Source organism: Trifolium pratense, linkage group LG3 (assembly GCF_020283565.1).
Source record: "Trifolium pratense cultivar HEN17-A07 linkage group LG3, ARS_RC_1.1, whole genome shotgun sequence".
Classification (NCBI taxonomy): domain Eukaryota; kingdom Viridiplantae; phylum Streptophyta; class Magnoliopsida; order Fabales; family Fabaceae; genus Trifolium; species Trifolium pratense.
In genome coordinates this window covers 17,646,950-17,718,834 of record NC_060061.1, presented here as the reverse complement: position 1 = coordinate 17,718,834, position 71,885 = coordinate 17,646,950, and the positions used below count along the sequence as shown (strand labels likewise).

At 36.4% G+C, this 71,885-nt stretch overlaps 8 protein-coding genes across 10 annotated transcripts in view; 1 reads left to right on the top strand and 7 right to left on the bottom strand.

The window, feature by feature from the left end:
• The window catches only part of LOC123916424 (18.1 kDa class I heat shock protein-like), a 1,145-nt gene extending 255 nt beyond the window's left edge, over nt 1–890 (bottom strand). Inside the window, exon 1 of the mRNA XM_045967881.1 lies at nt 1–890. This exon is cut by the window's left edge and continues 255 nt beyond it. Coding sequence (XP_045823837.1) covers nt 1–469 — 469 coding nt within the window. The 5' untranslated portion in view covers nt 470–890.
• Nucleotides 891–5,372: 4,482 nt separating this feature from the next.
• On the bottom strand, nt 5,373–13,630 carry LOC123917896. Its single transcript, XM_045969807.1, has 12 exons — nt 13,373–13,630; nt 12,531–12,670; nt 8,462–8,744; nt 8,145–8,372; nt 7,387–7,641; nt 6,635–7,305; nt 6,358–6,552; nt 6,153–6,257; nt 5,985–6,051; nt 5,797–5,892; nt 5,611–5,713; nt 5,373–5,446 (listed from the first exon to the last, which is right to left on the bottom strand). Exons 3-11 carry the CDS (start codon nt 8,735–8,737, stop codon nt 5,621–5,623), a joined length of 1,986 nt encoding a protein of 661 aa, XP_045825763.1. The 5' UTR covers nt 8,738–8,744; nt 12,531–12,670; nt 13,373–13,630; the 3' UTR covers nt 5,373–5,446; nt 5,611–5,620.
• Nucleotides 9,080–12,334, bottom strand: LOC123914694. The gene has a single exon (XM_045965879.1). The coding sequence runs from the start codon at nt 12,332–12,334 to the stop codon at nt 9,080–9,082; it is 3,255 nt and encodes a 1,084-aa protein (XP_045821835.1).
• Nucleotides 13,631–18,741: 5,111 nt separating the features above from the next.
• LOC123915922 (18.2 kDa class I heat shock protein-like) lies at nt 18,742–19,430 on the bottom strand. Its single transcript, XM_045967204.1, has one exon. The coding sequence runs from the start codon at nt 19,325–19,327 to the stop codon at nt 18,851–18,853; it is 477 nt and encodes a 158-aa protein (XP_045823160.1). The 5' UTR covers nt 19,328–19,430; the 3' UTR covers nt 18,742–18,850.
• Nucleotides 19,431–31,468: 12,038 nt separating this feature from the next.
• Nucleotides 31,469–32,789, bottom strand: LOC123914693. The gene is made up of 2 exons (XM_045965877.1): nt 32,782–32,789; nt 31,469–32,723 (listed from the first exon to the last, which is right to left on the bottom strand). The coding sequence occupies exons 1-2, from the start codon at nt 32,787–32,789 to the stop codon at nt 31,469–31,471; spliced, it is 1,263 nt and encodes a 420-aa protein (XP_045821833.1).
• A 5,502-nt stretch (nt 32,790–38,291) lies between these two features.
• Nucleotides 38,292–39,055, top strand: LOC123914352 (18.2 kDa class I heat shock protein). The gene has a single exon (XM_045965475.1). The coding sequence runs from the start codon at nt 38,407–38,409 to the stop codon at nt 38,881–38,883; it is 477 nt and encodes a 158-aa protein (XP_045821431.1). The 5' UTR covers nt 38,292–38,406; the 3' UTR covers nt 38,884–39,055.
• Nucleotides 39,056–41,567: 2,512 nt separating this feature from the next.
• LOC123914692 (polyubiquitin-like) lies at nt 41,568–50,188 on the bottom strand. Its single transcript, XM_045965876.1, has 4 exons — nt 50,032–50,188; nt 48,338–49,480; nt 43,659–43,730; nt 41,568–42,897 (listed from the first exon to the last, which is right to left on the bottom strand). The coding sequence occupies exons 2-4, from the start codon at nt 49,478–49,480 to the stop codon at nt 41,752–41,754; spliced, it is 2,361 nt and encodes a 786-aa protein (XP_045821832.1). The 5' UTR covers nt 50,032–50,188; the 3' UTR covers nt 41,568–41,751.
• Nucleotides 50,189–53,369: 3,181 nt separating this feature from the next.
• Nucleotides 53,370–71,405, bottom strand: LOC123914351. Of its 3 annotated transcripts, none has more exons than XR_006811808.1 (3): nt 70,946–71,405; nt 62,033–62,491; nt 53,370–53,577 (listed from the first exon to the last, which is right to left on the bottom strand). XR_006811808.1 is itself a non-coding variant. In XM_045965473.1 (3 exons), exon 3 carries the CDS (start codon nt 58,926–58,928, stop codon nt 58,305–58,307), a length of 624 nt encoding a protein of 207 aa, XP_045821429.1. In that variant the 5' UTR covers nt 58,929–58,967; nt 62,033–62,491; nt 70,946–71,405; the 3' UTR covers nt 57,865–58,304. The 3 variants fall into 3 exon arrangements, 2 of the variants coding, with proteins under 2 accessions (XP_045821429.1, XP_045821430.1); XM_045965473.1 differs by lacking the exon at nt 53,370–53,577 and adding an exon at nt 57,865–58,967; XM_045965474.1 differs by lacking the exons at nt 53,370–53,577; nt 62,033–62,491 and adding an exon at nt 66,778–67,880.
• Between the last annotated feature and the right edge of the window lie 480 nt (nt 71,406–71,885).

The window sequence follows — 71,885 nt, the reverse complement described above, 5'->3', positions numbered from 1 at the left end:
TAGAATTCTGGCTTGCCAAACGTTGACCTTGCTTAGGGACAGTAACAGTAAGAACACCATCCTGAATAGAAGCCTTAACCTCATCCATTTTACAATTCGCCGGAAGAGTAAAACTCCTCATGAATTTGCCACTACTACGCTCGACACGATGACCACCAGCATCATTCACATCATCTCTTTCAACACTCCTCTCTCCTGTTATCTGAAGTACTCTTCCATCTTCAACTTCAACTTTCACTTCCTCTTTCTTCAGCCCTGGTACATCAGCTTTCAATACATGGGCTTCTGGTGTCTCTTTCCAATCAATCTGGTCGTGCATAATGGGATTTTCTCGTGAAAGTTCTTGGATTGAATCCGAGAGAGATTCCTCGAGGTTACTTGGTATCAACGACATTTTTTTTTTTCCTTGTAACAATAACTGTAGAGATTGTGTTAAATGTTTTGTAGAGACAGGTTCTACTTCTGTCATATTTGAAGTTGATTTGGAAGGTGATGAGTTTTACTCGCAAACATTGAGGGACGAACTTACATGTCTATTCTTAGCATATTGCATGTATTTACATGTGGATGTTATTTTACTTGATCTTTGTGGAGTTTATGCCATATTCTAATCATCATATAAATAGAATACAATTTCTTCTAGCCTAAGCCCACTTAGAAGTCGAGCTCGACCCAATAGTGCACTGCCCTAATGCCACATAAGTCGGTCCTTCTGTAACAGCCGACATCAAAATAATTGACAATTGCTGCTAATCATGGCTTTTTAGTTATTCACATCCATTGATATCGTGGATACACGTGATTTTAAATTACGGTTTGCAGTATTGCTGATGTGGTAGCCTCCGCAACTACATCACACTGCAATTCATTCACATGTATAGCCGCATAAGACGATTTTGGCCATGTATGTTCAGATTTTCTCACAAAAAAATAAAATTATGCATGTATGTTAAGCATATTTGAATTCGTGTTCATTGAATAAACTAAGACTTTACAATAATGGGTAGATAGTATAATAGCATAATGGTGTCATTTTATATAGTTTGTGAAACTTTAAGATTGTAGATTTACGGGCACTAATTAAAGTTGGTGACAAACAAACTTTTTCCATTTAGTTGCAAAATCTCAAAATACTTCTAATCAATTTATTATATTAGAAGTAGATATTTTTTTAAAAAAATCTCAAAATACGTCGTACAAATAATATAATTAAATAAAATAAAATAAAAACTTAGGTTAAAATAGAACAAACGTGTGTGCCAAAAAAAAAAAACAAACGGTAACTTGATAGTAGCGTGTTCCTTTGTAGGATGCTACGGTGTTAGTAGAGCATTCCTTCGTTGATTTTTTTTTTTCTTTTTATAAAAGTAAATTTAGTGTATTTCATTCATAATAGTAGTTTCAATACAATGAGGACAATAATCAAAGACTTGATGACTAGCATACAACGAACTATCTGAGCTAAGTCGTGAGCAATTCGATTGGTTTGTCTCCAAACATAACTGACATTACAGTTTCCAAGCGATAATATTAAACTACGACACTTTCCAACGACACTCTCCATGAGACTTATTATTACTAAGGCCAATTCACTACTCGTAAACAATCTGATTCATTAAGATAGTTGCACATATCCATACTTTGCAATGCAACCATTTCAATGATTCAAGGATACCCAAAAACTTCAGCTTCATGAACTTCTGGCATGCCAATATGGCGCTTTGCAAATGCTTTTATAAACTTTCGTTGAACATTATCTTTTTAAAATGTAGTGTTTCTGTCGTACAAAAAAGTATGGTATTTTTAATAAAAAAAAAAGTCAAATGCAATATAGAATTCTTTTTATTAGAAATATTTTTTTAAAAAAATCTCAAAATAGAAAATACTTCGCACAAATAATATGGTTAAATAAAAATAAATAAAAAACTTAGGTTAGAAGGTGTGGCTGCTGTCCACAACATTCTGTTTGTCGAGATTATGACTATTTTTTATGGTTTACAGATTTTGTTGGGAGAGTGGATACCGGAGTGTGATTTGTTTTTCGGACTCGCTGCAGTCGGTGAATTTAATTCGTGATGGAGTCTCAGCCCACCACCGCTTTGCTAATGAGATTCAAAGTATCCGAAATTTGCTTGCTAATGAATGGGATGTGGTGATTAATCATACCTTTCGTGAAGGGAATGCGTGTGCTGATGTTATGGCGAAGTTGGGTGCTGTGTCTACCTCTCCGTTGGTGAAAAGTATTGATACGGTTTTCTAGCTAGCAATGATGCCTGCGATGTTGGCACTCTTGATGCTATCCTCATGCCTCTTCACCATGAAGAATGAGTGTATCCATTGGAGGTAAAGTTTCTTAAGCTCGCCAGCTGATTGTTGTGAATTTTCTTTTACTTCAGAACATGAAGAAGTTTAAACCAAAAGTATTGGGCATTGAGCACACCATGTTACTATATGCCCCACAAGGCCACAACAGTTCTTATAGTATAATGCTCAAGTATTTAGAGTATAACTGAGAAAATTTTCTGTGATACATGCCTTGATAAAATCATGATATGTGATGGATAATTTTCGCAAGTGAACGAATTACCACGTAGTAATAAAAATATCGATCCACAGGGATTGTGTGATTAAACTAGTCGAATAGTGCTCATAGACATTATGCAAGAAATACACATAAATTGGGGGTATGTTGAGTGATGAATTGTAGAAAACGTGCTTTGATATAATGGAAAAGCGAGGTAGAATCATCGGAATCGCCTAGTCTATAGCTAAACCACATGCAATCTACTATATCATAGGAATCTACTCAAGTGTTAACAACTAGATCGACAAATTAGTGAATCACAATCTCTTGTCAAAATCCACTCTATTCGTTGTCGATACTCCCCCGATCTCTCGGGCGGAAGCTACCTACAACGAATGATATTAACGCGCGTCAATCGTTCGCTACACTCTATGCCTCAATCTCTCGACCGGAGACACTCGAGCGCTCAATGCAATTCAGTTCAGAAATTAAATCAATACTCTCGCACGTGACTTAACTCGAAATCATTACAACACTAATGAAGGATTATAAAGCATTATGCATCGAATTGCATTAAATCAACACTATGAAAAGAGTAGATTCTTACACATATAGCCGATTACAACTGATCTATCTACATCCTAGACTATCCTAGATCCTACCTTCAAAGGAGCTTAGCTCCTCATCTCCCTTTGTTCGCGTCCGAGCTTCAATGTCATGGCTTGTGAATCCATGCTATCGATGTGCTTGGAGCTATCCTCTGAGTCTTGAATCCCAATCTTGAAGTTCCAAATCCAGAATGTAGAGCAAATTTGCAGAATTTTCCAACACGAAAACAGAATTATGCAGAAACTATATATACAGAATGCAACCACGCCGCGCGCCAGATCTATCACGCCGCGCGTGGTTGCAGATCCATCAACTACGCCGCGCGTGATAACGGTATCACGCGGCGCGTGATCAAGTCAGAGAGCAATCTTCTTCTTGAACAAGTCATCACGCCGCGCGTGGTCAGGCATCATGCCGCGCGTGATGAGAGTGAAAATCTTGGCTCCCTGTGAGCTCCATCACGCGGCGCGTGATGGGCTACGCCCCCAGCGTAGTGAAAATCATCCATTTCCTGCAATTTTTCCTGTTTTCTTGCAAAACAAGTAATCAAGCTTATGGTTAGATTTCTCTTATATTTATTGCTAAAAAACCTACTAAAATGCATCTAATGTTGCTAAAATAGGCCTGGATTAGAGAGTGTGACGATTCGTCATCACAACCCCAAACTTAAACCTTTCCTTGTCCTCAAGGAAACAACTTTTACCTCAAGCTTTTGTGTCAAGACCTTGGCATTTTCCTTAAATTCACTCGAATCATACATACGTGAGAATCACCTGATGATCAATGATCCACCTGCAAACAATGCTCAATTGCACAATCGTTCCCGCAAGACATTTTCAAGTAATTCACACTTTTCAACCAAGGCTCTATGATCCCATCACACTACCACTAGTGCAGAAAGGGGATTCCACTACCGGCCAAATAGGGATTCCACTACTGGCCGCGGCCGGTAGTAAATACACTCGTCGTTGTAAGTCAATACTTTCCACGACGGGTCTTTTTATACCCGTCGTGGTATGTCAGGTTTCTACAGTATTATTAATTAAATTTATGAGGATTCCACTACGGGTATTTACAAATACCCGTAGTGGTATGTATGAGATTCCACTACGGGTATTTTCAATATCCGTAGTGGTATGTATAGTTTTCATTTTTTTTTTTTATAGTCTGGGATTCCACTACCGGTATTTGTAAATACCGGTAGTGGTATGTGTGGTTTTAATTTTTTTTTTTTAGAATTGAGGATTCCACTACTGGTATTAACAAATACCCGTAGTGGTATGTATTGTTTCCAGTTTTTTTTTTTTAGAATCTGGGATACCACTACGGGTATTTAACAAATACCCGTAGTGGTATGTATTGTTTCCAGTTTTTTTTTTTTAGAATCTGGGATACCACTACGGGTATTTAACAAATACCCGTAGTGGTATGTATTGTTTCCAGTTTTTTTTTTTTAGAATCTGGGATACCACTACGGGTATTTACAAATACCCGTAGTGGTATGTGTGGTTTTCATTTTTTTTTTTTTAGAGTCTGGGATTCCACTACCGGTATTTGTAAATACCGGTAGTGGTATGTGTGGTTTTAATTTTTTTTTTTTAGAATTGAGGATACCACTACGGGTATTTACAAATACCCGTAGTGGTATGTATGGTTTTCACTACTGATTGTTATAAATATCAGTAGTGGTATGTTAGTTTTTTTTTTTGTTTTTTTGTTTTTTTTCGTTTTTTTTAATTCCTGTGCCTGCATATTAATATATGGCGCCCTTCCGGCGCATAAATTATACGTTCTTTTAGTAGGTAATAACGCAAAAGAAAATTGTCATAATTTCGAATATTATTTTCCACAATTCATTGTCAATTCCTAACAAGTTACACATTCAATACATTAAAATCACAAAACTTAACATTATCACTAATTATATCTATTCTAATTCCAAGCATACAGCCCCCTAATATACACAAAAATCAAAACTAGCTCTATCCAATTCCAAAACAGCAACTCAAACTACCAATTCCATGACAGTCCAAAACAGCAAGTCCAAAACAGTGGGATCTCAAATTCCTCATCACCCTGCAGAATTGGTTAATAACAGCAAGTCCAAAACAGCAAATTCCTCAAATTCCTCATCACCCTGCAGAATTGGTGATGAGGAATTGGTTAAACAGCAAGTCCAAAACAGCCCCCTAATATACACAAAAATCAAAACTAGCTCTATCCAATTCCAAAACAGCAACTCAAATTACCAATTCCATCACCTGATCTGCTTCCAAGACTCAAACTAAAGCTAATAACCAATTCCTCATCACCCTGCAGAATCTCAAATTTGACAGAAAGTGTTCAAATTTGACAGAATCTCAAATTTTCTCTTTTTTGCATAAAAATAAACAAGTGTAAACTAAAATTGCTGCAATGTATTGAATAGACCAATTTGCAAAAACAAAGTTCAAATAATGAACTATTCTATAACTCACCAGATAAATCTTAACCCTCCAATAACGACAAAAAATATGTTGACCAACGTAATCGCAATTCATACATCTCCTCAGCTGTTAACTCTTTTGGGTCATTAAATACCTACAATAAGTAAATAATAATATAAAACTATTCTTGACTCGGTTATAAAAAATTATTGATGTATAAAAAATAAAAATTATTACCTCCATCCAAGAATCAGTTATCTTAGCAGTGACAATGTCCAACATATTTTTCATTACATAGTATCCACAGTCATTTGAATTATATTGTTTCCTCGCCTACAAATTATATATAGTAACATTTGATCAAAAAATACCACACTTACTTATCAAAAAAGTAAATATATATAAAGTTAGAATACCACACTTACTTGTGGATAAAGCCATACGGTATTGTTCTTTCTATTGCCATTCGCCATTTGATCAACCGTAAAAACACTAATTCATAAGAAAAAAAAGCCGCATAAAATCATATAAAATTTGTAATAATTTATGTTTATAGTATATAACCAAAACCCCTAAAGTATAAACTTAATTACCTTGAAACAATTTTCTCCATTATTGGATTAAGTTTCCAATGTAGTGAACAAATAACAACCACGGTATTTATCTTTGGACAAAGTATTATCAACTGCCAATGTCCTCTGTACGCGTGCGTGGAAGAACAGTATTATATTGTTAATAACTATGAGTTATAAAAAATAAATAAGTATTAAAAAAATACACAAATTCATACAAACTTACCCATGGTTAAATGGTAATAATTGACACTCTTTCTTTTCATTTTCTAACTTATGCTGGATGTATTTCTTGCATTTACTTTGAGATATTCTCTGATCACTTTTTTTCCCAGCATCACCAACAATGTTCAGAAAACTTGGTTCCAAAATTCCATATACATTTGTGGTGTTGTTTTCAATGCATAAACGATGAATGTACCTGAATATAATTTTAAAGTTAGGAGAGATATATAACATATTAACAGATATTGAGATAGTAGTAAATAAGAAAGTACACTTACGAGCACCAAACACTTAGAGTACTCATGTCGAGCCAAATAAAACCCACCAACAACTCTCTTATACACTTGCAAGACATGAGAAAATTAGTACACATTGAACAATGAGTTAATTGTACATCCAAATGATCATCACCCTTTTTCAGAACCATGATTAACAATTTCTGAACATCGTCCATGTTATCTTCAGCCTCTGCTACCGGTGCAGGAGAACGACTTCCTTTTGCGCTTTCAGTGACAATAACCTCCTTGAGTTCATTTTGCATCTTGACCGGTGCAGGAGAACAACTCCCTTTTGCGCTTCCGGTGACAACAACTTGTTCAGCACAAGCTTCAGGTACCATGACTCTATTATTTGTATCAGAGGTTTGGGATAAACCCATGGACTTTAGTGTCTCCATAAGAGAATCTTGCATCATCTTACGCTCTTGCGCCAACTTTTCCTCAAACTTAGCTTCCAAATCTGCTTTAAATGCTGCTAGTTGCTCTTTGACATCTATACCTTGTCTTTGACGTGAAACCTTTGATCTTCCCCAGTAAGTGGTAATGTTATGTTTTTTTCCAACACCACGAACACTACCACCATGCTCAGGTGTTCCAATGGCTTCTGTTAGGACATCGTGACGTCCCGTTGGAACAAAGTCACCCTTTTTTGAGTCTTCAACAATTTTCTCCTACAACATGCACAAACAAAGTCACAATATAGTAAATAATTGTGTTACTTGAAGCAAAAGCATGATTATAATGTTACTTACAATTTTCTCAGCAACTTTTTTTACAGGCTCAGATGTGAATTCTCCCCCTTTCTTTTGTCGTGCTCTCGTCCATGTCTCATAGCGTTCCGGTGGAGATGGATGACGATCATCATCAGTTAAGCCAGAACTATCTTTCGATAAGGATTGTCTCTTTTCATTGATCATCTGCTCCTCGAGCCTCTTATACCCGCCACGGGATAATACATGTGGGTAAACATTCTTTGCATGATTCTCCCTACCCTTTTGACTTTTTTCCTATTATAAACTCAAATAATTAGTAATGTAAAAATCACATTCAGCAGTTTCAACAGACTTTTTTCCTATTCTTTGCAAGATAGTTTCAGAATCACAATCACAAAATCACAAAATCACAGTTTCAGCAGTCAAGACAGTTTCACAGTTTCAGCAGTTTAGGCAATGTTAAAGACAGAATCAGCAATTTTAGCGCGGTTTTAGCGCAGTTTTAGCGCGGTTTTAGCGCAGTTTTAGGCAATGTTAAAGACAGAATCACAGTTTTCAGCAGAAAAATGAAGTAAGGTGTTAAAGACAGTTTCAGCAGAATCACGGTTTTAGGCAATGTTAAAGACAGAATCAGCAGTTTTAGCGCGGTTTTAGCGCAGTTTTAGCGCGGTTTTAGCGCAGTAGCAGCAGTCAAGACATAAAAATCACAAAATCACAAATCACAAAACACAATATTTAACACAGTAGCAGCAGAAGCAGCAGTCAACACAGTTTAATGATTTTGAAATTACACTAACCTTAAAATCAGAGGTCTGTCGATACTTCACAAACTCTTCCCATATATCTTTTTTGATGTAAGGATACTTGACGTATGGAGGAACGTCATCTGGTTTGGGGTCTGTGATATAAGTTCTAGTCAACCGTGATTTAAAATCTTTCCATCGCTCCCCCGCATAGTGAAACCATATTTTCTTAAAATGATCACTCTTTTTTGCATCATCAAACTCAGGTATAACAAAAATAGCCTATAATATTTACATTAAAAAATTTGGTGTTAGCATAAGATGTATTTGATATGATAATAAAATATAACAAAATGTTGAATTTCAAATACCTTAATATCTGTCCACATAGCATTCTTTACTCCTTCAGGTATATGTTTCCACAACTCTTTCGCAATACTGCATCTTTCTCGAGTAAGAAGTGCTACGTAACTCTTAAAATGGGAGGCATTGTTACCATAACACTCTCCAGTTTCTAGATCAAACTGGAGAGGGATCTTTATACCCGTTTTACGAACGTTTTCAATTGCTTTCAACATAGTGGGACCTCTAACACTTTTTTTATTACTTTGACTAGTTTCAGCAGAGTTGTCGGTTGAATCAGCCATATCGTATCTGTTTACACAAAACACAAAAAAATGAATTAAGCATAAGACACAAAAACTGAGTTGTTGGTTAATAGCAATAACAACCAAAAAATAAATGTCGCAAATTAAAATGTCTCAGCACAAAACAAAAAAAAAAAACTGAATTAAGCATAAGACACTTGCAATATAAATGTCGCAGCACAAAACACAAAAAACTGAATTAAGCATAAAACACTTGCATAAAACTGAATTAAGCATAAATGTCGCAGCACAAAAAATTCAATAACAATCAAAACAAATGGTGTTTTATTACTATGTGTTACAAAACAAGTGGTAAAAAAATGCAAATAGTGAAAGTAATGTCTAATCCCATATTCCTTCGTCATGATCTAAACGAATAGCTGCATGCACATCATCCTCTTCGTTTTCTTCAATGAAGGTAGGCACATCTGTTGAGAAAGGAGGAATTTCGGAAATATCAAGCTCTTGATTTTCATAACTACCATGCACATTTTTTCCTTGTAGAACCACCGACCACCGTTCATTAGAAGGATCTTTGACATAAAACACCTGTTTTGCTTGGGATGCCATGATGAAAGGTTCGTCTTTATAAGCTAACTTGCAAAGATCAACTAGTGTAAATCCTAATTCATCAATTCTCACACCATTGTTGATATCAATCCATTTGCATTTAAATAAAGGCACTTTAAACACAACGTAATCAACCTCCCAGATCTCTTCAATCACCCCAAAGTAGGGTGTAGATGCCATAACCGGATTTTTATCTTTGGAACTAGAGAAGTGCATGGACTCTGCCACAATCATAACCCCACTATTTTGCATGGTACTGCGGTCATCCTTTGATTTTGTATAAAAGGAAGTTTTGTTAATATCATATGCACTCCAAGTCAATATGTTACATTTAGGCTCATAGGACAACCACTTTATTGTATCGGAAACACTATCATCTTGGCAGACCTTTTCTTTAAACCACTCTGAGAATTTCTTATTATGCTCTCTTAACACCCATTTTTCATTCATCTTATCGTGCATTTTCTTTATGATGCTTTTGTGAGCAGACAAGTAAGGTTGAACTTCATCAGTGTTATTCAATATATACAAATGCGCTTGAAGAATTATATCAATATGCATGCTCTTGACATTTAAACCTTGCGTGCCCACACCGTCACATCTTCCATCATGACGAGACTTGGGAACCCCTATAGCATCCACTTCTGACAAATAGTTTGAACAAAACTCAATAGCTTCTTCTGCAATGTACCTCTCAACAATCGAAGCTTCCGGACGGTGTGGGTTTTTTGTATACCCTTTTAGGATCTTCATGTATCGCTCTATTGGATACATCCACCGTAAATAAATTGGGCCACACAATCTAATCTCCCTTACTAGATGAACAATCAAATGAACCATAATGTCAAAAAATGAAGGAGGAAAATACATCTCCAATTGACACAAGATAACTGCAGCTTCGTTTTCCAACTCGTCTAACTTCAATGGATCAATTGCTTTACAACATATTGCATTGAAGAATAAGCACAACCTGCATATAGCTTTCCTAACATTATCGGGCAATATCCCACGAATAGCCACAGGTAGTAGTTGTTGCATCAAGACATGACAATCATGAGATTTTAAGCCGATTAATTTGAGATCTTTCATTGATACAAGGCTCTTGACATTTGACGAGTAACCATGTGGCACTTTGATACTTTGTAAACACTTGCAAAAACTTGTTTTCTCGTCTTTAGACAAAGTGTGACACGCGGGAGGCAAATATGTCTTGTCATTGATTTTTTGTGGTATTAACTCTTGTCGTATACCCATCAAATCCATATCAAGACGAGCATGTGCACCATCTTTTGTCTTGCCTTTAATGTCGAGAAGTGTTCCAATTACACTATCACATACATTTTTCTCCACGTGCATCACATCAATACAATGTCTTACATCAAGACTAGACCAATATGGAAGATCAAAGAACACTGACCTCTTTTTCCATATACTTTTCACAACAGGCTGCTTTTTCCTTTTGACACTTTCACTTTCGGCTTTTGGCACTTTCGCTTTTGGCACTCTCCCTTTTGGCTTTTGGCACTTTCCGAAGACAACATTAATGTCTCGTTGTCGTTCATAAACTTCCTCTCCAGTTAAGGGCGTTGGAGCAACACCATTCTCTTGGTCTCCGTCAAAAGCTTTTCGCAATCTACGATATGGATGATAACGATTTAGAAATTTTCGGTGGCCAAGATAAACAGTCTTCTTTCCATTTTTCAGTTGCTTATAACATGTTTTTTTTTCACATATGGGACACGCATTATGCCCTTTAACGGAATACCCAGACAAATTGCCGTATGCCGGAAAGTCGTTGATGGTGCAAAACAACATGGCACGCATGTTGAACTGTTCACCAGAATACGAATCAAAAACATCCACTCCTTCCTCCCACAACACTTTCAAATCATCAATTAGTGGACTTAGATAAACATCTATGTCATTTCCTGGTTGTCTTGGGCCTGAAATCATCATCGATAACATAATATATTTACGCTTCATGCACAACCAAGGAGATAGGTTGTAAATCATCAGGAGAACAGGCCATGAACTATGGTTAGTACTTTGATTACCAAACGGATTCATTCCATCAGTAGCAAGTCCAAGTCTAAGGTTTCTCGACTCTTTGCCAAAATTTGGAAACAAAGAGTCAATTTTCTTCCATTGCAAAGAATCAGCTACATGGCGAATTTGGCCATCACATTTTCTCTCTTCTGCATGCCATCTAAGATTCTTTGCGTCATTTGCATTAGCAAACAATCTCTTGAACCTTGAAATTATTGGTAGGTACCATACGACTTTCGCGGGAGGACCCGTTTTGGTCACCTCATCATCACTAGAATCACCATCTTTCTTTTTGTAGCGAGACGCCTTACATGTCGGACAATGATTATAGTTTACAAACTCTTTTCGGTATAATATACAATCATTAGGGCATGCATGTATCTTTTCATACTCCAAACCCATTGGACACAATACTTTTTTCGCCTCGTAATAACGATTTGGCATTACATTACCTTCTGGAAGCATTTGTATCAACAATTCAAGCAATTCAGTGAAACTTTTGTCGGTCCACCCATTTTTTGCTTTCAAATTAAACAATTTTAACACCGCAGACAAACGGGTAAAATTTGTGCATCCCGGATACAATGGTTCATCCTTGTCACTGCATAAAGTTTCATACACATGCGCCCTCTTAAACGAATCTTCTCCAATATCACGCATCATGTCTTCTAGTCGATCATCGATATCCACACTACCACTTTCTCTATGGGACACACTTGGCGTTGCTACTACTTCACCGTGCCATATCCATTGTGTATAATTTTGACAAATCCCGTCACAAATTAGATGATTCATGATTTCTTTCTTAGTACGTTTTGGTTCTTTATTTGCACAATTTATACACGGACATAGAAAAAGTGGAGGAAATTCAGGAGGAGGACGTTCTAGTTCAGCATTACTTTCCGCAAACTGTAGAAATTCCATCACTCCATGTCTGTACTCAGTACTTAATCGATTAGCTCTCATCCAACTACGGTCCATACCTACGTTTCGAAATTTATGCATTCTAAGTTAAAGGAATGACTAGGTTGTTACTATTGCGAAACATTCTCTCGCCCCATTTTAATAAAAATTCATAGCCTATAACAGAATTTGCATATAGCAGAATTTTTACATAGTAATTTGAATTGCATCTAAGTTTATAGCTTCTATATATGTTTTGAAATAGAATCGGTACCTGTAGATGAGACCGTGATTGAACCTTCTAACTTCAAACAAAGAGGACAACACCAAAAAACAGCAACACCAGCCCCTAAACAGCAGCAGTCAACACGTAGGAGCAGCAACCACCGCCTAACACAGAAAACAGCTCCACCCCTGCAAAGCACAAGCATTGAAACCCTCAATTCATACATGATCTAAGAATCAATTATGTATTAATTCTACCTAAATATAAGTCAATTATTCAACCAATAAATACCAAAAGCAGACTATTATGTGTTAAAGTGAAAAGTAACTTTACTTAAGATCACCTTTGAATTCAACTAGTGGAAGAAAAAAACACAAAACCCTCCCAAAATTGGGTCACTATCAGTAACACATAGCATCAGGAAAAAAAAACACTAACCATTTTCTTTGTCACATAACAAACATTAACATAGAAAGACCAGAAGGAAAATTATCCTTAACTTTCTTCTAATCACATGTTGTCTATTTTCTGTTTCTGCTTAATACTTTTCACTTCTTTTAACCATTGTTTAGCTAGAGATACCATAACCATAAACAACTTACTAAGAGATGAAGAACAGGAACCCAAAACACATGAAAACGAATATCCAATTTAAAACCTTCACAATTTAAAACGTGAACTTAGAATATCCAATCTTCATTCAATGCTACCAAAATGTACTGAATGAGAAAAATGCGTGTTTTTCTTACCAGCAAATAACCATAAACAGAAAAAGAATGAAAACGAATACGAATGAAAACGAATACGAATGAAAACAAGATCAACCATAAACAGAAAACGAATGAAAACGAAAACGAATGAAATTTGGGGGAAGTTTGATTTATTCATACCTTTACCGAATGAAAACGAAGAGATTTGGAGGCGATTAAGCGTTTGCAGGTTCGTCGTTCCGTCTAGGGTTTGGAGAATGAAACCGCGAATGAAATTGGGACGATTGGAGATTGGAGAGATTGGAGAATGATTGGAGAACGATTGGAGAGTGTTTGATTTGAAGAAATTGGGACGATTTGAGGAACAAATTAGGGAGAACTAGAATTGGGACGATTGGATTGGAGAGTGTGTTCTTCTTCGCGTTTGCAGAATGAGGGAAATTGCGGGAAGAATGAAAAATATAATTAACACTATTAGGATTCCACTACCGGTGATAAGCTAGATCGGTAGTGGAAAGTGGGAATATGAAAAAACTAATAACACTATTAGGATTCCACTACCGGTGAATCCTAGATCGGTAGTGGAAGATAATTAAAACAATTTTGCACGTAATTACGACATTGCCACCGTGTCTACTTTCCACTACGGATTTAGCAAAGCCGGTAGTGAAATCCCTTGTCTCTGAACTTTCCACTACCGTTTTCAAAATATCAGTAGTGGAATCCTTTGGTCAAATGTATTTCACTACTGGTATTCACATACCGGTAGTGGTATCTCCAAACCAAAAGTCATTTTTCTACTAGTGTACTCACATACACTCTTCAGTTTTGGTAAGTCACTCAAATCAACACATCAATGCAAGTCAACAATAATTTTGCAAGTAGTCTAAGAATTCATTCGGTTCACTTTGTGCACACACTTTAGAGGTCTTTAGGGTTATAACGTGGCTTGGCTAGGGTGGATGGTGACATTTTGGGATAAGTAGTAGAAAAACTTGGAGTTAGATCCCCCTAAGGTCAAAAACTTCATAAATCAAAACCCTTTTCTTTTGAACTATAGTGGACTAGAGAACTTTTTCAATTCATCAAACAAAGTTTTGCAATTCTTTTGAATTCAAGGCTATCACTTCTTTTTGTACTTCTTTTCTATTTTTTTTTTCACATTCATCTCTTTGTTTTTTTTTTATTCTTTCTTTTCTTTCTTCCACATAAAGCCTTGTAACTTATGAAAATTTTTCTCAATTTTTCAAATCAAACTTTTGTAAGTTCTCTAGTATCCTTACCCCAAACTTTATTTGTTGCTAATTCCAAAGAGCAACCCCAAACTTAGTGGTGAGCAATGCGCATCAACCACTAATTAGGTGCCTAACCTCCAAGAAAGTCATTCCTTTTTTTCCATCAAAAATTTCTTAAGGTTTTGCAAAATAACATATTCTTTTTCAGCTCAAATTGGTTAAGCAAAGGATAATTATATTTAAGGGTGGATAGAAAGGCTCAAAGGTACCAATGAACATGCCTCGTGTGTGCTACAAAAGTACCAATCAAATAAAAAGACGACAAGCAAAATCGAGAGACAATACATGAGTGGATATCACACATAGAAGAAAAAGAAGTGTTTGGCTCAATACCTCTCGGTTGGGTCGAATCAAAGAACCGGTCAAAAAGTGTGCGTTCCCTTCCTTTGCCTCTTGATCACATGAGTGCAACAAGCTATTGCACTGCAGGTTTCACATATCACACACGGAGAAAATCAAGCAATTGATACTCAAGTAACTAGAAGGAACATGCCAAAGTATTGGAACAAACTCTAAAAGTAAAAACCATTCCACAATTAAACACGACAAAGTTCAAATTCAAGGTTAAAATAGTACATCCAGCCAAATCCAAGCAACATCAAATTATTATTACAAACCAACAAAAGTAAAGTAGTATAAGAGTGAAAGGGAAGAAAGGACCGTAAACTCATGGGTTGCCTCCCATGAAGCGCTTCTTTCTCGTCATTAGCTTGACGCTTCATCATCACAAGTTAGGGAGGATACTTCAACTTTGATTCAACCCGGCTCCTCTTGTTCTCTTCATTCAAAGGAGCAATATTAATATCAAATAGTAATGATTTCACGCTTCCCGAATCACTCTTGAGACCTTCCCATTTGGCCTTCAAATTAGTTCTTTCCTTCTTACTAGACCGTGATGGAGATTTCTTAGAGCCTTGGTTCATCGAAGCTTTCAATGTTGAAGTGGAAGACTTTTGAGGATTGACAACCGGATTGGGCTCTTTTTTGGCCACCTTGTGCAAACAATAGATAGGAACCACACCATCCAAGACCCATCCTAGGTCGTCATTCACTTTCTCCGCTTCTTTTAACAAGTCATTCTCTTCTAGTGGAGTGAGCAAATCACTTATGATCATGGGTTTCCTAGAGTCGCCACCCAAAAACACATACTTCCATTTAGGAGGAAGTTCTTTCAATTCCGGTGGCTTTTTTATTGCCTTTGGCTCTTTCTCCTCTTCTAGGGGGTTATCCAAGTTTTGAAGAAAAATTTCAATCTCATGATCCCACTCTTCTTCTTTCCCATCTTTTTCCACTTCCTCTAGCACTTCCACTTTGAAACATTCGGATACCACTCCACAAACTTCAAGGTCTTGGTTCTTGACCCTCTTCATCCTAGGATAAGGCATTCTAGCATATGGTGAAGGAACTTGAAACTTGGGGTCCTTCACAAGAGGTTTCTTGTCTTTCTTAGCACTAGACTCATTCTCCACTATCTTTTCCACTTCACCCTCATAAGCTTTTTCTTCCTTACTTTTTTCTTCTTTCTTAATTTCTTTTCTATTTTCAACTACATCCTCCCTCATCTTTTCAACTACACCATTTTTACTCTCGTCCTTCTTAGGATTCTCCACTACTTCCGGTGATGAAACTTCTATATTCCTCAAATTAATGGAATTACAACTTTCGTTACGAGGATCCGGGGTGTTTCCACAAAAACCATTTTGAGTTTGTAGAGAAGAGACTTGCCTTTCTAGTTGACCAATTTGATTTTCGAGATTTTTGATGGAAGCTTCATGACGTTCGCTTGACACTTCTTGGTTTGCCTTCATCACCTCAAAATTGCTTTGCGTCATCTTCATGGCTAAGATAAGAGTATCTTCAAAAGATTCAAGATGATCTTCATAATGTTGATCTTGAGGAAATGCTTGATTCAGATTAGCTCCATAAGAACAATTCATGTGATTCTTCACTCCAAGATTGAAGGTGTTGAAATGAGGATTATTTTGAGAGGTTGCTTGCACCATACATTGAGCTTCTAGTTGTTTGGTAATGATTTTTAGAAAGACATTATTGAACTTGCAACTAGTTAAGAGTGCCTCTTCATTGAATGATTCAAACATGCCTTCCTTCCGCTTTACGATTTACTCGTGTTGTTTTCTCAATCTCAGAATCGAATTCCAGCTTAATTGGACCTGTCCTCCGCATGCACAAGGAAACAAACAAGTAGAACGCTCTCGACAGAAAAATGTAAAAACAGAAAAATCAAAGAAAACACAGAAAATATAAACACTATTGCCTTGTCGAATCAACCACAATCCCCGGCAACGGCGCCAAAAACTTGATGGATAATTTTCGCAAGTGAACGAATTACCACGTAGTAATAAAAATATCGATCCACAGGGATTGTGTGATTAAACTAGTCGAATAGTGCTCATAGACATTATGCAAGAAATACACATAAATTGGGGGTATGTTGAGTGATGAATTGTAGAAAACGTGCTTTGATATAATGGAAAAGCGAGGTAGAATCATCGGAATCGCCTAGTCTATAGCTAAACCACATGCAATCTACTATATCATAGGAATCTACTCAAGTGTTAACAACTAGATCGACAAATTAGTGAATCGCAATCTCTTGTCAAAATCCACTCTATTCGTTGTCGATACTCCCCCGATCTCTCGGGCGGAAGCTACCTACAACGAATGATATTAACGCGCGTCAATCGTTCGCTACACTCTATGCCTCAATCTCTCGACCGGAGACACTCGAGCGCTCAATGCAATTCAGTTCAGAAATTAAATCAATACTCTCGCACGTGACTTAACTCGAAATCATTACAACACTAATGAAGGATTATAAAGCATTATGCATCGAATTGCATTAAATCAACACTATGAAAAGAGTAGATTCTTACACATATAGCCGATTACAACTGATCTATCTACATCCTAGACTATCCTAGATCCTACCTTCAAAGGAGCTTAGCTCCTCATCTCCCTTTGTTCGCGTCCGAGCTTCAATGTCATGGCTTGTGAATCCATGCTATCGATGTGCTTGGAGCTATCCTCTGAGTCTTGAATCCCAATCTTGAAGTTCCAAATCCAGAATGTAGAGCAAATTTGCAGAATTTTCCAACACGAAAACAGAATTATGCAGAAACTATATATACAGAATGCAACCACGCCGCGCGCCAGATCTATCACGCCGCGCGTGGTTGCAGATCCATCAACTACGCCGCGCGTGATAACGGTATCACGCGGCGCGTGATCAAGTCAGAGAGCAATCTTCTTCTTGAACAAGTCATCACGCCGCGCGTGGTCAGGCATCACGCCGCGCGTGATGAGAGTGAAAATCTTGGCTCCCTGTGAGCTCCATCACGCGGCGCGCGCCCCCAGCGTAGTGAAAATCATCCATTTCCCGCAATTTTTCCTGTTTTCTTGCAAAACAAGTAATCAAGCTTATGGTTAGATTTCTCTTATATTTATTGCTAAGAAACCTACTAAAATGCATCTAATGTTGCTAAAATAGGCCTGGATTAGAGAGTGTGACGATTCGTCATCAATATGTTTGTACTCTTAGTCATTATTTGCATGAGATGCTCGTGGGGAGATATTTATAGAGAAAATCTTGTGTTTCAAGTCAAAGGGAGAGGATGGAGAGGGTTTAAAACAAGACATTGTATGTGTGCTTAGCTACTAGATCCCTCATCAATTAAAAAAATTGCATCTGGTACAGCGGGATTCACTTTCTTTGATCATCTTCAGAATTTTAGAATAATCAAAAACCCAAGTGAAGATGTTATATGTGAAAAATACACATGTAAATTAACTTTAGTTTCTTTATCTATTCATGATTTGGAATGTAGACCTCTCCTTGATTCATCTTCTGGGAAATGAATGGAATTAAGCCTGGTCACAATGGAGTCTTCATATACCAAAAGAAATATACAAGAGAAATATTAAACAATTACATGTATACGAAAGCAAAAGCATCAATATTCCAATAAAGTAGAAGGATTTGATTAGTATTATTGTGAAAAGCCTCAATGTAAGTTACTGCATCCATTCCAGATGGTTGGTATTGAGTATTCTCACTCCAAAAATTTCGAATTTACAGAGTGATTGGAGAGGTTTGTTCACAACATGAGAAGCGCGAGGATAAGTGATTGTTTCTGGTTTGGATCGGTTAGTGTTTCATGGTGTCTGGAGAAGCAAGAAGGCAAAATATGGTGACTCAAAGCACAATTAAGATAAGAATAATATATCATATAGCTATAACACCAAGAACAACAACAAATATTTATTTATGCAGAAAACATTTCACAGGTTACATCATCATATCTCACACATCACACAAAAGTTTAACATTACAACCAAGAAAACTTCAACCAGAAATTTCAATTGACTTGACTTCAGGCTTCTTAATCTCTTCTTTTGGAACTGTGACAGTGAGAACACCATTCTCCATGGAAGCTTTCACTTGATCCATTTTAGCATTCTCAGGCAACCTGAACTTCCTCACAAACTTTCCACTGTTACGCTCAACGCGATGCCATTCATCGTTCTTATCTTCTTTCTCAACATTCCTCTCACCACTAATCTGAAGAACTCTGTCATCTTCAATTTCAACCTTCACTTCCTCCTTCTTGAGTCCAGGAAGATCAGCCTTGAACACGTGTGCTTCTGGTGTCTCCTTCCAGTCAACTCTTGTGCTTACAAAAGCAGAATTGTCACGAGGGAATGAAGCAGAAAGTGAAGAAGTGGGGAATTGAAAGTCTCTCAAAGGATCCCAAACATCAATGGAGAATGGATCAAAAGCATTGCTCCTTCGACCGCCGAAGAAACTTGGAATCAGTGACATTTTTCTCGTCTGTGATGTGAATTGAAATTCTGCAATTTGAGATTTGTAATGTAAAACACGAAAGCTTTTTGACTTGCTTGTTTCGATGGTTTTCTGAATGGACTCACAAGGTATTTAAATGAAGTGGATCAGTAAACTAGCACCTTCGAGAAATTTCCTATTTTATAAATGTGCGTAAAGAATTTTCTACAAAATCAAGAAACGTTAAAACCGAAAGTCTTGATGACTGCAACTAGACTAGAAGTATCTGGATATTGGGACCTTAAGTTTGTTCCAGCTTTAAAAAAAATTTTTAGAAATTTAAAAAAAATCTAAAGCTATAATAGATTCTTATTTTAATGAAAAAATTTAAAACAAACACAAGTAAAATTAAAAAATATATTTTTTTTGTGAAAAATCTGAAACAAACAGACCCAATATTTTACATACAATATCATGTTATTGATATGAAATATTTTTGGAATTATTCCATCCGTTATTTTATAAATTTCGTTTTAGAAGAATTTTTGTTTTCAATTAAATGTTGTTTTGATAGTTTAAAGTACAATTTGTTAATTATACACTTTCTCAATAACTCCACTTCACAATTTTGATAAAATTTAATGGAGAGGGAAATAGTCTCAATTTATTTGGATAGACAAAGTATATGGTGGATTAAATGAGGGTATAATTGAAAAAAAGAATATAACAATCGACTACATTAGTTAGAGAGTTTATGTTAAAACAACACTTAAAAAGGAAGGACGGAGGGAGTAGTAATACTAATCAAGAGTCTGTAGTGGAGTTTCTCCCCGAACAACATTTTTTCATTCTATAAAGTTTGAATTATTATTATAATTATTATAATAATTATAATAAAGGAAGGACGGAGGGAGTAGTAATACTAATCAATTAAATAATTATTATAATTAAATTTTAAGATAGATTTAGATTCTTATAATCTTAATAGTGAAATCTATTTGAAGAATTAAAAGTTATTACTATTAGAGAGATTTTAATAATTGAAAGTATAATCTTTAACTTTTTTAAAAAAATTATATATTTATAATTACATGACTTAAAAAAAATGGGGGCAAAGTTATAATTTGAACAGACACCCAAAATTTCAAGAACGGCCTTGCAACTAATTATCAACTCGACTTCAGAAGAAATTGAAATTGTTCCTCCTCAAAGTCATATCATGATGAACGATTGAACGCTAACTCAGAGAATGAAGAAATTGAAATTATTCCTCCTCAATATTAATTAAGTAATAATTAATAAGGATATAAGTTTAGTCAACTGGTTGGTTGATTACACTTAATTCTCATTTGTGTAAAGCCTATTATAATTGAGAGACTCCTACTGCTAAAACTGGAAACATAGGAGACATTTTTGCAAACCTTTGTTACCATTTTTGCTCTGATTTTCTTCTTGCAGGTGTGTTCATTAAACTTGAATTTTACATTCAAACTTTTTCTTGATTTGTAGTTATGAAGTTCTGTCAAGAACTTCAGACTCGCAGGCGCAACACTTATTTGTTTAAAGTGAAAGCCTTCTAGATTCCACATGGTGGGAGCCTCGTGCGCCCTAGGTGGCCATGATATTCTTAAGACAAATGAATTCAGCTTTCACTGCTTTGCATAGACTTGCACAATTGTCTCATTTCCTCATTCTTGCTCCTTGTGTTGGGGAATTCAAACTTAACATTGAGTGCAACCATGCCACCTTATCCGGTCACAGGTGAATCTGTGTACATTGTGCTTTAAGCTTTCAACTCCATTTTTTAAGCTTTCAATTCCATTTTTTAAATCGGCGCAGAGAATTGCCGATTTGATGCTCTATTATTACCAGTTTTTGTTCTAGGATTTATGGATTTGCTTTTTTGGATATGGTTCTGGTTTGCGGTACAATCAATTCTTGTGCAATTTTGGCATTCAAGGTTTTCGGTTCTGACCATGACACGAAAGTGCTGTGACCTTTATCTGTTATCGGCTGCTTGGTTGAAGTTTGAGTGCATTTGGAGAAAATTAGCAGCTAAACTAATCAAACATTGTGGACAGTTGCAAAAAGCTTTTATAAACAGGTACTGATTCAAAGCTAGAAATGAAAACTATTCAGTTTGCTTTTACCTAATCAGTTTGAGATTTATGTGTAGAAGTAAGAATCTTTTATTCTACCAACATTCATGAAATTTGAGATTTTATATTGGTTATTATGAAATTTGAGTTGTATTGTTACATTTTTTTATTTGTAGTACATTTTGTGCTACTATGATTATATCTTTTATGAAATTTTGAGCATTGTGAAAATTTCGGTATGAAAATCTGTGATAATTTTTTTAAATTTTGAGCATTTTGTGCTATTATATTCTAATGAAAGTTTCAGTATTTTGATTTTATTTTTCCTTATTATTTCTATTTTGCTAGGGTTTTGAACCTCCTGAATAAAACCGCCGCCATTTGGCTGGGGTTATTAGCCAACTATTAGCGGTCCATTAAAACCGTCGCAGATAATCAATTAAGCGGCAGGCTTTAAAACTCCCGTAAAACAATTTGCGGAGGTTAAACAACCCCCCCCCCCAAATAGCTTAAAACCCCGCGTAATGGCAATTGGCGCGTTTTTTTGTAGTGTTAATTCTCATTATAAATATATTCATCTTCACATATCATATATTCAAGATGAATATTTGTCACATTTTATTGTTCTATCTCTTCCTACAATCTTCTTTTGATTTTCACATGTTATCACAAACCTAGCCACCCTCTTTCTGTAAGATAATAATATATATATGTGCCTACAAAACTGCAAAGTTCACTGTACATGGCCTATGGCAGCAGAACCACACATGGCCTTAACCTTCCCAATGCACAACTAATCAGAGATTTTAAGAGGGTGTTCGAGAGGAACGACCGCACGTGACACCAAAATTTTAGGAGCATCAATTTTTTTTTAACTTATTGCGTGCATACTACTCCGGCCTTTTTTGTAAGCCAAAATTCCTTTTTGCACACTTATTAAGGAATAGTTTTTTTGTCTTAATTTCATGTGATATTTCTATTGAAATTCCTAAAATGACCTTATAATTTGCATTGGAACTCTACAATTATGTTTAAATAGTAGATGTTGGATATAAATTTGGTATTTATCAATTAAATATAATTGGTGGGTCCAATATTTATTTGGAGGTGATATTGTTAAAATAAAACTTTCAAAGGTGGCGTCGAAAGCCAGCTAGGTCGAAGCCAAAAAGCGCTTCGAAAGATATGGATAATACGTCCAATTTTGGTTCTGCCAGGAAGCTATCGAAAGCGCGAAATCGAACCGATGGAGAGCTGGGCCAAGCCCAAAGAAGGAACAACGAACGGCCCAAAAGGTCTTGGCGCGCGCTGAAGGAATGAAAGATGAAAGTGGAGAACGTGGTCGACGTGGCAAATGGAGGAGCGTCCAGATGATCGAGAAACAGTTACCACTTAGTAGTAGTATTTATAGTAGTTTTTCATTCAGAACAGGGGTCACAAAATTTATACAAACACTCTCTCTAAAAATTCTAAGTACTCAGCGATCGAACGAACGGAATTCGAAGGAGAAATGTATGTTTTGTGAACCATCTTTATTTGTAATTGTTTTCATTCAATGCAATTTGTTTTCTAGTAATTTTTTCCAAGTCTGAATCCAGATACTTGCTTGAGAAACTGCTACTTCGAGGCGATTCGAATTAGTTTCTCTTGTATGCTTTAAAATATTTTAATTCCTAAGTGTTTGTTTCCTTATTCAAACGAACATTCAAACAGTTTTCTTGAAGCGAATAAACACAAAATTGTCCTGAGATTTACTAGTTGATCTCGCGAGTTTAAATACTTAAACTAGCGGTTGTTTACCAAATTCGAACGTAAACAAATTGGCACGCCCAGTGGGACTGGTTTTGTGTTTGTTAAAGTTGTGTTTATTTTTATATTGTGGAATAAAAAACTTGTTACTTGCATATAACTCATGATAAGTTAGGTTATGGTTAAAACTACTCAGAGATCTAATCCTAGTAAAACTCCAAGTTCTAGTGCGATGAGTAGTGAAGCAAGTTCGAGTGGTGGAGTCGATCCGCCTCCACAAAGTTTGGTAACATCTGAGTTGGTGAATGTTCCAATATTCTCCAGTCCAACCATTTCGACTGTGCATGATGTTATTCCAACTTTGCCAGTACCAACTATGGCAATTCCGTCCGTGACTGCTGGTTTTGGACGTTCGAAACCACCATCAGGTCAGGGCTTTATGTATGGGCCTCCCCCCACACTTGGCTTAGGAATGCCAAGTTTCGAACCTGATAGGTATACTTCGTCAAGGGTAACTCCCACACCCTTAACGACTGCATCTGTGTTGTCTTTGAGACAACAAATGGATGAGAGCAACCATGAAATGGTCAATCTCTTAACACAACAAATTGGTACTGTGTTTAATCCATTAATTCAGAATACCAACGAGAGTTATCAAATGTTGGCATTTCAAATGAGTCGAATTGCAGATTTTTTTGGGACACCCCCACCACCTCCTAGAGTAAATCCCATTACTCCACAAGTAATACTACCTGCAATGTCTTCGACTCCAGTGCAGCAAAGGCCAACTTATGTGGCTACTGAAACAGTTCCTAACCCAACACCTACGCCGGTCGTACAAGAGGAAACTTATTATCCTCACGAGGTTAATCAAATGCCTCAAGTAGTAAATCAAAACCCTCCTGTTATTAACCCAAATCCACAAGTGGTACGTCAGAACCCTCCAGTGGTAATGGTTAGGAGGAACCAGGATCCTGACGAGGTAGTGCGAGAGGTGCAAAACAATAATCTGCTTGGCCAACACAATTTGGCTAACATGGTCGAAACGATTTTGGCCCAAAACGGCCTAAACACGGGTTGTCGAAGGCCAAATTTTGTCTCTGCCTTCACTGACTATGTGCTGCAAACCGAGTTACCAAGAGGTTGGAAAGTCCCAAAATACACTAAGTTTGCTGGGGACACTAATGAATCAACCGTAGAACATATTGCTAGGTATTTAGCTGAGTCTGGGAATTTGGCGAATAATGAAAATTTGCGAATGAAATACTTTCCCAATTCGCTTACCAAGAATGCATTTACTTGGTTTACAACTTTGCCTCCCAATTCGATTCATAGTTGGGCCCAATTGGAAAGGACTTTCCATGAGCAATTTTATATGGGCCAAACCAAAATAAGTCTGAAAGAGTTAGCCAGTGTAAAAAGAAAAAACCAAGAGTCAATTGATGACTATCTAAATAGGTTTCGTTTGCTGAAGTCCAGGTGCTTTACTCAAGTGCCTGAACACGAACTAGTGGAGATGGCTGCTGGTGGGTTAGATTATTCAATTCGAAAGAAATTGGATACCCAATACCTTCGAGACATGTCACAGTTGGCTGACAGAGTGAGACAAATCGAAAGGTTAAAAGCTGAAAAAGTTAGAAATTCTAAGTTTCAGAAAAAGAAAGAAATAGGTTTTGTTGATTCCTATGACAATGAAATTGATTATGAAATGAGTGATGAATACTTAGATTTCGATGATAGTGATATTAATGTGGCTGAATTAAAGCCTGGGCCTCCTTACACTTGCAAATTGTTGAGGCCGTCGAATGGAAAAAATCCTATCGAACCAAAAAATGATAAGTTTGTTACAAAGACTTATACTTTCGACATTACTAAATGTGATGAGATTTTTGATTTATTGGTGAATGACGGCCAAATTATTGTGCCAAAGGATATGAAAATACCACCAATAGAACAAAGAAAGAAAAGAGGATATTGTAAGTTTCATAATTATTTGGGACATAAAACTTATCAATGTGTTGTTTTCAGGGATTTGGTGCAAAAAGCGCTGAATGAAGGAAGGCTGAAGTATGCTGATAAGGCAAAGCCTCCAATGAAGGTAGATTCAGATCCCTTGCCACCTGCAGACGCTACCTATGTCGAAGTCTATGACTGCAACATGGTTGAAGTGATAGACGCTGCTGCTCCAATCAAGGCTGTGCCTGAAGAGGAGTATGAAAAGAGGGTACGTGAGGTATACCCCAATGCTGAGGAAGAATTGGTGGACTTCCTAAATAGGTGCAAGCTGAAGAATGCTGAAGTGATGCTTTGCCCTAGATGCAGTGCTGTGTGTGACAAAGAGGCTACTGCAGGCCTTCAAAGTGTTGTACCTTATGCTGAAAGCAAGAGAAAATGGCCAAAATCTAGGCCAAATCAAAAAGCTTGGCCTTACAAAGGGGCCAATTGGGGAAAACCTATTACCAAAGGCCTTTCGATCCAGCAGAGGCTAGGCCCCCAAAACACTTTCAAACCATCTGGGAGAGCACCTGTTAACCAATGGGTGAGTGGACAGTACGTCACTTTTAATCGAAGGATGATGGAAAATGGAAGCTCTAGCAATGTTAATGTGAACATTGTATCTGAACCCAAGGGTTCAAAAGTGGTAGCTGGGAAGGAAACAGTGAATGCTGCCACTGAAGTCAACAAATACTCTTATAGGAATAACTATAAGGGAAAAAATCCTATGACCCGCACTCAGTGGCGAAGGTTCCAGAGGAAACAAAAGTTGACAGCAAAAGAGGCTGAGGCTGGGGGCAAGGCTGTAGCAACCCAGAAGGCTGAAAAGGTTGAAATGGCCAAGAGGCCAGTAAAGGAGAGGCTTTCCATAATATTGGAAGAGCCAATAGCTGAAAATGCCCAAGGAGGGGCAGAAGATAAGGATGACATGGAGGATGATGATCTCCTGGATGAGGGGTCTGATTTTGATGTCATGGTCAATGTGGTGTCGATTCTGCCACTGGAATATGATATACCTACTGAAGTCAATGAACTGGAAGAGGACTTCGAAGCCCTTAATTTGGCTGATCATAAGCCAATGTGTTATTATGTTATGCAAAATGGTTGTGTCGAAGAGCAAAAAGCTGTCTTCGAAAAGCCAGATCTGGGAATGCAGAACCACTTGAAGGCTTTGTTCATCAGGGCAAAAGTGAATAATGTGGGAATCAATAAAGTCTTAGTGGATGGAGGAGCTGTGGTGAATATCATGCCTCATTTCATGTTGAAGAAATTAGGTCTCTATGACACAGACCTTCATTCCCACAATGTATTGTTGGCCAATTATGAAGGAAAAACTGGCCATTCCCTGGGGGCAGTGCAATTGGAAGTTTGTGTTGGTAGTACAGTTCGAAAGACCTTGTTTATGGTCATAGCTGCCAAACCTAATTACAATCTGTTATTAGGTAGAGAATGGATACATGGTGTTGGAGCTGTTCCCTCAACCATGCACCAAAGGTTAATCATCTGGAGAGAAGATGGTTTAGTCGAGAATGTAGAAGCAGATCAAAGTGCATATGTTTCAGAGACAGGCACTGTGACTTTACAGAACTTCGACAAAAATCTGGCTTCGATTGCTCCTTGTGGTGAGCAAGATGCTGCCTTCGATCCAAATGAAGTGGTATCAAAAAATGTATACCACTCAGTTAAGTTACATCCAACCCATGGTTTTTGTTGGGAGAGGGAAGACATAGAGAAACCCTTGTGTGAGGATGCATACCCACCAGTGTCTGGATGGGTCAACCATGATGAGTTTGATGATTGAGTCCCCAGCATGGGATCGAATTACGGCTTATGCAGCCGAGAATAGAATCAAAATGGCTCTTGAGGCCATTAATGTTCAAGAAGATATGGCTGTCGAAGCCAATGATAACTTAAGGGACAAACTGGCCTCGGAGGTTAGTGAAGTAAATGATGGAAAAAAGCAAAGGTTAGATTGCATCTATGATGATGAGCCTTTGGGTTTTGAGAAAGATCCACATAGTTCGATTCAGAGAATGCAAGCCCAAGATCCTTTGCAGGAGGTTGATATTGGAGATGGCTCTGTTAAAAGGCCAACTTACATTAGTGCCAATATAGACCCAACCTTAAGAGAAAAAATGGTCGAGTTGCTTAAGAAATACAGAGACTGCTTTGCATGGGACTATAACGAAATGCCTGGGTTAAGCAGAAATCTTGTGGAGCATAGGCTACCCCTTCGACCAGATAAGAAACCTGTAAAGCAGCTTCCAAGGAGGTTTGCACCAGAAATCATGACAAAGATCAAAGCAGAAATTGAAAGGTTGCTCAAATGCAAGTTCATTCGAACAACCAGGTATGTGGAATGGTTAGCTAACATTGTTCCTGTTATTAAGAAAAATGGATCACTGAGGGTTTGCATAGACTTTAGAGATTTGAATAATGCTACACCTAAGGATGAATATTCCATGCCTGTAGCCGAAATGTTAGTCGACTCAGCAGCAGGGCATGAATATTTGAGTATGTTAGATGGCTATTCAGGTTATAATCAAATCTTTATTGACGAAGGTGATGTGCCAAAAACCGCATTTCGTTGCCCTGGTGCTTTAGGCACCTATGAGTGGGTAGTGATGCCTTTTGGATTAAAAAATGCTGGAGCAACATACCAAAGAGCCATGAACTTAATTTTTCATGATTTTATCGAAATATTTATGCAGGTTTACATTGATGATATTGTTGTGAAATCCTCTTCCCAGGATGAACATATCGAACATCTTAAAAAATCGTTCGAAAGAATGAGAAAATGTGGATTAAAAATGAATCCACTGAAATGTGCTTTTTGTGTACATGCAGGAGATTTCCTTGGCTTTGTTGTGCATAAGAAGGGCATAGAAATTAATCAAAATAAGACAAAAGCCATCATGGAGACAGAACCTCCAGGAACAAAGAAACAGCTTCAATCTTTGCTGGGAAAGGTCAATTTCTTGAGAAGGTTTATATCAAACCTAAGTGGCAGAGCTCACCCCTTTTCTCCACTGCTGAGGCTCAAGAAAGGTGATGTATTTGAATGGGGAACGGAACAACAAAAGGCATTTGATGATATCAAGGCATACTTGTCAAAGCCTCCAACTTTAATGCCTCCTATTCGAAACAAAGCAATGAAGTTGTACATCGCAGCGTCAGATTCGACTATTGGAAGCATGCTCGCACAAGAGGATGAAAATGGCGTAGAAAAGGCTATTTACTATCTAAGTAGAATCTTGAATGATGCTGAGACTAGATATAGTCCAATTGAAAAGCTTTGTCTATGTTTGTATTTCTCTTGTACCAAACTTAAGCAATATATCAAACCAGTTCATGTTTATGTTTATTCTCATTTTGACATCATTAAGCATATGTTATTAAAACCAATTTTGCATAGTCGAATTGGGAAATGGGCTTTAGCTTTAACTGAATATTCATTGACGTACCAACCCCTGAGGGCTGTAAAAGGTCAAGTAGTGGCTGACTTTCTTGTTGACCACTCGGTGGCTGAGATCCCAATAACATACGTAGAACATGAACCTTGGATGTTGTACTTTGATGGCTCGAAGCACAAACATGGTACAGGAATTGGAATCTTAATCATTTCTCCTTCAAAGATTCCAACAAAGTTTAAGTACAAGATTAATGGAACATGCTCCAATAATGAAGCCGAGTACGAGGCTTTAATTGTAGGTCTAAAAATTATTTTGGACTTGGGGGCAAAACATGTTAAAATCAGAGGAGATTCTGAGTTAGTGATAAAACAATTGACAAAGGAATATAAATGCATTCAAGAACATTTGATGAAATACTTTGTCATTGCCTTCTCGCTACTAAAACGATTTGATTCATGTGACATTCAACACGTGCCTCGGATCGAAAACCAAGAAGCAAATGACTTAGCCCAAATTGCTTCTGGTTATAAGGTAACGGGGAAAAAATTAGATGAGATAGTTGAAGTTAAAGAAAAACTAATCTCATGTGAGGTAATACCCCATCAGCTGGGGGCAAATGAACTAAATGTCGAAAGGGAGTCCGAAAGGGTTGATGCACACTTTGATGAAGCAATGACTGAAGTCTTCGTGATTGACAATTTGGCTGACACGGATTGGAGACAACCCATTGTTAAATACATAGAAAATCCAACAGGTACAGCCGATAGGAAGGTTAAGTATAGAGCCTTGAATTACACAATCATGGGAAATGAACTATTTAAGAAGACTCCTGAAGGGGTTTTGTTGAAATGCCTAAATGAAAACGAAGCGTATGTAGCAATTTCAAACGCCCATAGTGGAGCCTGCGGTGCCCATCAAGCAGGCCACAAGATGAAGTGGCTTTTGTTTCGACAGGGTTTATATTGGCCTTCCATGCTTAAGGACTGCATAGAATATGCGAAAGGCTGTCAAGAGTGTCAAAAACACGCAGGGATACAACACGTTCCTGCCAGTGAGTTGCATTCGATTATCAAACCTTGGCCTTTTAGAGGCTGGGCTCTAGATTTAATTGGTGAGATAAGGCCCGCGTCATCCAAGAACCAACGTTATATACTAGTTGGGATTGATTATTTTACCAAATGGATAGAGGCTGTTGCCCTAACAAACGTGGATCAGGAAACAGTGATCAATTTTATCCAAGACCATATTATTTATAGGTTTGGGCTTCCTGAGACGATCACTACAGACCAAGGAACGGTGTTTGTTGGTCGAAAGATGCAAGATTTTGCTGAACAATTGGGTTTTAAGCTAATGACTTCGACGCCCTACTATGCTCAAGCAAATGGCCAAGTTGAAGCAGCCAACAAGGTTATAATTAGTTTAATTAAAAAGCACGTTGCCCAAAAGCCAAAGAATTGGCATAAGACCCTGGACCAAGTCCTATGGGCATGTAGGAATTCTCCTAAAGAGTCAACAGGTTCGACACCTTCTCGACTAACATATGGTCACGATGCCGTGTTACCTGTTGAAATAATGATGCAGTCGATTCGAGTACAAAGGCAATGGGAACTACCTCCTGATCACTATGAGAACATGATGTTAGATGAATTAACAGACGTGGATGAGGAAAGGTTGCAGGCGTTAGATGCTTTGATTCGACAAAAAGAACGAATTGCTAGAGCATATAACAAAAGGGTTAAATCCAAACTCTTTGACGTAGGAGACTTAGTTTGGAAAGTCATCCTCCCCATGGACAGACGAGATCGAGCCTTTGGAAAATGGTCACCCAATTGGGAAGGACCATTTAAGATTTCTCAAGTTTTGTCAAATGGAGCTTATGAGATTGAAGAGTTAACTCCTGAGAAACGTTCAGTCAACATGAATGGCAAATATTTAAAGAAATACAAGCCAATGTTGCAAGAAATAATCATAAAAAATGAATAACGCAAGAATAAAATTTGCGAAATGGTAAAAGGAAATGCCAATAATCAAGTTTTATTTCATATAAAATCAACAATACAACCAGTCATTCAAGAATGTTCAAGAAAATACAAGAAATGGTTGAATGTTGAAAGATAAACACTTAAGGTTTACCCTGAACCCGAGTTCCCTCATCCTTTGAATCAGAATTGGAAAGTTCTGAGATCTGAGAGTCTTCATCCTCAGAAGAAGGAGTTGGAGTTCCTGGGTATTCTTCATCAGGCTCTAGGGTACTGAGGAACTTGAGGTAGTCTTCATCTTCGTCATCTGAACTAGAGCTTGAGGAGTCAGAAGAGAGAATGATGGTTTCTACTACATTAGCTGGTGCCGGTCGAGGGCGAAGGATTCTAGCGCGTGGAGGTTTGGAAGCTGGAATCTTGATTCGTCCCTTTCTAAGAGGACGCAGCATGTTTGAGCTTGAGGTAGAAGAAGGAGGATTTGTCTTGTTATCCATTCTTTGTGGAGAGGTATTGATGCGTTATTTGTGCAAAATGATGAACAAAAACTTGCAAAGCGTGGGTCTTTATAAAAGGATTAAGGCGCGTTAATGGCTAGGTAGTTACAACTAACCGTGGTCAGTTTGCATAGGGAAATGCCAAAGCATTAATGCCCAAAACCGTGTAGTTAATCATGTTGACTGCTTTGGAAACATGTTCATTCCATTCCTTGCAAAATGCTATTAATGAAGCTTGGGATGATGACCCAAAAGAAGGAAAGCAAGCAACAATAAAGGAATAAAATACTCAGCCAATACATGAACATGCAGCATAAAAAGGCCAAAAAGGGCATACATTTAAAAAAGCATGTACAAAATTGTTCGATAGTTGCTAGTGTTAAAAGATCTACAGTTATGACATCCAAAAGAGAATAACAAAAATTTAAGACTAAAAGGAAAATTTATAAGGTCAAGATTGTTGCTGGGATGTCGAAGGAGGCTGTCGATTGGCCGCTTGAAATTGGTAATACTGAGTTCGAATGGACGCCAGTTTACGTTGTAGCATTTCTTTATCACTAGCAAGGCGCTCGACTCGTTTCTGGACAGCTAAACCCTCACTGAAGTGTTGGATACCTTCACGTGCTAGCTCATCAAGCTTAACCTTTTGTGCTTCGATAGCCACTGCAGCTAGCTTTTCCATCTTAGCCTCCTCTTGTCGAATCTTTTCCTTTAGCGCTTCGATTTCAGACTGCCATTGAGCAATATTGTTCTCACAAGCCACAAGTTGCTCGAGGGCTTCGTCAGAAGCAGTCTTGATAGTTGTGACCTCTGCATTGCAACTATTAGCTTGCTCGAAATGTTGTTGCTGGGTGGCAAGCAAAGATGTCAAAAGGTCGCTAGTCCTGGTTAGGAGTTGAGATTGACTAACGAATTGTTCTAGAAAGGTTTCAGCCTGAGTCACTAGAAGGAACATTGCTTCGTCAGTCTTTGGGTTCTGCAGCTTGCGGAAAAGAGCTTTGATGTTGTAATATATAGAAGAGTCACGCTCAAGCAGACCCAACATATCCCCAGTAAGAATTTCTCGCCTAAACCTGATTTCATGCTCAAACTGTTCTTGCTCAAGTACATCTCCCTCACCCCCTGCGTCCTCAAAAGCGGAGCTAGAGGTGCCATGGCTTGATAAAAGCTTGCTAAGTGCGTCGACTGGAGTTAAATCTTTTAACTCTTTAGCAAGTTCAGCTGGCAGGACAACAGTGGGAAATGGCTTTGACACGGAAGTTCCCTCTTCACCGAGTGAGTCACCAATATAGGAGTTCCCATCTTCAGAGTCGAAAGCGCCAGCACTGGGTGAACTAGATTCATGGTTTGACCCACTTGGTTGTGGCTGATTGGTAGTGGAGTGCTCACCATCAACTGTTGGCCTTTGTTCAGTATTAGCAATGGGGTCAGCTGGAAAGTTGGTTGGAGGATCATTATCAGCCAATACTTGGGCAGAGTCTGTTAAAGGATTCTGTTGTGGTAGGCTTTGATCGAGTTGGTTTTCTTCATGGTCAGGCTTAAGGATATCATCTGCGAAAGCGCGGTGAGGCGGGCTAGGAGCCTTGGGCGGTGATAAAGTTTCAGTAAGAATGGCCGTTTCGAGAGGCTGAGGAGATGAGATTTTTTCTGCAACATCTTCAGGAGGCGCATTGCTTGGTCCTTCGACCACCCCCTCAGCCGCTTTGCTAAGAGCAGGCTCATCCTGAGGAATAACTTGAGCAGAGTTTGGTGGCTGAAACAAACAAAACCATGAAAGAATGAGTAACACAGTCAAAGGCTGAAGAAATAACAAGAAGTAAGAATGGCTTACTTGGGTTTGAGGGGTAGCAGAAGCTTCAGGTTGTGAAGTGGTTTCTTTTGCAGTAGCAGAAGCCTCGACAACAGCAGCTGCAGCAGGAGATTTTTTCTGCTTCTTTTTCTTCTTTTTCTTCCTCTCCGATTGTTCCAAAGGAGGGTCTTCAGGTGATGCCAGAGTATCAGGTTGTGCCTCAATCTCAGAGGACTTGCGCTCAGGAGTACTTTCTTGGGTGGGTTGGTGTTCTTTCTTCTTCTTCTTCTTTTTCTTTTTCTCATCAGTAATGGGTTCAGCACTAGGAAAAAGATCTTGAGTAGTAGCAGCGGTAGTGTGCTCAGGGATGGTCGAGAGAACAGGAGTATCCTGCAGGCCACAGTTCAGTAAGTTCGCATTTAAGCCAAGGGAAATAGAAATCGTTGGATAAATGGATACCTCATCTGGAGCACTCGAACAAGGGGCCGGAACAGGTTTTTGCTTCTTCGAAACAGAAGGAGTTTCAGTTGAATGAGGCCTCTTGCGTGAAGCAATCTAGGAAGGGCATATCAAAGTTAACAAAGAAATCTTACAGAAGTGTGAAAAGCCACAAGAAGGTAAAAGCCTACCTGTAGTTCAACCTTAGATGGTGGGGGAAGAGGCTTGCTAGAATCGCTGGAACCTGCCTTCGACTTACTCCCTACATCGAAGAGGTGTGCATAAGAGAAAAGCACGCAAGGTAAAAATGATGCAAGTAAAAGTAAAGCTAAAAGAATACCTCTGGCGTTCAACTTCGACTTAATCTTGTTCAAAATAGATGAGTCGAACCCATTAGAGATAGCGGTAAGCAAGGCAGTCTTGTCGACCAGGCGTCCTTCATAGTGTCGAGACCACCAGGTAAAAAATTCCCTAGTGCAGGCATGTGAGGGAGCAAAGTCGAATGGGGTAAGCTCATAAGAAGGCTGATTGAAGTGGTTCAAGAATGAATGGAACTGTGGTTCTGTCATGCCATGTTTGCCCAAACAAACCTCCCTCTCTTCCAAATATATGCTCTTTGGGAGTATTTGAGTTAAGCCAAATTGGCGAGACACCAGGTTTGGGAAGTAACCAACTAACCCAAAATCTCCAGAGGTCAAGCCAATTCGACAGGACAAGACTGTAGGCATCAAGTAAGCAGTCCAAATGTTGTTGGTTACCGTCTCGAATTCCGGTGGAGAAGGAAATCTGTGAGTAAACCAAGGAGGACCAAGTGGCCTATCCACAAAGGGAGCAAAGCTAGGCTTGAACTTCTTCAGGCTGAGGAAAGTATTAAAATACTGTTGGAAAGCCACATCATAACCAAGGCCTCTTTCCCTAGGCACCATTCTCGCCAACCTCGTGCCTTCGACTCGACGTGTTCTTGATTCCTCATAGTATGGCTCAGGCAAGAAAAGGTCAAGCTCAGCATGAAAAGTGGCAGTTAGCCATAATTGCAGTAACCAGAAGGGGCCAGCACCTAAAAAGGTGGATCCATCACCTGTTCTTTTAAGATGTTCACAAGCATCCCTCATGGATTCATAAAGACATCCAAGAATAAGCCGAGCGAAGTTGAATTGCTGGCACTCATGTAATTGAATAGCCATAGGGATGAATTTCTTGGCTACTTGGAGAGATTGAGTGCAGAAGACATACTGTGATAGCCATAAGGTTAAGAAAGCGATGTGTTCTTCGTCACTTACTTCATCACTAGTCTTTCGATTCTCCACGATGTATTTAGAGTAAGACTTGTTTCGAAAGTCGAATTTGATGGTGTCGGAAGCTTTGCAAGGATCATAAGTGTCGCCAAGAGGCGATAAGCCAGTAATGGCAGCAACATCCAGCAGTGTAGGAGTCATCATGCCACATTCGAAGTGGAAAGTGTTGGTGGAAGACTCAAAGAAGTGCAAAGCAGCAACAATCATTTCCTGTTGGTATTTAAGGTCGGTCCGAGAAAGTTGAATAAGGTCATAAATGCCACAAGCTTGCCAAATGTCAGCTTTGTCACGTTGTACCCTGTCTAACCAGCCAAGGTATTGATCATTCAAAGAAGGAGCTGATCGAAACACTCTGTTAGGCGCCTTGATATAGCTAAAATTATAGGGTTCACTAATGAAAACCCTAGGAACACAAGGCTTATAAACAGGAAAAATAGACAAAACCTTGGAATTCCGACTTTTATCACTTGGCTTGGGTCCCCCAAATGCATGTACGAGGTTATCAACAGAATAAGGAAAGATTAATTGATTTTCCCAAAACTTTTGTAAGTCTAAACGCAATGATGGTTCTGGAACCACATCCGTGTCGTAAGAGGAAAGAGTGGCGGCGGTCCACTTACCGGCGTAAGGAAGGAATTTTCTGACACCTGAATCTGACGCCATTGATGAAGGTATAAAGATGGCGTGAAAGAATGGTGATTAGGGTTAAATTTGGGAATCACAGGTTGTTTGCAACGGTTGAGGAAAATCCGAGTGAAAAGAAAGTTGATGACTGGGTGATAAGTAGAAAAGTGAAGACAAGAAGTCTTTTGGAAACAAGAATTCAAGAAAGAATCGCGGAAGATGAAGAAGAAGATGAACAGTTGACAGAGAAAAATTGGAAAAAACGCAATAAAGGGAGGATATGGCTATTTATAGAGGCACGCGGTCTGTGGAAAATAACAAGTTTTTCAACTTCCTTGTTGACAAATGTCCAAACCCCTTGACAGGTGGAAAGAAAAACAAGTTTTGGAGCCAATCCAAAGTTTGAAAGGCAGTCTAAACGATAGGAGAGATAAATGGAAAAGAAAGATATCCATTAATACTTTCAAAAACGCCACTTCCTCTTGCGATAAACATAGTCGAAAATGGCATTTTTGGGGGGCAATTTGTTGGATATAAATTTGGTATTTATCAATTAAATATAATTGGTGGGTCCAATATTTATTTGGAGGTGATATTGTTAAAATAAAACTTTCAAAGGTGGCGTCGAAAGCCAGCTAGGTCGAAGCCAAAAAGCGCTTCGAAAGATATGGATAATACGTCCAATTTTGGTTCTGCCAGGAAGCTATCGAAAGCGCGAAATCGAACCGATGGAGAGCTGGGCCAAGCCCAAAGAAGGAACAACGAACGGCCCAAAAGGTCTTGGCGCGCGCTGAAGGAATGAAAGATGAAAGTGGAGAACGTGGTCGACGTGGCAAATGGAGGAGCGTCCAGATGATCGAGAAACAGTTACCACTTAGTAGTAGTATTTATAGTAGTTTTTCATTCAGAACAGGGGTCACAAAATTTATACAAACACTCTCTCTAAAAATTCTAAGTACTCAGCGATCGAACGAACGGAATTCGAAGGAGAAATGTATGTTTTGTGAACCATCTTTATTTGTAATTGTTTTCATTCAATGCAATTTGTTTTCTAGTAATTTTTTCCAAGTCTGAATCCAGATACTTGCTTGAGAAACTGCTACTTCGAGGCGATTCGAATTAGTTTCTCTTGTATGCTTTAAAATATTTTAATTCCTAAGTGTTTGTTTCCTTATTCAAACGAACATTCAAACAGTTTTCTTGAAGCGAATAAACACAAAATTGTCCTGAGATTTACTAGTTGATCTCGCGAGTTTAAATACTTAAACTAGCGGTTGTTTACCAAATTCGAACGTAAACAGTAGAATAATTAATGAGGGTATTTTTGGAAGAATAACTTTAAATAAAGTTGATTTTGGTAACTTTTGCTTATATTTAAGGCCAAAACTTTTTGTTGACTTTTGCTTATAAATAAGGCCGGAGGGAGTATGTGTGTTTGCACTCGCGTGTGCATGCGTACGTGTTAAAATGAATAAATTAAATAATTATTATAATTAAATTTTAAAATAGATTAAGATTTATGATCTTAACTGTGAAATCTATTTGAAAAATTAAAATTTATCGGAGAGATTCTAACAATTGAAAGTATAACATTTAACTTTACTTTAAAATTGTATATTTATAATTATACGACTTAAAAAAAATGGGAAAAAGTTATAATTTGCACAAAACACCCAAAATCTCAGGAACGGCCTTGAAAGATATACATCCACATCCAAATTGGTTTTGCACGACTTTTAGAAATGCGGTGACTGACTGCGATTTGGAAGATATTAGGCTCCAGGGGTGCCCATTTACATAGAGAGTAAGAGTAAAGGGACACCTTGGGTGGTAGAAGAAAGACTTGATCGAGCCATGGTGAATCTGACATGGTTGGTACTCCTTCTAAATGTTAGATTGCTGAATATATTGCCTTCTCATTTTGATCATATCCCCATTTTGATTCAATGGCTCATATGGTTGGTTGTTAAAGCTAGACACACTTATATTTTTAAGTTTGAGAATAGTTGGCTCAAATAATCTAATATTGAGGTTGTGGTAGTTGAAGGGTTGGGTCACGACTAAGGAGGGCATGTGGCTTCCCATCTTAAAGGAAGGTGTAAACATGGAAGGCGTAAACATGGAAGATTTAAAGAGAACATTGCAACATGTAGTCAAGAATTGGGACAACCACCCTATGGAATGTCAAAATGCAATGTAAAAGAGAGTTTGTTAGGGTGATTTCGGGTTGCTTTTGTCTGCAATGAAATATTTTTTAAACCATAAGTTAGATATGAATATTTTTTAAACCAAAAGTTAAAGATTAAAGTACTATTAAAATACTAAAAAAATGAAGTACAAAAGTTAAAAAATTCAACCAAAATATATTTAACCCTATTTTCAAAAATTACTTTATTTGACTCGTAATATAAATTACATACATAATTTTTTCAATGTATCAAAAAAGTCAAATTTATTTATAATAATGACTAGAAGAAATACACCATAAATATATCAAACGAGAGGCGTAAAAACACAATTACATCAGCTTTCATAGGTTAATTAATATTTGTGTGTAAAAAAGAGAATTCAAAATTTGGCCCTTAGCTTTCATTTTTCATGATACTTCCCAATTTTCGAAACATATTCAGAGACCTTAATGTGTTTGATTTGAGGAAAAGAAATAAGAGTAAGGAAGAAAATTACGGAAACCAATGAACCGTAATTTTCTTTCCTCCGTCTTATTTTCTCTCAAAACAAACACACCATAAAGAGTCTAAAGAGAATTCATCTAAAAATTGTTTTACGGGGTATTTTTTTTTTTGGTCGTAGGCCTAGTGGTAGTGGCTAGAAAATTGGAGTGTTTCGGATTCGAATCCGAGCTTCTGCACATATAGTGCGATGTCTCTACCAACTGAGTTAGACTCAGGACTACGGAGTATTTTCTTTATAGGCCAAGTTAATGAATTCACTTTCAGGCTTCAGAAGCCAAGCCCATCTCTCTAGCGAGATATATCTAGAGCATTCTCGAGGGCAATAGAGAAACCCAAATGTTTCCAAAATTTTGACAGCTTTGTGTGATGACAGAATCCATGTGTCTATCAATAAATAGAATAGAACTCTCTCGAACTTACATGATCATTCCTCAATCTCATTTATATACTCATTTGCACAAACGATGTGATTCACTCAAAACATTCATAGCAAAGCAACTATTATTACTTTCTCAATTTTACAGAGTTCACCACAAAGAGCAAAACAAAAATGTCTCTGATTCCAAGTTTTTTCGGTGGCCGAAGGAGCAACGTTTTCGATCCATTCTCTCTTGAAGTTTGGGATCCTTTGAAGGATTTTCCATTTACCAACTCTGCACTTTCTGCTTCATTTCCTCGTGAGAATTCTGCTTTTGTGAGCACAAGAGTAGACTGGAAGGAGACACCAGAAGCACATGTGTTCAAGGCTGATCTTCCTGGACTGAAGAAGGAAGAAGTGAAAGTTGAAATTGAAGATGATAGAGTTCTTCAGATTAGTGGTGAGAGGAATGTTGAGAAAGAAGATAAGAATGATGAATGGCATCGCGTGGAGCGTAGCAGTGGAAAATTCTTGAGGAGGTTTAGATTGCCTGAGAATGCTAAAATGAATGAAGTGAAAGCTTCAATGGAGAATGGTGTTCTAACTGTTACTGTTCCAAAAGAAGAGATTAAGAAGCCTGAAGTTAAGTCAATTGAAATCTCTGGTTAAACTCAGAGTTACCACTGTTACTCTGTTACTTTGATTGGTGTATTAAAGTGTCTTGGTTAAACTCAGTTTACCTTTTGTGTGATGTGAGTTATGATGATAATGATGTAATGTGTGTAATGTTTCTACATAAATAAATAAATAAATAATTAGTTATTTTGTTCTTTAAATTCAAACATTACTTTTGTTCTTTATTGTTCTGGGATTTTGAAGATGATTCATGATGAATCCCACTATATTATCAGGACATAAATATTAAAATGGAAATCCTATTTTATGTTACATTATATTATATTATATTATATTTGCGATAATTACATATAAATGAAACAAACGAAGATCTTTGGACATAAAGCTTGTTCAATACTACCAAACCTTCTTTTCCTCTCCCTTTACTTGAAACCGCACGATTATAATATCCCACCTACAAATAGGCTCTATATAAATCTCCTCATGTTAAGAATGCAGACTTCACATTAAAGCATGTTTTACTTGCATAAATATTACAGAACTTTCTGCATAAGTTTAGTTTTACTTCAAGGTATTATTGTGTCTTGTTCACTGACTTCTATTTCACTTTTAAAAATCATTACAAGCTCTTCTTTGAGGCGGATTCTAGCATGGGTAAACAAGACATATCTCTCATCAGCGAGGGAGTAAAAAGAATTTCTTTTCAACTATCAGATATAATCAGTGGCCAAGATGTTTTAAAATTAAAAAGGGAACATGTATATTTGTCACACATGATCCTATCTTATCTCTTCTTCATACCTCTGTAGCATCATCTGCTTGACGGCAGACAAAAACTCCGACGAACGTCCAAAACAGCAACCACCACCACAACCACCGAAGATTCTTTCCCTTTCAACTTCCTCATATAAACATTTTTCTGAAATGGGTAGCTTTAAATTTAAGAGCTATATAATTTGATTATGTTTTTCATTTGATTCGGATTTTAGGCTTTTTACAACAACCCAGAAGCAAAAATTTGATCTTTTTTTTATAATTTGATTAAATTTGAAACTGGGTCTTTAAATTAGTTCATCTTGATTTGAATAGTTAAATCTCTCTTACCCATTTAAAAAAATCACTTATTTTGTGCTTTTTTCTTCTTGATTGTTTTGTGCTTGAGAGAGCAAGCGGAGAAGGTAATGGCTGCAGCTAAGAACAATGGAAAATTCATCAAAGATTTTGGTGATGAAACTCACAACAATTGCAACAAAGTTACACAAATTGGTGAAAGTCAAGTTAATTGGGAGATTGAAAAAGGTAAAAGTGTTGAATTAAGCTCTTCTCAGAGGTATCATTGGAAGCCCGTTTTTGATGAAGCTTCTATTTCACATAATAGACCTTCCAAGTAACTTTGGAAATTGTTAAAAAAAAAGTAACTTTGGAAATAATAGTAAAAAAAACTACAGATCTAATAACATAGTAGCTCTTTGCTAAAACATAAACAATCTTTTAGGAAGAAAGAATCTCCGGTGGTGGTGGTGGTCGCCGTTTTGGACGTTCGCCGAAGTTTTTGTCTTCCGTCGAATGAAAATATTGAAGCAGATGATGCTACTGAGGTATGAAGAAGAAGAGATAAGATAGGAACCTGTGCAACAATTTTTACATGTTCTCCTTTTTAATTTTAACACATCTTGGCCATTGATTATATCTGATGGTTGAAAAAACAAATTTTTACTCCCTCACTAGTGAGAGATATGTCTTACTTACCCATGCTAGAATCCGCCCTTCTTTGATTGCTTAACTCCATTTTGTCATTCTTGATAGCTTTCATTGAATTTTGAAAGTTCTAGGAGGACACTCCAATTTCTTTCATTACGAGAACCGTAATACAATCAATATATATAAACAGAGGAATCTCTGGTAAATTTCAGCATACACAATTCTTCCATTTTGCGGTTCAAGTTTTTTAATGAAAATAATTGGATGACACACGTGAAAGTGTTGTGTTATTGTATGTCTGTGTCAATACTTCATAAGTTCAAGTTTTCTACCAAGCTTATCCCTTTTTGCCTATGGAGCATAATAAAAAACAAGCAATGAATTTATGCCATGCGAAATCTAACCAAACCAGAAATTAAATAAATGGGCATTGTTATTCAGAACTCTGGTTTTGAACCCTACACAACTCAGTAAGAAAAGGTGTAGTGTTTGCGTCTCCTGACCAGCTCGTTTGGCATCCCCTTTCGAACATAAAAAACCTTTGTCATTTGCATCATGATCATTCTATTTTTTTTCCTTACTCACAACATTATTTAGTAGTGTCTATAAGATGATGTAAGGTGGTACTTAGAGTTGATTCTTCACAGAATATGTCATTTCATATTCTTATAAGTTATCCTATACATTTGATTGACATAACTATATTATTTGTTGTTCTGTTACTAAAAGAGTAAAACAGAGAACTTCTACATGCTCCAATTCACAAAATATGTCATTTCCATATTCTTATACAGTTATACTACAGATTTGATTGACAGAACTTGTTGTTCTGTTATCAAAAGAGAGTAAAAAACAGAGAACTTCTACATGCGATAATTCAAGCACCTACCACCCAAGATGAAATTGAAAGTGCAATAATATAGACTTCTACATGCTCAAAATTCAAGCATAGCCAGCATAATGAAATTGTAAGTGCAATAATATAGACTTCAGATAAAAAAACGAAAGAGTAATAGTTGATAGCAAATATTTCATATTCATGAAGTTAACTGCAAGACACAATTATACAAATATCACATCAAACTAAAAGTTTAAGGCGTGATCAAGACCCATGCGATAAAAAGTTTAGAAACATTAAAAACAAAAGAACTGCAATGACTTCCACATATTAAAAAGACCAACTATGCAACCTTCATATACTTAAAATCCACCACGAAGGCGCAACACAAGATGAAGAGTAGATTCCTTCTGAATGTTGTAGTCAGCAAGGGTCCTTCCATCCTCCAATTGCTTCCCAGCAAAGATCAACCTCTGCTGATCTGGTGGGATTCCTTCCTTGTCCTGTATTTTTGCCTTGACATTATCGATTGTATCAGAACTTTCTACCTCCAAAGTAATGGTCTTCCCAGTCAAAGTCTTCACAAAGATCTGCATACCTCCCCTCAAACGAAGGACAAGATGAAGGGTGGATTCCTTCTGGATGTTATAATCAGCCAAGGTTCTGCCATCTTCAAGCTGCTTTCCAGCAAAAATCAACCTTTGCTGGTCTGGAGGAATGCCCTCCTTGTCCTGAATCTTAGCTTTTACATTGTCAATGGTGTCTGAGCTCTCAACCTCCAAAGTAATGGTCTTCCCTGTCAATGTCTTCACAAAGATCTGCATACCTCCCCTCAACCGAAGGACAAGATGAAGGGTGGATTCCTTCTGGATGTTGTAATCGGCCAAAGTTCGCCCATCTTCGAGCTGCTTTCCAGCAAAGATCAACCTTTGCTGGTCTGGGGGGATACCCTCCTTGTCCTGAATCTTAGCCTTAACATTGTCAATAGTGTCTGAGCTCTCAACCTCCAAAGTTATTGTCTTGCCAGTAAGAGTCTTCACAAAAATCTGCATACCTCCACGAAGTCGCAAGACAAGATGAAGAGTGGATTCTTTCTGGATGTTGTAATCAGCTAAGGTCCTGCCATCTTCGAGCTGCTTTCCAGCAAAAATCAACCTTTGCTGGTCTGGTGGGATTCCCTCTTTGTCTTGAATCTTGGCCTTGACATTGTCTATGGTGTCAGAACTCTCCACCTCAAGGGTGATGGTCTTTCCAGTGAGGGTCTTAACAAAGATCTGCATACCACCACGGAGACGGAGCACCAAATGAAGGGTTGACTCCTTTTGGATGTTGTAATCGGCAAGGGTACGCCCGTCCTCCAGCTGCTTTCCAGCAAAAATCAGACGCTGCTGGTCTGGTGGGATCCCTTCCTTATCTTGAATCTTGGCCTTAACATTGTCTATGGTATCTGAACTCTCAACTTCAAGAGTGATGGTCTTGCCAGTGAGGGTCTTAACGAAGATTTGCATCTATATAATCCAAAACAAACAAAAACAAATGAATCAATAATCAAATCTTTATTATAGCTACAACAATGTAAAGGCTACTATGGCTTACAGAGGACTGGAAACAGAAAACATTCTCAAAAAAATAGGGTAACTAACAACCCTAGTTACAAGATTACACTTTTATACATAGATTACAAATTTCAATCAATGAATCAATCAAATAGTTAACAAATGAATCAATCATCAATTCTTTATTATAACTACATCTACAATGTGTTACAGAGGACTTGAAACAGAAGATCAGCTAGTATAACCCATTATATTTACAGGATCTCAAAAGTTATTCATCAAATTCTCCCTAACAATCAATTAAATCGGTTAACAACCTTGGTTAGTAGATTAAGGTTATATAAAATTAAAATCAATCACTCAATTGAAATAATATCCCTGGACTAATCAAATTGAAAGAGATTTTAGAATCATACAATACATAATCAAGAACTGGAAATTTACATGCACACATAGAATCTTTGATCAAGAAAACATTGAATTAATCAAATTTTCACTTAGAAACGATTAAAATTCAGAATAATGAAACAAAAAACAGTTGAAAAACAAAGCTGACATACATACGATACGATTACCATCAATTACAAAGATAAATCAACACCCTAATAATCAATATAAAATTCAAAGTCGATCGAAAGATCGATTTAACAAGAGGTAATAATCGAAGGCTTAATTGGGCGGAGAAGACTGAAGAGAAAGAACGTAGATGATACCTTGAAACGGTGTTGTGTGGTGGGTACGAATGAATATCTTCTCTCGGCGATGAAACGAAAACTTTGTTGTAGCTAATGTGATACCTTGAAACGGTGTTGTTTGGTTTTTATAACGAAAAATTATAGGCGGTTTCAACACGGCAATGGCAGCTCTACCAATCAAAAAGAGACACGTGGTATCAAAGTCATTTTCGGCCACTGATGTCACGAATGATGCATCCCCATCCAAGTCCAACCACACAAATGGTAGATTGATAATCATAGGTAAACCGCCTCTAGAGAATTCTTAGTCCTAACAAAGGTTTTCCTATCAATGATGAAAAATAATATTAGTACTCCCGTCTGATTAAAATAAATGTAGTTCAAATTAAATGTAATTTTAATATTTTAAAATATGAAAATTATGATTTTTAAATATAAATCATTCGATTTCGATCGGACGGTCTTAATCTCACTAATTACATGTGCAGTTTTAAGTGTAGATTACATTCGATTCGGGTCCTAAAATTTATAGTATTTTAGAATTATTGAATACTGGCAAACGTATATGCGTCAGGATTCTATATTATAAATCAATATTATTTAAAAATATTGTAGATCAAATATATTAATTATTTTATGAAGAATTTAAAAAGCGACTTTTTAATTATAATAATAATTAAAGAGTAGGAAACAAACTATTTGTTGTTTTGCCTAGCAGAAGTTCATAGTAAAAGCTTATATATTGCCTATAGCGCTGGCAGAATTTGTCCAATGAATCTTTGTCGAGGAGTTGGTATGGATTTGGATCCTCTCCATTTTTCATGTTTTCTCTCATTTTTTGTTGGTAAATTATCTATTTATAAATCTATTCTATACATATAATAAAGAGGATACTTCTTTTTTGTGTAGATTTTTTTAATTTCCAAAATTACCAGCTTTTGCTACAGTTAACACATAGTAAGTAACTAACTGCATAAAAAATTAGATAATCCCTTATCTATTCTATACATCTATATCTATTCTATATATCTATACATATCTATTCTATACATATAATAAAGAGGATACTTGTGGAATTTTTTAATTTCCAAAATTACCCTCTCTTGCTATGGTTAACCCATAGTAAGTAACTAACTGCATAAAAAAAATAGATAACCCCTTACAACTACATCACAAAATATAACCGCATAAAACAGGAAAGTGAAAAAGAGAGAGGGTAAAGTCTATGAGGGAGCACTTACTGGAGGTTTGAATAATTCTTCGAGATTGGTTACCAAAAAGTAATAAAGGGAATTTGAAAATGCAGGCCTCAAACAATTCTAACCAGAGGTTTGAATTTTTCTTCAAGATTGATTTTCTTAGAAGCAATAACCATGAAATTAAAAATATACAAAACAGAAGCAATAGACTATTTTCATATGTTACAAGAAAGGAAAAAAAAAAAAAAGACTATTTTCATATGATTCATCAAATTATGTTTTATCTATACATATAATCTATTATAACAATATATAAAATGGATAGGTGAGTTGGGATGAATTTTTCAATATACATATTTTATCCTTGACTTAGTTTCACAACTTTCATTAACTAATCAGTTATTTTTTTAAAAAAAAATTCAAATCATAAAAATGTGAATAAGTGGCAAATGGGTTGCCATGAATGGTTACTAACTTAATACTAAATCTATACTATATATAAAGAGGATACAAATATTTTTAGCGTCAACTTTTCATAATACCAACAATACCCTTAATTTTTTTAGCAATAAAAATATTTTATTAACAAATTCAACATAACATAAGACATTTTTTTTTGGACATAAATTAGACACATGCAGACGCGTTACGCGCCTGTCTGGCCCGCTAGTAACAAATAAAAAAAGATAAAAAATCAACTCTTAGATTAAGAAAAATTAGAGAATAGATGAGTTGGTATCCCTTCTCATGTGTTTTAGGCGGGATTCAATATCCAAAGGCCATCTGGTGAACATTGCAGCATTACTTGGTTTCAACGTTTGGGGCATACCTTTTAATTACCTAGGTTGTCCTATTTTTGTGGGGAATCCTAAAGCTATTTTTGTGTGAATAAAATTAAAACTAAATTGGCGACTTGGATAAGGTCACTTTTGTCTATCATGGGCGGGGTCAATTAGTTCGTTCAATTATTCATGGTGTCACTGGTATGCTCACATACTCTTTTCATATTTGTATGTGGCCAAAGAAAATCCTTAAGAAACCTGCTACATGGGTCAGAAATTTTGTTTGGATACTTTTCGGTTTTGAAAAATCGTTTTTGAAAATAGCAACTATGAAATTATCGGCCAAGTCGTGGTTCGATACGCTCTCTTTAAGACGTTTCACGGCACTACCCAAATTGTGCAAGGTAGACTAGCAACCGTGAAGTCCCTAGGATAAAACAGCCAATTCAAGTGAAATACCGTTATCTACTGCACCGTAGAAAACGGTCAGAAAAATACCTCCGATGGTTACTACGAACCAGTCTAAGATTGATATACGAATATCAATTCGAAGTGGTAAACCACTTCCTGTGAAACAACAAGGAAAATAATTTTGAAGTAAGAATTTTTTTGAGAGAAGAAAGTTGTAGTTTTTGAACGTGAAAAATAATTTTGATAACTGAAGAGTATTTATAGAGTAAGAAGGCAACTGATGTGGAGCAATAAGTGGGAGAAAATAAGGGCCAGCACATCAAAACGTGGCCAAGATTTTAGGAACTCAGTTATGACTGAATTCAATTCAACAACGGTTATAATTCCGTTTGACTTGACATCTAGCACAAAAAACATGTGCGTTTTTGAATTAATTTTTCACTTCTGGGTAGGATGGCGGCGGCGGCGCGCGCGTGTGATATTCAACATGGTGTGTGGTCTCCCTTTCTTACAAAAATGGGTACCCCAAGGGCACACTCTTGGTTGTCACTTTGTGGTATATAAACACTACTAAAGTGAGTGATCCATCCAATGTGGGACTCAATGTGAACTTTTTCAAATTCACAACTCTAGCTCTTTCACTTGTGTTTATTTCTATGCCAAGTTCATCATACAAGTTGCTAACTTGTTCCAACAGGGGGCAATATCAACACTTGTAAAATATGCATTGTTTCTCGGAAATGAGTGTGCAGATCTTACACCAAAGGTGACTTTGAATTGAGAGCTTTGTCGAATATTAATGTCTCACTAATGCTTCATCTTTGTTGGAAATTCAGCTCTAGTAACATGTTTATCAAATTTAAAGAGACATCTCCACTCATTCATTTAAAATGTGGTACAAACTAACAGATCTTCACTCATTCACTTAATGCCCTATAACTATATAAACATTTGTTATAAGCAATGGCACCAGTCAGTGTTATGAACTAGCACCACATTGGTGTCATTAGATTTTAATCTAACAACAATAATAACAACTTAGATACTTCAACAGTTCAACCACATCATTTCATTCAAATTTACTATTAACAGTAGGGCTGACTTAAATTCAACACTGAAAATTAATTAAAACAACATAGTCTCCAAATACTGAAAAGGACAAGTATAAAATACTATCAAGTCATTGATGTTCAAAGTCTAAAATATTACTCTTTCCATTCTAAAATAAGTGTCGTATTTGACAACGCATTTCCCGATGTACAGTTTTGAACATTGATATCTTTAGTTGTATTATTAAAGATTATGAAAAATTAATATTACGAAAGTGTTAATAATCGAGACAAATCTAACAAAATTTTATACGCTAATATTTATCTTTATATATTTGTAAAGAAAATATGGTCAAAACGAATAGTGTGTGACACTAATTTTGAGACAGATAGTGTGACACGGAGAGAGTAGTACATAGTCTTGGTTTATCCTAATCTAGTAGATCCACGGTTTATGGCCTTTTCCCCTTTGGTATTGATGAAATTTTCATTGGTTATAGCATCGTCCAATGTCCAATAGTAGTGACATGTGAAAGTGCTTATGTTTTAGTGTTTAATGTCGTGTCTGGGTCGATACTTCACAGTTCAAGTTTTCTACCAAGTTTATCCATTTTTGGCTATGGAGCATAATAAACTAACAAGCAATGAGTTTATGCCATGCCAAATATAACCACAAACCATAAATGGAGATCCTTATTCAGAACTCGGCAAGAGATGTGGTAGTGTTTGCATCTCCTGACCCAGCTTTTATGGCAAACCCTTTTGAAGGAAAAAAACCTTGTCATTTGCATCATGATCCTTCTATTTTTTTCCCCCTCACACACACACAATTATGTTGTTGTTGGTATAAGGTTTTGTAAGGTGTAGCTTAGAGCCTGATTCTTCACAAAATGTCAATTCTATATTTCCTATACTAACCATTTGATTGACAGAACTATAATACCAGAATTTGTTGTTCTGTTATTAGAAAAACTTAACTTACTAATATATCCAAAATTCAAGCATAGCAGCCGTAATGAAATTGAAAGTGCAATAATATAAGACTTCAAATAAAAGTAATAGTTGATAGCAGATAGTATGTTCATGAAGTTAACTGCAAGACAGAATTATTATACACACATATCACAGCAAACTATAATTTTAAGGCATGATCAAGACCCATGCAATAACAAGTTCAGAAACATTTAAAACAAAAGAACAGCAAGTACTTCCACATATTATTAAAAAGACCCAGTTATGCAACCTTCATGCACTTAAAACCCACCACGAAGGCGCAACACAAGGTGAAGAGTAGACTCCTTCTGAATGTTGTAGTCAGCAAGGGTCCTTCCATCCTCCAATTGCTTCCCAGCAAAGATCAACCTCTGCTGATCTGGTGGGATTCCTTCCTTGTCCTGTATTTTTGCCTTGACATTATCGATTGTATCAGAACTTTCTACCTCCAAAGTAATGGTCTTCCCTGTCAACGTCTTCACAAAGATCTGCATGCCTCCCCTCAAACGAAGGACAAGATGAAGGGTGGATTCCTTCTGGATGTTATAATCGGCCAAAGTACGGCCATCTTCAAGTTGCTTTCCAGCAAAAATGAGCCTCTGCTGGTCTGGAGGGATACCCTCTTTGTCTTGTATCTTAGCCTTCACGTTGTCAATGGTGTCTGAGCTCTCAACCTCCAAAGTAATGGTCTTCCCTGTCAATGTCTTCACAAAGATCTGCATACCTCCCCTCAAACGAAGGACAAGATGAAGGGTGGATTCCTTCTGGATGTTGTAATCGGCCAAAGTTCGCCCATCTTCGAGCTGCTTTCCAGCAAAGATCAACCTTTGCTGGTCTGGGGGGATACCCTCCTTGTCCTGAATCTTAGCTTTCACATTGTCAATAGTGTCTGAGCTCTCAACCTCCAAAGTAATAGTCTTGCCAGTAAGGGTCTTCACAAAAATCTGCATACCACCACGAAGTCGCAAGACAAGATGAAGAGTGGATTCTTTCTGGATGTTGTAATCAGCTAAGGTCCTGCCATCTTCGAGCTGCTTTCCAGCAAAAATCAACCTTTGCTGGTCTGGTGGGATTCCCTCTTTGTCTTGAATCTTGGCCTTGACATTGTCTATGGTGTCAGAACTCTCCACCTCAAGGGTGATGGTCTTTCCAGTGAGGGTCTTAACAAAGATCTGCATACCACCACGGAGACGGAGCACCAAATGGAGGGTGGACTCCTTTTGGATGTTGTAATCGGCAAGGGTACGCCCATCCTCCAGCTGCTTTCCAGCAAAAATCAGACGCTGCTGGTCCGGTGGGATCCCTTCCTTATCTTGAATTTTGGCCTTAACATTGTCTATGGTATCGGAACTCTCAACTTCAAGAGTAATGGTCTTACCAGTGAGGGTCTTGACAAAGATTTGCATCTATATAAACCAAGACAAATGAATCAATAATCAATTCTTTATTATAGGTATTATGCCTTACAGAGAACTGGAAAAAGAAAATCGGCTAGCTATTATAAACAATTATATTAACAGGTAACATCCTCAAAGCTTATCAAATTATCCCTAACAATCAATAAATCGGGTAACTAACAACCCTGGTTACAAGATTACACTTTTATGCATAGTTTACAAATTACAATCAATCAAAATAATATCTCTGGGCAAATAAAATTTTGAAAGAGATTTTAGAAGCATACAATACATAATCAACAACTGACAATTTATTTGCACACAAGTCTTTGATGAACAAAATATTGAATTAATCAAATTTTGACATAGAATCATCGCTGCAGAGTGATTATTAAGATGATAAAATCAAACAAAGGATTCAATCACAAAGATAACTCAAAACCCTAAAAATCGATGTCTAAAAATCCAAATAAAATTCAAGTTGACCGATCGAAAGAGCGATTAAACAAGAGGTAATAATTGAAGGATTAATTGGGAGGAGAAGAGAATGTAGATCATACCTTGAAACGGTGTTGTGTGCTAGGAACGAATGAATCTCTTTTCTCTGCGATGAATTGAAAACTTTGTTGTAGCTATGTGAATATTGGGCTTACGGGGTTTGGTTTTTATAGCAAAAAAGTGATAGGAGGTTTCCACACGGCAAAGGCAGCTCTACCAATCAAAATGTGACACGTGGAAACACTTTGAGGTGTCAACCCGCATAATACGGCAGCGTTTGGTATCAAAGTCGTTTTCGGCAACTGATGTCACGAATGATATATCCCCTTCCAACCACGAATGGTAGGTAGATTGACAATTATAGGTAAACCGCCTCTAGATAGAGAAGAGAATTCTTCTAACAAAGGTTTTCCTCTCGTAGTGAATTACTTCCTTAAGAAAAAATTTGTACCACGATATATGTTGTTTTCTATTACCAATGAAGTATTTAATATTATTTTTTTTATTATACCCTTAACTATTTATTACTCTCTCTTCTTTCGATTCTTCAATTTATTTTTTCATACCATAAATGAAGTACAATTTTGTAAATCAACTCATAATCTCTTTTTTTCATACAACATTAATTACATTTCTTAATATGCGCACAAAACGACATATTTTGTGGTACGAAGAGAGTAACGATCAAGCCGTGTTTAACTTATGTAAAAAAAAATATGTCTTATGTTATGATGAGTTTGTTAATACAGTAAAAGATTTTCGCTACTAAAAAATTGTGACTTCTGTTATGGTGAATTTGTTAATAAAAATTTTTTATTGCAAAAAAAAAAAGGGTATTGTTGGTATTATGAAAAATCCACACCAAAAATATTTGTATCCTCTTTATATATAGTGTAGATATAGATATAGAATAGATTATATTATTATTATATTATGTGTAGAATAGAATAGATGAAGGGCAAAATTGACAAATAAAAATCCACACTAAAAAATGGTTATGTATGCGGTTACCAATTTCTTGAATCAACCACCCATGTATGAGAGGGTAAAGTTGGAAATAAAAAAAATTCACTCAAAAAAAAGTATCCTCTTTATTATATGTAATATATGTATAGAATTAGTCTAAAAAAAATGTATATATGTATAGAAGTTGTCGCGGTGATTTTCGGATATCAAAGCTATTGATTAGACTTTGACTCGCAAAATAAGAAGTCACCACCGAGCTTTAATTTATCCAAGGGAAGGGGAAAAGATCGAATAAAACCCACAAATAAACATGCAAAGCTAAAGAAGCAATAAAGCAATAAGCAATGCAATAAGAGATCAAGGTACGGGGGTTGATTATGCAAAGGGAAGGTATTAGCACCCTAAACATCTATAGTACTCTATAGGAACCTCTTGTAATATATATGTTTTTGGCTAAAATTGTTTGCTTGTAAATGATTGGAGAGATGAGAAAAGAAATATCTTTTTTATTAATTTTTGATTTGGAAAGACGTGAAAGTCTCATGCCTACGTACCAATGAAGGATCAAAACCTCGTAGTTCGGGGTAAAAATAATAAAGTGGTTTGTTTGATTGTTTTTAGGAGAAGAGACAAGTTGTCATCTTAAGTTAAAACTCCTTTAATCCACCACAAACATGATGATGATAGATCTTTGCTTCACAATAGGGAAGGGCTCTAACTTGGATATCAAATCAACAAGTATGCCACTAACTCTCCTAGGTGGAAAAGAATCAATATCTTTTGATTAAATGTTATGGGGAATTTGAGTTTTCAACCATAGATGACTCATGTCTAAACTCTTTGAGAAAAGAGTTTTTAAAGTCAAAAGCCAAATGGCAAAAAGGTTTGAGTGAGTTTTTGTATTTTTTAGTCTTTTGAAAATGTTTGGATATGCTTAAGTGTGTTAAAGCATTTATTGAAAAAGAGTTGAAAATCTCTTGACGAAAGTCAAGGTTTCTTAAAAAAGATTCTTTTTGAAGATTAGTTTTTTTGAATGTTTAAGATTTTGTGTTTTGAAAGTAAAGAACAAAGATAAACAAGTAAACATGCAAAAATCACATAATGACACAAAGTCAACAAGATAATCTCTTCCCTTGGACAAAATAAAATTAAAATAATAAAAAGTACCATTTTTTTGTATTTTTGTTATTTCTGATAAAAGAAAACAAAGAAATATGTTTTTTTTTGAGATTTTTAGATATTTTTAATAATATATATAAGAATAAGAAAGGAAATAAAATAAAGGGGTTTTTAAACAAAAAGGCAGAGGAGGGTGCAAGAATGGGTTCTGGAGGTGAAACAATAGCAATCTGCAACACCAGGCCCAGCCCAAGATCCAATTCGTCCAAACAAAAAATAAGCAGAAAAATAATCCAGTGTGATATGAGAACAGAGGTGCACAGTAGACGTCATGGATCTGAGCCTTTTGATTAAATCATGTGGCTGTGATTTAAAAATCACATAACAGATCTCAGCCCTTGGATCTTTAAAATAAAATCAAACAGTTTAAGGATCCAGTGTGGCATGAGAACAGAGGCGCACGTGGACGTCATGGATCTGAGCCTTTTGATTAAATCATGTGGCTGTGATTTAAAAATCACATAACAGATCTCAGCCCTTGGATCTTAAAAATAAAATCAAACGGTTTAAGGTTCCAGTGTGGCATGAGAACAGAGGCGCACGTGGACGTCATAGATCTGAGCCCTTTGATTAAATCATGCGGCCAGGATTTAAAAATCCTATAACAGATCTCGGTCCCTGGATTAATCGAACGGACGCGTTTTAAACTAAAAGGAAACACTAACGGGATGACACGTGGTCATCCCTAACCTCAAGCTTCTTCTTCCTTGCGCTGAAGAACAGCAAGGGCGGCCATGGAAGAGCTTTGGAAGCTCACGGCCCAACAACAACTTCATCAAAACATCATCAAAAATTATAAATGAGTATACGATTTTGCTCGAAATTTCACATAGATCATGAATATAAACTTAGATTTTTCAATAGATGTTTATATCTCAGAAAAAAGTTCGAAACTTTAAAAACCCAAAAAACTTTAAAATTCACATTTGTACGAATTAAACAAAATCAAGAGTTGGAAAAGCTTCAGTGGGTGTTCATGAGTAAAAAAACGTTTAGAAACTTACTTGTTTTGAGCCTTTCTTAGATGGGTTAACACCTACTCTTTTCTTTGCTATTTTGAACCTTGGGTAAGCTTCTCTCAACGGTTTTCCTTCGTTTTTTCTTGTGTGTTTCGCTACTGGTATGTGTTAGAAGGGATTGGTGAAAGAAAATTGAAGTTTGAGGGTGGTTTGAATGAATTTCGAAAAATGGAAGAAAGTGATGAAAATGTGAGATTTTTTTATCGTTTCTTTTCTTCCTCTGATCTTCCTCTCCTTGTTTCAATTCTGCTGGATCAATTTATAGGCAAATTTAGGGTTTCTTTATCCATTGGATTGAAGTGTTTGAATTGGATTGAGTGTGAGAATTGAATTTGGTGAGAAAAGTGATGAAAAGAGTATGGTGAGGTGAAGGAAAAAGCTGAAACAGGGGAGGGAGGCGTGTTGCTGCTGCTGCTTTTCTTGTCATTTTCTGCTTGACTCTTCCTATTTTTTTTGTTTTGAATTAATAATAATAATAATAATAATAATAATAATAATAATAATAATAATAATAATAATAATAATAATAATAATAATAATAATAATAATAATAATAATAATAATAATAATAATAAAAAAGGGTGGGGGACGCCAGCAACACAGCAAAAGCTGTTGTTGTGTTGTTTTTATTTACTTTTATAAAAACAATTTTTTTGGATTTTGAATATTAAATGTGAAAATATGATGAAAAATAAATTATGAAAAAGAGTAGGATAAAATTAGGGTATGACGGGATCTTAGGTCAAAAATTGGGGTATGACAGATGCCCCTATTTAAGTTTCTTCATCCGGAGATATGAAGATTGAAATCTTTGTATTGACGGGATTGAAGAGACTTAAATATAGAATACACAATTTTGGACCTAAGATACCGAAAAATTGTTATGATGCAAATATGGATGCAAGACTCAAAATCTTATGGGAAGAGACGTCACAAGAGACAAACTATTACTACTAGAGAAACCAAGAATATGACAAAGAAAATCCACAAGGGAAAACAAAAGTGACCCGACTGAGGAAGAGAAATAACAAAAAGGGATGTCCAAGTCCATTAAGGAAAGGAATCCAACTCCACTGGAGAAATGATATAATTTCACTGGGGAAGAGATTACCTAATATCATGCAAGTGATAACTTGTTTAGGTAAATCAAAGTGACAAGACATTATCTACTATCCAAACAAATGATAGCATATCAAGATAATGAAAAGAAATGAGACATTATCTACTATCCAACAAAGTGATAGCATATCAAGATAATGAAACCATATATTACCTACTATCGTAACAGTGATAGCATATCAAGGCAATATGAAAAGAAATGAGACATTATCTACTATCCAACAAAGTGATAGCATATCAAGATAATGAAACCATATATTACCTACTATCGTAACAGTGATAGCATATCAAGGCAATACGAAAAGAATGAGACATTATCTACTATCCAACAAAGTGATAGCATATCAAGATAATGAAACCATATATTACCTACTATCGTAACAGTGATAGCATATCAAGGCAATTCGAAAAGAAGTGAGACATTATCTACTATCCAACAAAGTGATAGCATATCAAGATAATGAAACCATATATTACCTACTATCGTAACAGTGATAGCATATCAAGGCAATACGAAAAGAATGAGACATTATCTACTATCCAACAAAGTGATAGCATATCAAGATAATGAAACCATATATTACCTACTATCGTAACAGTGATAGCATATCAAGGCAATACGAAAAGAATGAGACATTATCTACTATCCAACAAAGTGATAGCATATCAAGATAATGAAACCATATATTACCTACTATCGTAACAGTGATAGCATATCAAGGCAATATGAAAAGAAATGAGACATTATCTACTATCCAACAAAGTGATAGCATATCAAGATAATGAAACCATATATTACCTACTATCGTAACAGTGATAGCATATCAAGGCAATACGAAAAGAATGAGACATTATCTACTATCCAACAAAGTGATAGCATATCAAGATAATGAAACCATATATTACCTACTATCGTAACAGTGATAGCATATCAAGGCAATACGAAAAGAATGAGACATTATCTACTATCCAACAAAGTGATAGCATATCAAGATAATGAAACCATATATTACCTACTATCGTAACAGTGATAGCATATCAAGGCAATACGAAAAGAATGAGACATTATCTACTATCCAACAAAGTGATAGCATATCAAGATAATGAAACCATATATTACCTACTATCGTAACAGTGATAGCATATCAAGGCAATACGAAAAGAATGAGACATTATCTACTATCCAACAAAGTGATAGCATATCAAGATAATGAAACCAGATATTACCTACTATCGAACAAATGATAGCATATGAAGGCAATACGAAAAGAAAGAGATATTATCTACTATCCAACAAAGTGATAGCATATCAAGATAATGAAACAAGGAAATTACCTACTATCAAACAAGTGATAGCATATCAAGGTAATATCGCTCCAAAGACTGAATGATAACAAGCTTCCGCTATTAGAATAGGGAAATCAATAACTCTACCGGAAATTCAAAAGAGATGCGGGTAGGTTAGATTGAAATACAGGTTTCTTAACAATGAGAAAAATGTATGTAAGGTTCTTCAACAAAATTTCTTGATAGGACTCACTGGGATAAAACCACTTGAGAAAATTGAGTGAAGAGATATTTTGTGATATACAAGTCGCTTGAATAAAGAGACTGCCACTTGTTGCTTGGGGACGAAATTCAATCCAGGAATGAACTGGAGAGAAACGGTCAAACAAGACTCTACATCCAATGAGGAATAAACTCAACTTGGGGTTTTCCTATCTACATATTGGAAAGGAAAAAACTGAAGCAACCTTCTTCCACGAGGGATGAACTCAGTGGGGAATTTAGAAATGATACACACTTTCTGCTTACGGCTGACACTCTAGTGGAGAGATGACACACCCATACTTATTTTCTGGTGATAAACACAACCAAGATTAGTGATATCATAAAAATCGGGGAATGCAATCATGCATAAATGATGCAAGTATGTATGTCATGTATGAATGTTATGTATGAATGTATGAATGTTATGTATGTCATATGTATGCTGACAAAACAGATAGAGAGACAAATTGGAGATGACCAAAAAACACCACAACCGGATACTCCACCAATCTCAATCAAGATGGAAACATCACTAGAGAGAAAACAAAACCACCGATAGAGTAGAGTCCTTCTACGATGCTCAAATCTCACTGGGGAGAGGGAAATATTTCCTGAGGAGAAACCTCCAAAATTCAATTCCTCTAATATCACAAATCCGTTGAAAGGATAACAACGTGAACTCTTCTTCGAGGCTTAGCTGGGGATGAACGGGGAACAATCAAGTTCAGTATTTAGTTGGGGAAGGCCGGATCACATGCCCAACACATTATAGCAACAATCTACTTTTCAATGGAAGACTGTTCATGTCCATAAAACCCAAAAGATAAACTTTATCGGAGTAGGAAGAAACATAACAACCATCTTGACTGATCTGGATTGCCGATGGAAACCACTTCGGGTGCCCCAAGTTTACTGTGCTGATCAAGGTAGCCTTCGATTCACAACTTGCCCCAGATCGCATGGCCTTTGAGATAAACTGTTTGATTAAAGATTCACGAGGTAACTGCCCCAGATTGACGGTACTTGGCATATTCTTTGCTCAACAAATCTTCTAGGAAACATGCCCTTTACTGATGCTCATTTGTAAGTTTCCTTGATATCAAACAAATGTTTTACAAGCAGAAAAAGTTTATTTTGAGAATGAGAATTCTAATACAACAGTTATGTAAGTCTTGAAGATTTTATTGAAATGATGTCGCAAAACCTTGTGACTGAATCACTGGTTAGGATATGACATTGATTTTTTTTTTTTTTTTTTTTTTTTTTTTTTTGAAAGACAAATATATAAAAGCATATGATACCATCACAAATTTTGAGCAAAGCTCATGGGAGTCAGGAACGCTTTAAAGTATGCTATTGAAATAAACCTTGTTTCAATAAGGACTTTTAAGGGTTGTAACGTGGCCTGGTTCACGGTTTATAGAAAAAAAAAGATTTTAAGGCTCAAAGATTATTTGTGCCCACCCATCATTCGTTATGTTCTCCAGTCCTATGTTCATTTAATTCAACCTAAGTGTTCATTTCTCAAAAAAAAGGGTTTTAGGCTTAAGGAACCAATCAGACTTTCGGAGTAGCAGTCACCTTTTTGTCTTCGTTGTTGTAGTCACACAAATTTGTTCTTTTTGGTATTTAAGACCTTGGCTGTAGTAACCCTTTCGCTCTTCACTTTTCATTTTCCCTAACTTTTGCCTGAACTCCTTCTTTTGAATTGGTAGTCCAGCGGGATGCCCTAACTTTTGCCTAAGCCAATTGTTTTCAACCTTGGTCTTAGCGGACTTTTCTTTTTTGCTTCTTTCTTTTGATTGGTCTTTTGATCTCTGGATTTTGAACAAATCGTATGACTTTGTCTTGACTTGTTGAAAAGGGTTTTGTCTGCCTTATCTCTTGATGGATGAGTGATAACCATTGTGGTTTCACACCCCTTTTTTATCTCCTGAAGAATGAAGGATGACTATTGCGGTTGATTCTTAAAGGTGCATATCTTTATGAAATCTGAACACTTGGTCAAATAAAATGAATACTACCCATGCCCCAGGTTAAATGAAAGGATTATTTTTTTGTATTGAAAAGAAACTCCTACTTCAAAGGCTCAACAAGGTTAACGAGGGATTATCTTCCTTATATCTCCGGTGTTTGGGAATTGAAACAATGCCTGTACATCATCAACCGGGTTTTATTCAAGAGCACACAATTAGAGATTTTTTTGCGTTTTCAATCATCATCCTCCCTCCAATTTTCGCCTAAGCAAGAATATTGATAGAATTTTGGTATCATAATGCAGAAAAACAATTTAGTTGAAAGCAAATACGAGTGAAACGAATGAATTTCTTCAAGACAAACATACTCATTGTATTAAGATAAACATTCAAGAAAACAAACAAGTTCTTACATGCAAACAACGCATTAACCAAAATAAAAAGACCACAAATGACAAAACAAGGTCATTCGGGATTTGACATAACCTGAGACCACAAGTTCATCTGAACAAACTTCAACCATAATCACACATTATCATTCCTATTTCTGGTGACTTGGATAAAACCTTGATCCAGTAGGTATTGAAGGCCTCTCTTCACCACGGAGCATCCTCGAGAGTCTCTACAACAAATTCGACAAGAACCATAGTTATGTCGTTCTAAATTACCCATCCTGAACAAAGTAGCATGCATTTGTACCAGATCTCCTCTCATTAAATGTGCATCAAAGATACGGTACTCGCCGGGACATCCATATACCATGTTTACAGAATCTTCCCCATGCGTCACAAAGTTGGGTGAATCCTCTTTAAGATCATTTTCAAGGATAACATCAACTTCGGGTTGAGGAGGATTGATGAAACCCGCGCTTCGAAAGAATTCTTGAATCGGCCGAACAACCGTGTCTTGTGTAACAACACTTGCATTTGTAGAAGAGTAACCCAAACCTTCACGGAACTTATTCTCTAGCAAAGTCAGAATACTTCTCAAACCTTCAGTTGCACCACTCCGAGGAGATGGAGGAGTTGGTGACTGATTCCGAGCGGCCATCAAGCTCTTTACCATGGCAGTTAGTCTATCCATTGCTGCTCGAAGAGTAGTCACCTCTTCACGAATCTCGTGGATCTTATGATCTAGTGTTAGGTCCATCTTGACGAGCTTGGTGTTGTACTTTGCGACACAACTCAGCTATTGGAGAAAAAAGGTATGACTCATTCTTAGAATGCAAAAACTTGCATAATGAATGATGCATGAAATGCAATGCAAATGATTTATTTTTATTGGTTTTCAAGGAACTCAATATTGATTGCAAACATCTTAAGGAGACAACTCCCTTTTTAGAAAAAACATGCCACCCTTTACTGATGGAAAGAAAAAATGTACCAACTTTTACTGATGGTAACAAAACACACCAACGTTTACTGAAGGTGGACTACCAGCTTTTACTGAAGGTAGAAAAGAGAAAAACTTCATTTCATTGATAATGAAAGGATTACAAAACCTATGACGTATGCAAAGGGAATCCTAAGTTCTTTGAAAACCAAAGTAAAAAATTTTCATGAATGCATGGATGCATGGTTATGCAATAATTACAAACAGGATCACAAACATGGTTCAACGGTTCGACGTCACGAGCATGGAGTCATGGATAGAAACCAACCATGAGGTGTGTACTAAGGGTTCACTTGTACCGGTAGAACAAGGTTCTAGAGGGTTCCCAGAATCCACATTCCATCTTTCGAATTTTATCGGCTTACACGACTCACTCGTGGTCCAATAATATTCTCAAGAGAAACTCATCTGAGTGTAGCATCGCGTAACAACTATTTCAAGACTACTCTTGATTTAGCCACCGCACTACATCCTAAAAGGTCAAGATGGGTTAAAGGGTTCTAAGGTCCTCAGCTTCTCGGGCTCTCATGTCGAAGGTAATAATGTTTTCACGACTCACTCGTTCAACAAATACCACCCTCAAGGAGGCCTCCACTGAGCGGGGGATCTCATGCCAACTCTTTCAGGACTGACTCCATCAAAGTCAACATGACTATACCACCCATCCTATCTTATTGTGCGCTCAAGTCCGGGTAGAGGACTTATCTCACCACACAAAGTCATCAAGTCCAAGCAAATAAGCAAATAACATGCAAAGATAATATACAAGCATGTAAATAATACAAAAATAATAGCACAAAAACATATGTATACAAGTTAGGCTTAACCCTCTTGGGGAAAATCCCCAGTGAAGTCGCCATTTCTGTCGCGGTGATTTTCGGATATCAAAGCTATTGATTAGACTTTGACTCGCAAAATAAGAAGTCACCACCGAGCTTTAATTTATCCAAGGGAAGGGGAAAAGATCGAATAAAACCCACAAATAAACATGCAAAGCTAAAGAAGCAATAAAGCAATAAGCAATGCAATAAGAGATCAAGGTACGGGGGTTGATTATGCAAAGGGAAGGTATTAGCACCCTAAACATCTATAGTACTCTATAGGAACCTCTTGTAATATATATGTTTTTGGCTAAAATTGTTTGCTTGTAAATGATTGGAGAGATGAGAAAAGAAATATCTTTTTTATTAATTTTTGATTTGGAAAGACGTGAAAGTCTCATGCCTACGTACCAATGAAGGATCAAAACCTCGTAGTTCGGGGTAAAAATAATAAAGTGGTTTGTTTGATTGTTTTTAGGAGAAGAGACAAGTTGTCATCTTAAGTTAAAACTCCTTTAATCCACCACAAACATGATGATGATAGATCTTTGCTTCACAATAGGGAAGGGCTCTAACTTGGATATCAAATCAACAAGTATGCCACTAACTCTCCTAGGTGGAAAAGAATCAATATCTTTTGATTAAATGTTATGGGGAATTTGAGTTTTCAACCATAGATGACTCATGTCTAAACTCTTTGAGAAAAGAGTTTTTAAAGTCAAAAGCCAAATGGCAAAAAGGTTTGAGTGAGTTTTTGTATTTTTTAGTCTTTTGAAAATGTTTGGATATGCTTAAGTGTGTTAAAGCATTTATTGAAAAAGAGTTGAAAATCTCTTGACGAAAGTCAAGGTTTCTTAAAAAAGATTCTTTTTGAAGATTAGTTTTTTTGAATGTTTAAGATTTTGTGTTTTGAAAGTAAAGAACAAAGATAAACAAGTAAACATGCAAAAATCACATAATGACACAAAGTCAACAAGATAATCTCTTCCCTTGGACAAAATAAAATTAAAATAATAAAAAGTACCATTTTTTTGTATTTTTGTTATTTCTGATAAAAGAAAACAAAGAAATATGTTTTTTTTTGAGATTTTTAGATATTTTTAATAATATATATAAGAATAAGAAAGGAAATAAAATAAAGGGGTTTTTAAACAAAAAGGCAGAGGAGGGTGCAAGAATGGGTTCTGGAGGTGAAACAATAGCAATCTGCAACACCAGGCCCAGCCCAAGATCCAATTCGTCCAAACAAAAAATAAGCAGAAAAATAATCCAGTGTGATATGAGAACAGAGGTGCACAGTAGACGTCATGGATCTGAGCCTTTTGATTAAATCATGTGGCTGTGATTTAAAAATCACATAACAGATCTCAGCCCTTGGATCTTTAAAATAAAATCAAACAGTTTAAGGATCCAGTGTGGCATGAGAACAGAGGCGCACGTGGACGTCATGGATCTGAGCCTTTTGATTAAATCATGTGGCTGTGATTTAAAAATCACATAACAGATCTCAGCCCTTGGATCTTAAAAATAAAATCAAACGGTTTAAGGTTCCAGTGTGGCATGAGAACAGAGGCGCACGTGGACGTCATAGATCTGAGCCCTTTGATTAAATCATGCGGCCAGGATTTAAAAATCCTATAACAGATCTCGGTCCCTGGATTAATCGAACGGACGCGTTTTAAACTAAAAGGAAACACTAACGGGATGACACGTGGTCATCCCTAACCTCAAGCTTCTTCTTCCTTGCGCTGAAGAACAGCAAGGGCGGCCATGGAAGAGCTTTGGAAGCTCACGGCCCAACAACAACTTCATCAAAACATCATCAAAAATTATAAATGAGTATACGATTTTGCTCGAAATTTCACATAGATCATGAATATAAACTTAGATTTTTCAATAGATGTTTATATCTCAGAAAAAAGTTCGAAACTTTAAAAACCCAAAAAACTTTAAAATTCACATTTGTACGAATTAAACAAAATCAAGAGTTGGAAAAGCTTCAGTGGGTGTTCATGAGTAAAAAAACGTTTAGAAACTTACTTGTTTTGAGCCTTTCTTAGATGGGTTAACACCTACTCTTTTCTTTGCTATTTTGAACCTTGGGTAAGCTTCTCTCAACGGTTTTCCTTCGTTTTTTCTTGTGTGTTTCGCTACTGGTATGTGTTAGAAGGGATTGGTGAAAGAAAATTGAAGTTTGAGGGTGGTTTGAATGAATTTCGAAAAATGGAAGAAAGTGATGAAAATGTGAGATTTTTTTATCGTTTCTTTTCTTCCTCTGATCTTCCTCTCCTTGTTTCAATTCTGCTGGATCAATTTATAGGCAAATTTAGGGTTTCTTTATCCATTGGATTGAAGTGTTTGAATTGGATTGAGTGTGAGAATTGAATTTGGTGAGAAAAGTGATGAAAAGAGTATGGTGAGGTGAAGGAAAAAGCTGAAACAGGGGAGGGAGGCGTGTTGCTGCTGCTGCTTTTCTTGTCATTTTCTGCTTGACTCTTCCTATTTTTTTTGTTTTGAATTAATAATAATAATAATAATAATAATAATAATAATAATAATAATAATAATAATAATAATAATAATAATAATAATAATAATAATAATAATAATAATAATAATAATAATAATAAAAAAGGGTGGGGGACGCCAGCAACACAGCAAAAGCTGTTGTTGTGTTGTTTTTATTTACTTTTATAAAAACAATTTTTTTGGATTTTGAATATTAAATGTGAAAATATGATGAAAAATAAATTATGAAAAAGAGTAGGATAAAATTAGGGTATGACGGGATCTTAGGTCAAAAATTGGGGTATGACAGATGCCCCTATTTAAGTTTCTTCATCCGGAGATATGAAGATTGAAATCTTTGTATTGACGGGATTGAAGAGACTTAAATATAGAATACACAATTTTGGACCTAAGATACCGAAAAATTGTTATGATGCAAATATGGATGCAAGACTCAAAATCTTATGGGAAGAGACGTCACAAGAGACAAACTATTACTACTAGAGAAACCAAGAATATGACAAAGAAAATCCACAAGGGAAAACAAAAGTGACCCGACTGAGGAAGAGAAATAACAAAAAGGGATGTCCAAGTCCATTAAGGAAAGGAATCCAACTCCACTGGAGAAATGATATAATTTCACTGGGGAAGAGATTACCTAATATCATGCAAGTGATAACTTGTTTAGGTAAATCAAAGTGACAAGACATTATCTACTATCCAAACAAATGATAGCATATCAAGATAATGAAAAGAAATGAGACATTATCTACTATCCAACAAAGTGATAGCATATCAAGATAATGAAACCATATATTACCTACTATCGTAACAGTGATAGCATATCAAGGCAATATGAAAAGAAATGAGACATTATCTACTATCCAACAAAGTGATAGCATATCAAGATAATGAAACCATATATTACCTACTATCGTAACAGTGATAGCATATCAAGGCAATACGAAAAGAATGAGACATTATCTACTATCCAACAAAGTGATAGCATATCAAGATAATGAAACCATATATTACCTACTATCGTAACAGTGATAGCATATCAAGGCAATTCGAAAAGAAGTGAGACATTATCTACTATCCAACAAAGTGATAGCATATCAAGATAATGAAACCATATATTACCTACTATCGTAACAGTGATAGCATATCAAGGCAATACGAAAAGAATGAGACATTATCTACTATCCAACAAAGTGATAGCATATCAAGATAATGAAACCATATATTACCTACTATCGTAACAGTGATAGCATATCAAGGCAATACGAAAAGAATGAGACATTATCTACTATCCAACAAAGTGATAGCATATCAAGATAATGAAACCATATATTACCTACTATCGTAACAGTGATAGCATATCAAGGCAATATGAAAAGAAATGAGACATTATCTACTATCCAACAAAGTGATAGCATATCAAGATAATGAAACCATATATTACCTACTATCGTAACAGTGATAGCATATCAAGGCAATACGAAAAGAATGAGACATTATCTACTATCCAACAAAGTGATAGCATATCAAGATAATGAAACCATATATTACCTACTATCGTAACAGTGATAGCATATCAAGGCAATACGAAAAGAATGAGACATTATCTACTATCCAACAAAGTGATAGCATATCAAGATAATGAAACCATATATTACCTACTATCGTAACAGTGATAGCATATCAAGGCAATACGAAAAGAATGAGACATTATCTACTATCCAACAAAGTGATAGCATATCAAGATAATGAAACCATATATTACCTACTATCGTAACAGTGATAGCATATCAAGGCAATACGAAAAGAATGAGACATTATCTACTATCCAACAAAGTGATAGCATATCAAGATAATGAAACCAGATATTACCTACTATCGAACAAATGATAGCATATGAAGGCAATACGAAAAGAAAGAGATATTATCTACTATCCAACAAAGTGATAGCATATCAAGATAATGAAACAAGGAAATTACCTACTATCAAACAAGTGATAGCATATCAAGGTAATATCGCTCCAAAGACTGAATGATAACAAGCTTCCGCTATTAGAATAGGGAAATCAATAACTCTACCGGAAATTCAAAAGAGATGCGGGTAGGTTAGATTGAAATACAGGTTTCTTAACAATGAGAAAAATGTATGTAAGGTTCTTCAACAAAATTTCTTGATAGGACTCACTGGGATAAAACCACTTGAGAAAATTGAGTGAAGAGATATTTTGTGATATACAAGTCGCTTGAATAAAGAGACTGCCACTTGTTGCTTGGGGACGAAATTCAATCCAGGAATGAACTGGAGAGAAACGGTCAAACAAGACTCTACATCCAATGAGGAATAAACTCAACTTGGGGTTTTCCTATCTACATATTGGAAAGGAAAAAACTGAAGCAACCTTCTTCCACGAGGGATGAACTCAGTGGGGAATTTAGAAATGATACACACTTTCTGCTTACGGCTGACACTCTAGTGGAGAGATGACACACCCATACTTATTTTCTGGTGATAAACACAACCAAGATTAGTGATATCATAAAAATCGGGGAATGCAATCATGCATAAATGATGCAAGTATGTATGTCATGTATGAATGTTATGTATGAATGTATGAATGTTATGTATGTCATATGTATGCTGACAAAACAGATAGAGAGACAAATTGGAGATGACCAAAAAACACCACAACCGGATACTCCACCAATCTCAATCAAGATGGAAACATCACTAGAGAGAAAACAAAACCACCGATAGAGTAGAGTCCTTCTACGATGCTCAAATCTCACTGGGGAGAGGGAAATATTTCCTGAGGAGAAACCTCCAAAATTCAATTCCTCTAATATCACAAATCCGTTGAAAGGATAACAACGTGAACTCTTCTTCGAGGCTTAGCTGGGGATGAACGGGGAACAATCAAGTTCAGTATTTAGTTGGGGAAGGCCGGATCACATGCCCAACACATTATAGCAACAATCTACTTTTCAATGGAAGACTGTTCATGTCCATAAAACCCAAAAGATAAACTTTATCGGAGTAGGAAGAAACATAACAACCATCTTGACTGATCTGGATTGCCGATGGAAACCACTTCGGGTGCCCCAAGTTTACTGTGCTGATCAAGGTAGCCTTCGATTCACAACTTGCCCCAGATCGCATGGCCTTTGAGATAAACTGTTTGATTAAAGATTCACGAGGTAACTGCCCCAGATTGACGGTACTTGGCATATTCTTTGCTCAACAAATCTTCTAGGAAACATGCCCTTTACTGATGCTCATTTGTAAGTTTCCTTGATATCAAACAAATGTTTTACAAGCAGAAAAAGTTTATTTTGAGAATGAGAATTCTAATACAACAGTTATGTAAGTCTTGAAGATTTTATTGAAATGATGTCGCAAAACCTTGTGACTGAATCACTGGTTAGGATATGACATTGATTTTTTTTTTTTTTTTTTTTTTTTTTTTTTGAAAGACAAATATATAAAAGCATATGATACCATCACAAATTTTGAGCAAAGCTCATGGGAGTCAGGAACGCTTTAAAGTATGCTATTGAAATAAACCTTGTTTCAATAAGGACTTTTAAGGGTTGTAACGTGGCCTGGTTCACGGTTTATAGAAAAAAAAAGATTTTAAGGCTCAAAGATTATTTGTGCCCACCCATCATTCGTTATGTTCTCCAGTCCTATGTTCATTTAATTCAACCTAAGTGTTCATTTCTCAAAAAAAAGGGTTTTAGGCTTAAGGAACCAATCAGACTTTCGGAGTAGCAGTCACCTTTTTGTCTTCGTTGTTGTAGTCACACAAATTTGTTCTTTTTGGTATTTAAGACCTTGGCTGTAGTAACCCTTTCGCTCTTCACTTTTCATTTTCCCTAACTTTTGCCTGAACTCCTTCTTTTGAATTGGTAGTCCAGCGGGATGCCCTAACTTTTGCCTAAGCCAATTGTTTTCAACCTTGGTCTTAGCGGACTTTTCTTTTTTGCTTCTTTCTTTTGATTGGTCTTTTGATCTCTGGATTTTGAACAAATCGTATGACTTTGTCTTGACTTGTTGAAAAGGGTTTTGTCTGCCTTATCTCTTGATGGATGAGTGATAACCATTGTGGTTTCACACCCCTTTTTTATCTCCTGAAGAATGAAGGATGACTATTGCGGTTGATTCTTAAAGGTGCATATCTTTATGAAATCTGAACACTTGGTCAAATAAAATGAATACTACCCATGCCCCAGGTTAAATGAAAGGATTATTTTTTTGTATTGAAAAGAAACTCCTACTTCAAAGGCTCAACAAGGTTAACGAGGGATTATCTTCCTTATATCTCCGGTGTTTGGGAATTGAAACAATGCCTGTACATCATCAACCGGGTTTTATTCAAGAGCACACAATTAGAGATTTTTTTGCGTTTTCAATCATCATCCTCCCTCCAATTTTCGCCTAAGCAAGAATATTGATAGAATTTTGGTATCATAATGCAGAAAAACAATTTAGTTGAAAGCAAATACGAGTGAAACGAATGAATTTCTTCAAGACAAACATACTCATTGTATTAAGATAAACATTCAAGAAAACAAACAAGTTCTTACATGCAAACAACGCATTAACCAAAATAAAAAGACCACAAATGACAAAACAAGGTCATTCGGGATTTGACATAACCTGAGACCACAAGTTCATCTGAACAAACTTCAACCATAATCACACATTATCATTCCTATTTCTGGTGACTTGGATAAAACCTTGATCCAGTAGGTATTGAAGGCCTCTCTTCACCACGGAGCATCCTCGAGAGTCTCTACAACAAATTCGACAAGAACCATAGTTATGTCGTTCTAAATTACCCATCCTGAACAAAGTAGCATGCATTTGTACCAGATCTCCTCTCATTAAATGTGCATCAAAGATACGGTACTCGCCGGGACATCCATATACCATGTTTACAGAATCTTCCCCATGCGTCACAAAGTTGGGTGAATCCTCTTTAAGATCATTTTCAAGGATAACATCAACTTCGGGTTGAGGAGGATTGATGAAACCCGCGCTTCGAAAGAATTCTTGAATCGGCCGAACAACCGTGTCTTGTGTAACAACACTTGCATTTGTAGAAGAGTAACCCAAACCTTCACGGAACTTATTCTCTAGCAAAGTCAGAATACTTCTCAAACCTTCAGTTGCACCACTCCGAGGAGATGGAGGAGTTGGTGACTGATTCCGAGCGGCCATCAAGCTCTTTACCATGGCAGTTAGTCTATCCATTGCTGCTCGAAGAGTAGTCACCTCTTCACGAATCTCGTGGATCTTATGATCTAGTGTTAGGTCCATCTTGACGAGCTTGGTGTTGTACTTTGCGACACAACTCAGCTATTGGAGAAAAAAGGTATGACTCATTCTTAGAATGCAAAAACTTGCATAATGAATGATGCATGAAATGCAATGCAAATGATTTATTTTTATTGGTTTTCAAGGAACTCAATATTGATTGCAAACATCTTAAGGAGACAACTCCCTTTTTAGAAAAAACATGCCACCCTTTACTGATGGAAAGAAAAAATGTACCAACTTTTACTGATGGTAACAAAACACACCAACGTTTACTGAAGGTGGACTACCAGCTTTTACTGAAGGTAGAAAAGAGAAAAACTTCATTTCATTGATAATGAAAGGATTACAAAACCTATGACGTATGCAAAGGGAATCCTAAGTTCTTTGAAAACCAAAGTAAAAAATTTTCATGAATGCATGGATGCATGGTTATGCAATAATTACAAACAGGATCACAAACATGGTTCAACGGTTCGACGTCACGAGCATGGAGTCATGGATAGAAACCAACCATGAGGTGTGTACTAAGGGTTCACTTGTACCGGTAGAACAAGGTTCTAGAGGGTTCCCAGAATCCACATTCCATCTTTCGAATTTTATCGGCTTACACGACTCACTCGTGGTCCAATAATATTCTCAAGAGAAACTCATCTGAGTGTAGCATCGCGTAACAACTATTTCAAGACTACTCTTGATTTAGCCACCGCACTACATCCTAAAAGGTCAAGATGGGTTAAAGGGTTCTAAGGTCCTCAGCTTCTCGGGCTCTCATGTCGAAGGTAATAATGTTTTCACGACTCACTCGTTCAACAAATACCACCCTCAAGGAGGCCTCCACTGAGCGGGGGATCTCATGCCAACTCTTTCAGGACTGACTCCATCAAAGTCAACATGACTATACCACCCATCCTATCTTATTGTGCGCTCAAGTCCGGGTAGAGGACTTATCTCACCACACAAAGTCATCAAGTCCAAGCAAATAAGCAAATAACATGCAAAGATAATATACAAGCATGTAAATAATACAAAAATAATAGCACAAAAACATATGTATACAAGTTAGGCTTAACCCTCTTGGGGAAAATCCCCAGTGAAGTCGCCATTTCTGTCGCGGTGATTTTCGGATATCAAAGCTATTGATTAGACTTTGACTCGCAAAATAAGAAGTCACCACCGAGCTTTAATTTATCCAAGGGAAGGGGAAAAGATCGAATAAAACCCACAAATAAACATGCAAAGCTAAAGAAGCAATAAAGCAATAAGCAATGCAATAAGAGATCAAGGTACGGGGGTTGATTATGCAAAGGGAAGGTATTAGCACCCTAAACATCTATAGTACTCTATAGGAACCTCTTGTAATATATATGTTTTTGGCTAAAATTGTTTGCTTGTAAATGATTGGAGAGATGAGAAAAGAAATATCTTTTTTATTAATTTTTGATTTGGAAAGACGTGAAAGTCTCATGCCTACGTACCAATGAAGGATCAAAACCTCGTAGTTCGGGGTAAAAATAATAAAGTGGTTTGTTTGATTGTTTTTAGGAGAAGAGACAAGTTGTCATCTTAAGTTAAAACTCCTTTAATCCACCACAAACATGATGATGATAGATCTTTGCTTCACAATAGGGAAGGGCTCTAACTTGGATATCAAATCAACAAGTATGCCACTAACTCTCCTAGGTGGAAAAGAATCAATATCTTTTGATTAAATGTTATGGGGAATTTGAGTTTTCAACCATAGATGACTCATGTCTAAACTCTTTGAGAAAAGAGTTTTTAAAGTCAAAAGCCAAATGGCAAAAAGGTTTGAGTGAGTTTTTGTATTTTTTAGTCTTTTGAAAATGTTTGGATATGCTTAAGTGTGTTAAAGCATTTATTGAAAAAGAGTTGAAAATCTCTTGACGAAAGTCAAGGTTTCTTAAAAAAGATTCTTTTTGAAGATTAGTTTTTTTGAATGTTTAAGATTTTGTGTTTTGAAAGTAAAGAACAAAGATAAACAAGTAAACATGCAAAAATCACATAATGACACAAAGTCAACAAGATAATCTCTTCCCTTGGACAAAATAAAATTAAAATAATAAAAAGTACCATTTTTTTGTATTTTTGTTATTTCTGATAAAAGAAAACAAAGAAATATGTTTTTTTTTGAGATTTTTAGATATTTTTAATAATATATATAAGAATAAGAAAGGAAATAAAATAAAGGGGTTTTTAAACAAAAAGGCAGAGGAGGGTGCAAGAATGGGTTCTGGAGGTGAAACAATAGCAATCTGCAACACCAGGCCCAGCCCAAGATCCAATTCGTCCAAACAAAAAATAAGCAGAAAAATAATCCAGTGTGATATGAGAACAGAGGTGCACAGTAGACGTCATGGATCTGAGCCTTTTGATTAAATCATGTGGCTGTGATTTAAAAATCACATAACAGATCTCAGCCCTTGGATCTTTAAAATAAAATCAAACAGTTTAAGGATCCAGTGTGGCATGAGAACAGAGGCGCACGTGGACGTCATGGATCTGAGCCTTTTGATTAAATCATGTGGCTGTGATTTAAAAATCACATAACAGATCTCAGCCCTTGGATCTTAAAAATAAAATCAAACGGTTTAAGGTTCCAGTGTGGCATGAGAACAGAGGCGCACGTGGACGTCATAGATCTGAGCCCTTTGATTAAATCATGCGGCCAGGATTTAAAAATCCTATAACAGATCTCGGTCCCTGGATTAATCGAACGGACGCGTTTTAAACTAAAAGGAAACACTAACGGGATGACACGTGGTCATCCCTAACCTCAAGCTTCTTCTTCCTTGCGCTGAAGAACAGCAAGGGCGGCCATGGAAGAGCTTTGGAAGCTCACGGCCCAACAACAACTTCATCAAAACATCATCAAAAATTATAAATGAGTATACGATTTTGCTCGAAATTTCACATAGATCATGAATATAAACTTAGATTTTTCAATAGATGTTTATATCTCAGAAAAAAGTTCGAAACTTTAAAAACCCAAAAAACTTTAAAATTCACATTTGTACGAATTAAACAAAATCAAGAGTTGGAAAAGCTTCAGTGGGTGTTCATGAGTAAAAAAACGTTTAGAAACTTACTTGTTTTGAGCCTTTCTTAGATGGGTTAACACCTACTCTTTTCTTTGCTATTTTGAACCTTGGGTAAGCTTCTCTCAACGGTTTTCCTTCGTTTTTTCTTGTGTGTTTCGCTACTGGTATGTGTTAGAAGGGATTGGTGAAAGAAAATTGAAGTTTGAGGGTGGTTTGAATGAATTTCGAAAAATGGAAGAAAGTGATGAAAATGTGAGATTTTTTTATCGTTTCTTTTCTTCCTCTGATCTTCCTCTCCTTGTTTCAATTCTGCTGGATCAATTTATAGGCAAATTTAGGGTTTCTTTATCCATTGGATTGAAGTGTTTGAATTGGATTGAGTGTGAGAATTGAATTTGGTGAGAAAAGTGATGAAAAGAGTATGGTGAGGTGAAGGAAAAAGCTGAAACAGGGGAGGGAGGCGTGTTGCTGCTGCTGCTTTTCTTGTCATTTTCTGCTTGACTCTTCCTATTTTTTTTGTTTTGAATTAATAATAATAATAATAATAATAATAATAATAATAATAATAATAATAATAATAATAATAATAATAATAATAATAATAATAATAATAATAATAATAATAATAATAATAATAATAATAAAAAAGGGTGGGGGACGCCAGCAACACAGCAAAAGCTGTTGTTGTGTTGTTTTTATTTACTTTTATAAAAACAATTTTTTTGGATTTTGAATATTAAATGTGAAAATATGATGAAAAATAAATTATGAAAAAGAGTAGGATAAAATTAGGGTATGACGGGATCTTAGGTCAAAAATTGGGGTATGACAGAAGTATAGATTAAATTATTATTATATTATGTATAGAATAGATGAAGGGCAAAATTGGCAAATAAAAATCCACACTAAAAAATGATTATGCATGCGGTTATCAATTTCTTGAATCAATCATCCATGTATGAGAGGGAAAAGTTGGAAATAAAAAAAA

Coding starts and splice junctions, on each gene's coding strand:
- LOC123917896 (XM_045969807.1), bottom strand. CDS start 8,737: ATGGCTGATTCAACCGACAACTCTGCTGAAACTAGTCAAAGTAATAAA. Junction 6,553..6,634: donor ACTCTAAGTGTTTGGTGCTC/GTAAGTGTACTT, acceptor AATTATATTCAG/GTACATTCATCGTTTATGCA. Junction 6,052..6,152: donor ATGGAGAAAATTGTTTCAAG/GTAATTAAGTTT, acceptor CTTATGAATTAG/TGTTTTTACGGTTGATCAAA.
- LOC123914694 (XM_045965879.1), bottom strand. CDS start 12,334: ATGGACCGTAGTTGGATGAGAGCTAATCGATTAAGTACTGAGTACAGA.
- LOC123915922 (XM_045967204.1), bottom strand. CDS start 19,327: ATGTCACTGATTCCAAGTTTCTTCGGCGGTCGAAGGAGCAATGCTTTT.
- LOC123914352 (XM_045965475.1), top strand. CDS start 38,407: ATGTCTCTGATTCCAAGTTTTTTCGGTGGCCGAAGGAGCAACGTTTTC.
- LOC123914692 (XM_045965876.1), bottom strand. CDS start 49,480: ATGCAAATCTTTGTCAAGACCCTCACTGGTAAGACCATTACTCTTGAA. Junction 43,731..48,337: donor TGCGCCTTCGTGGTGGGTTT/TAAGTGCATGAA, acceptor GTATCACATTAG/CTACAACAAAGTTTTCGTTT. Junction 42,898..43,658: donor CCACACAACACCGTTTCAAG/GTATCATCTACG, acceptor TGGATTATATAG/ATGCAAATCTTCGTTAAGAC.
- LOC123914351 (XM_045965473.1), bottom strand. CDS start 58,928: ATGGACCTAACACTAGATCATAAGATCCACGAGATTCGTGAAGAGGTG.